At 36.1% G+C, this 60,948-nt stretch overlaps 4 protein-coding genes, 1 long non-coding RNA gene and 1 pseudogene across 5 annotated transcripts; 2 read left to right on the top strand and 4 right to left on the bottom strand.

Annotated features, from left to right (window-relative positions):
- Positions 1–3,117: 3,117 nt before the first annotated feature.
- Positions 3,118–7,960, top strand: LOC142618784 (protein CLT2, chloroplastic). The gene is made up of 10 exons (XM_075791803.1): positions 3,118–3,634; positions 4,030–4,175; positions 4,685–4,722; positions 4,963–5,075; positions 5,928–6,027; positions 6,108–6,143; positions 6,287–6,337; positions 6,740–6,863; positions 7,425–7,550; positions 7,704–7,960. The coding sequence occupies exons 1-10, from the start codon at positions 3,222–3,224 to the stop codon at positions 7,859–7,861; spliced, it is 1,305 nt and encodes a 434-aa protein (XP_075647918.1). The 5' UTR covers positions 3,118–3,221; the 3' UTR covers positions 7,862–7,960.
- A 1,686-nt stretch (positions 7,961–9,646) lies between these two features.
- Positions 9,647–13,017, bottom strand: LOC142618677 (uncharacterized). Its single transcript, XM_075791663.1, has 9 exons — positions 12,888–13,017; positions 12,648–12,711; positions 12,433–12,520; positions 11,780–11,959; positions 11,513–11,695; positions 11,213–11,389; positions 10,965–11,119; positions 10,708–10,831; positions 9,647–9,876 (listed from the first exon to the last, which is right to left on the bottom strand). Exons 2-9 carry the CDS (start codon positions 12,695–12,697, stop codon positions 9,865–9,867), a joined length of 969 nt encoding a protein of 322 aa, XP_075647778.1. The 5' UTR covers positions 12,698–12,711; positions 12,888–13,017; the 3' UTR covers positions 9,647–9,864.
- A 3,415-nt stretch (positions 13,018–16,432) lies between these two features.
- Positions 16,433–17,641, bottom strand: LOC142618202 (desmethylxanthohumol 6'-O-methyltransferase-like). The gene is made up of 2 exons (XM_075791111.1): positions 16,880–17,641; positions 16,433–16,761 (listed from the first exon to the last, which is right to left on the bottom strand). The coding sequence occupies exons 1-2, from the start codon at positions 17,639–17,641 to the stop codon at positions 16,462–16,464; spliced, it is 1,062 nt and encodes a 353-aa protein (XP_075647226.1). The 3' UTR covers positions 16,433–16,461.
- A 4,829-nt stretch (positions 17,642–22,470) lies between these two features.
- On the top strand, positions 22,471–25,701 carry LOC142618443 (uncharacterized). The gene is made up of 2 exons (XR_012841287.1): positions 22,471–23,361; positions 24,615–25,701. It is a non-coding gene; the product is annotated as an uncharacterized LOC142618443 (long non-coding RNA).
- A 4,405-nt stretch (positions 25,702–30,106) lies between these two features.
- On the bottom strand, positions 30,107–31,406 carry LOC142620922 (desmethylxanthohumol 6'-O-methyltransferase-like; annotated as a pseudogene).
- A 24,503-nt stretch (positions 31,407–55,909) lies between these two features.
- Positions 55,910–57,495, bottom strand: LOC142619093 (desmethylxanthohumol 6'-O-methyltransferase-like). Its single transcript, XM_075792158.1, has 2 exons — positions 56,586–57,495; positions 55,910–56,440 (listed from the first exon to the last, which is right to left on the bottom strand). Exons 1-2 carry the CDS (start codon positions 57,342–57,344, stop codon positions 56,141–56,143), a joined length of 1,059 nt encoding a protein of 352 aa, XP_075648273.1. The 5' UTR covers positions 57,345–57,495; the 3' UTR covers positions 55,910–56,140.
- Between the last annotated feature and the right edge of the window lie 3,453 nt (positions 57,496–60,948).

Here is a 60,948-nt window from a genome sequence, read left to right as displayed (position 1 = left end):
GAAAAGCGCATGGCAAACCCAAAAGAGGCCCAGCAAACACGAGTTAAGTGGTAACATGGTAGAAGCAATGAAATAGCGTGGCAGGAGTGCTAGTCGACCCATAAACCAGAAGTAAAGAGAAATAAGGGCTGAACTGAAGGAAGAAAGGCCCATACTCAAGCAAGACCCAGCCCAAAGAAGAAATAAAGTGCAAAGAATGAAGACCCGGTAACTCATCCACGCCACAAGAGGTTAAGAATAAGCAGCAGAACGTGCAGCAAAGACCAGACAAGCCCCCAGGCAATGACAAACGCATGAACAGTAGACAGGCCATAGACTCACATGAAAGTGGAGCACACACAAGGTTCAGGCACCACCCACCTGTACCCAGCCAATACAAGGGGCGGTGGGCCATGAGTTAGAGGTCAGAGGTAGTACAAAGGCCTTAGCTGTGCACAGTGAACGGTAGCAAGAAGGGTAGTAAGAACAACGAGAGGCAAGCAGAAAGTAAGGAAAAACGAGTGAGAAAAACATTAAGAAAGAAAACAACAGAAAATAAGGAAGAAAAGAGGGACAAGAAATAAAATGGAGAGTATAGAAAAATAGAGGGGATAAGAAGTAAAGTGAGGTAGCAAGAGTGTGATAGGGGCATGCACCAATATAATAGGCAACTCCCTTTTCTCCCTCTCAACAGCCTACTCTCTAGCAAGGTTAGAAGGTTTCGAGGATAAACCATTTAGGCCCATTCTTTCAAAGTGGCCAATTCCCATGGCAAGATTTCTCTGTGAGATTGCCTACATTGAAGAGTAGTTCCTTTCTTGGAATTAAATCTCCTAAGAAACCAAGCACGGTAGACTAACCACTCCTTTATTTAATTGATCAAGACTTAACATAGCTTCTTCTTCTTTTATTATTGTCACCAACATATTTCTACCGTACTCATATCATTGTGTTTTCCTTACTAAGAAAGTGGTTTAATTATTGTCTTTGGTTAGCAGCCAATATATTTTTCTTATTTTATTGTATTATGCCCTCCTGCCATGACTTTTTTGTGACAACATCTTCTACTGTGGGCACGTGACCAAGATCTCAGCAAAAGGAGTCCTAACTTATGCACAAGTTGGCTTAAGGTGAGTTTCAGTCAAGCCAGTCTCAACTCTCCTATCCCAGAACTACTGGGTCACAATGCGGCAGGAAGCAGTCCAGCCTAGAAGTACAGAAAAGCCCACCATAAAGAGCAAATTTATAACCAAATAATTTCAAGTATAACACCAAACCAACACAAACTATATGAGGAGAAATTAGGATTTGGATTTTACAAAAGTGAGTAACAAAATTGTATAATATATTTTTAAATTTAAAATATATATTAAATATAGGTGAGTTGGGTCGGATTAGACAGATTTATAAATTTTATGATTTAAACCCAACCTAACCCACCGTAAAAAAAAATAATAATAAAAAAAAAATTACAACCCAATCCAACTCACCAACTCTTAAAAACCAACCCAACCTAACGGATTGTGTTGAATCGGGTCAATTTTGGCAGGTTAGTAGGTTTGTTGCACACCCTAACCTATATAATCTAACACAATTATAATATAATTTTATAATGTACAATACTAATACTTATACTTATTAATAATTATTACTAATTTACTATAATAATTATAAAATTTAATACTTAGAGCATTCGTAGTAGGTATTCTAAATGTGTCAAATGCTATAATATAACACATTTAGCATATTAAACACCAAAAATCAGTTCTCATCAGGTATCTCAAATCCTATAAATTATGGCACACCGCTACAGTACTGTCTCAAAGATGAGACAGTACGGACTGGTGTGCCAAAATTTCTTTTCCTTATTTTATTTGATTCTCTCTTCTCCCAGCACATCTCTCTCTCCGTCTGCAACAGCTTTCTCTCCTCTCTGGTCTCCATCTCTTCCGTTGCTCCCTATTTCTTTCTCACTTTCATTTTTTTTCTCTCCCTCTCTTCCTCTCTCGTCCTCACTCTACTTCGTAGAAATCAGTACACGCTCGCCTGGAGCCGCTGCCTGCCGATCTCGCCTGAAGCTGCCGCCCGCTGATCTCGCCATAGTCGTCCTCCATAGCTCCCTCTAGCCTAAAGCCACCTCAAGCCATAATCGTCTTCTCTCTCGCCTAAAGCCACCTCAAGCTACTTGTATTCTCTCTCGCCTAAAGTCACCTTAAGCCGCTAAAACCGATCTCGCCTGAAGCTGCCTAAAGCCAATCTCGCCGTCGATGTCTCCCGCCTGAAGCCGATCTCACCGATCTTGGCGCCTGAGTTGTGGGTTTGTTTGATTTTTGATGAGTTTTGAGGTTTGTGAATGTGGTGGCTTGTGGGTTAGTTGTGGCAGTGGTACTGTGGTTGTGGCGGCAATTTGGTGGTTGTGGTGGTGATTATTGGGTGGTTGTGGTGTTTGTGACGTTGGGTTGTTGTGGATTTATTTATTTATTTATTTATTATTATTTTTTTTATAGGTGGTGTTGGTGGTTGTGGGTTTGTGTCGATGGTGGCTGTCGGTGTTGTTGCGGCAGTGGTGTTGGTTGTGCTGTTGATGCTGGTGTTGTTGCTGTTTACGATGGGAGGAGATAATATATTATTTTAATTTGTTGAAAATAGTATTTTAATGTATAAAATTGAAGGATGAAACATCTGATAAATGAGATATTGTAAAATAATGTGGTAAAATGATAAAGTAGGTGTTTGGTGTGTCAAAATGACATTTTTTTTAAACATCTAATGAGAATGCTCTTATATTTTATTTATTTTTCATTTTTTTGTGATAATTATAACATGTTGCTAATTTCACAAGCCTAAACATTTCTCCCTTAAAACTCTACACTTTATATATGAAGAAATCTCAATTAAGCTACAAGGCTCTTGCCTTTTCCCACATTGTTAAGAATTTTTTTTTTAGTTGAAAAACCCACATTGTTAAGACTTCAGAGGATGAATATTGTAATCTATAATTTGACAAATTAAGGGTCCATTTAGTAACATTATTTTAGTAACGTTGTATGTATTTTATGAAAATATATAAGATAAGAAAAAATAAACGTATAATGTTGCTTAAACTCTGAAATCGGTTATTTAAAATTCACTACCAAACCGCCGAGTTTTGTGACTTTTGTCTAGTCAACTCAAAGGTAACAACCTGCATCGCCGAACACACCCAAATTCCTTCTGTTCTGTACGATCATTTCGTCCCTCTCATGGGCTTCCTTCACACATCATCGTCGTTTCTTTCATCTCCTTTCCAGTTCCACCTCCCATCTCTCCAACCCCACGGTCACACCCGCCGCATCACCAAACTCCATAGCCGAACCTTCCACTCCATCTTCACCACAATCACAATGCCACCACCACAACCATTTCCTCAAATTCCAAAACTCTCCCACACAACCACCCACCTTCCTCACCACCGTTCCCACACAATCATGCCCTTCACACTCCACGCTTCACCACATAACTCACACTCCACCGCCATCACCACAAACTCCAAGCTAATCTTCATCACCTCCTCACTCACTATAGCCTTAGCCGTTGCCAACCGTGTTCTTTACAAGCTCGCCCTCGTGCCCATGAAGCAGTACCCCTTCTTCTTAGCCCAGCTCACAACTTTCGGGTAAGCGCTTCCTTTGTTTTATCCCCAAAATTTATAGTTTTTGAGAAACTTCTTTGGGACACACAATATTGTGATTGAAATGCTATCTGGGTTTCTTTCATATTCCGGGAAAGTGCTTTGCTTTGCCTAAAAATCAATTCTTTCCGAGAAACTTCTATGGGGCACAGAATAATGTGATTGAAATGTCACCTGGGTTTGTTTTTGTTTGTCGGGTAAGCGTTTGTTTTTCCCAAAAAAAAAATGTTGACTTTTCAAGAAATTTATTTGGAGCATGCAATAATGTGACTTAAATGCTATCTGGGTTTGTTTTGCCCAAAAATGAAGTATATTTTAGGAATTCATTTGGTGCACACAATAATGTGATTGAAATGCTTTCTGGGTTTGTATTATTTTAGCTATGTGGCTATATATTCTTCAATATTGTATATGCGATACCGGGCTGGAATTGTGACTGATGAAATGCTAGCTCTACCCAAATGGCGGTTCATGGCTATTGGTGCCTTAGAAGCTCTTGGAGTAGCTACTGGGATGTCTGCTGGAGGTATTGGAATATTTGTTTTATTTGGATTCTGTAATTAAATGCCAATTTTCAAAGTTGGGTTTTCTTCAGTAGTATAATTGCTTGAGTAATGCTGCTTGTACAAGTGTGTTGTTAAATTCATTTGGTACTTGGGGTTGTATTTTTTCAATGTATTATATAGCAAAGGGTGGGGTGAGTGGTCGATAAGTCTAGGTACACAACTTTTTTCGCAACTGCTGATGAAGCCTATTGTGATTGGTGTGTAATCATAGTGGTGTAAGTGTAAGTTGTGGGCTATGTAAAAATCATGTTGCTCCAATCACAAATTGTCATTTTAGTATGTTGTGAGAAAGGTTGTGAAAAATTTCTGTCCCTAGAATTCTTGTTTGGTTTAGGTTGGATATGAACTGTGAAAAAAAGAATAGTGGGTTTTAGGTGGTTTCAACAACAAAAGAATAGGAAAAAAGTTTGAGTAATATGGTTTTGTTAAAAAAAAGGGCTTTATACTGAATGTTATGTATATTCTACAGCCATGCTTCCTGGACCGGCTATACCAATACTGAGTCAGGTATTTTTTGTCACACTTGAGAATAAACTTGATTATACAGAGTATGGGAGTAATTATGATTTATAAATAAACTTGATTATACCAACTATGCAAGTATTTTTGGTAAAGGTTGTGGGTAAGACTAGTTTTGTTTTCTGCAATGCTACACGAGTTGGATGCTAGTGTTTGGCCCTGTTCCTGTCAAGCATCTGAGTGGCTGATGTCTCTTTCATATTGATTTTTGTGCCCTTCATTTTGCAGACATTTTTGGTGTGGCAGCTGGCTTTTTCTACCATCATCGGGAGAAGTTACTCATTCAATCAAATTGCTGGCTGCTTACTTGTAGCTACTGGTGTGGTGGTGGCTGTTGCCAGGTATGTTGAAGGCACTGGGATATGAATTTTATTAGAGGCATCACCAGGAGTTATTTTGAAATGATTGGTTTGACTATCTATAAATATTTAATGGCGTGCATGGTGATTGATAGTATAATGGAAGATCAGAAATTGGATGAATTTATGTATACGGGTGATCACTTTTTAGACATTGTCCTATAACTGTTTTCTAGAGAATCTCTGGTACTATAACATTTTCTAGTTTTGAAGAACGTGTGAAAAAGAAAGAAGTGTATAGTATCTGCATTTTATCATGGGGTAATCAAAATAATAAAGACGTTTTTATATCTTACCCACCAAAAGAATCAATTTTGCAATCTCTTATTTTAGCCCGAAATTCTTTGATTTCAGTTCCTAGTGAATATCTATTACCTTTCTGTTTTCTTACCTCCCTGCATTGGACTTCCACTAATCATTTTCTGGTTTGTATTAATTTTTTTGCTTGGTAACTTCAACTATCCCCAGAAAGAGAGATGATAACCAGCAAATAAAAAGTTACCCAAATAGGATGTGTTCTTAAATTTTAATTTGAGGCATGAAGTTATTGTGCTGACAGCACCGAAAGTGTTTCAAATGTTGCTGAGCAGTGAAAAGGGACCTTCAGTTTCTGGTGTTACGTCATTTTGTGTCTTGCTTTGGTTGTGTCCTTTGCTGGAAGACACTTGATATCATTTCTGGTCTGTTATAGAGGCGCATGGAAAAATCTGCACTGTTTAAATTGATTTCATAATTTGAACTAGCAAATTTTCATTATTATTGTGGACTTGCTTTCTACATATGTAGTTCCACTTGTGGATCCCTGATTATTGTTTGTATTTTCCACACTTGCAGTGGTTCTAATGCTGATCAGATGCTATCTGGAGTTGATTTTATGTGGCCGGTGCTAATGATAGCTTCCAGTGCTTTTCAAGCTGGTGCATCTATTATCAAGGTCACAGAAATGAACTAATATCATACTTTCAATTAGAATCTAAACATATTAATTAAACTTGAATTTTTAACTGTGTACAGGAATTTGTTTTCACTGATGCTGCAACCCGCCTTAAGGTATGGGAATTTGTTCTTCTTTCTTGATCCTTTTTTTTTTTTTTTTTTTTTTAATATCATAGTTGGCAGTTTAACATTTGTAGTTGGTGTGAGTGCATTTTGTTACTAGAAGTTCTTAAAGTCATCAAATTATTTTCCTGCAGGGAAGGTCACTTGACATATTTGTGGTCAATTCTATGGGATCTGGATTCCAGGTAATTGTCCATTCTTTGGGTTAGTTCCTAAGTGTCAATCTGATATGCAGTTAATAAGATCCAACTTCCCGTAGGCCTTAGGGAAAATCACACACTTTACCTTGAACTATTGATGGCTGCATCTGGGACTGTAACAAGTCCAGAAAGCTGCTGTGTGACATATTATACGACTCAGCTCCATATACCAAGTTTGTTTTGATTTGATATTTGTGATAAAATCTGCAGATTATTTTATAATGGATAAACTTTAATTGACATAGTAAAAGCAAGTGTAGAGAATAACATTTTTAGTTTTAGTTCATTAAGTTTAGCTAAGATAATGTATATCCATTTGATGTTCAGGATCATCAATACTGAATCAAATATTTTTCTTTGTTGTTGAATTCTTCCTTTGACTTGTAGGCTCTTTTTGTGCTTTTCTTTTTACCTTTCCTGTCAAGAGTGAAGGGCATACCGCTTGGCCAACTGCCTTCTTATCTAAAAAGTGGTGCTGGTTGCTTTCTTAATTTTGGAGCCAATGTGCCAGGTATTTTAATTGATATCTAGCTATTTTGATATGTAATTTTTTACTGCTCTTGCATTTGGGGTTTTCTTTGCATGCACACAATCAATATGCTGTGTAATTAGCATACTGTATGAGGAATACTTGAAAGCAGTAGATCTCCTATCAATATAGATTAGGTTAGTATTTATTTTTATTTTTTTACACTTCAGCTTACTTATGGAAATTCTCAAAATTAATATCAGTATTCAGCTCTTTGTTATACAATCCAAATTTAAACAAATCTGATTCAAAAATCACAGCTACAAGTTACCACGAAATTAGTTAAGTTGGAGTACTGCCACACAACTGAAGTTGGAGTACTGCCATACAACTGAAGGTTAGACAATGGAGAAACATGCTAGATTTACAAGTTGGAACTAATGAGTAACTTTTGTGTAGTTAAATTTAAAAATTGTGGGTATTGGTATAATATTTTTCATAGCTGGGCTAATTCTCCTTTTCCCTTTGGAAATTTTGATTCTTTTTTAAAGTTAGTCCTTTCTTAAGTTATTCTTTCACTTTTACATATGTCAAAATTTCCAGGTTGTGATGGGGCTCCGTTGCTTCCACTGCTTTATATAACGATCAATTTGGCTTTCAACATTTCCGTGCTCAATGTAGTAAAAATTTCTTCAGCAGTTGTTTCTTCTCTTACTGTAATGTTGTCAGGTATTCTATTTCTCTCTCTCTCTCTCTCTCTCTCTCTCATTGTATGCTGTGTACATGTACATGCGCGTGTGCACGCACATATATATGGACATGTGACCTAATCTATAGTTTTCTACAATCTTTTTGCTAATGGGTGCTTTGTTATATTTGCAGTGCCAATGTCAATTTATATTCTATCCCTTCAGTTGCCATATCTTCCAGAGGCCACTAGCTTGAGCCCCTTTTTCCTCTTAGGCAGTTTGATTCTTGTATCAGGCCTTGTAATTTACAGCATACCCCAACCTGCCAAGCATGACTCCAGAGATGGTTAACTTTATGATTATTTGAAGCAGCTCAAATTTATTTATTTATTCTTTTCTAATTCAACTGTACATATTGCAACGCCATTCTTTGTTTGGATTGTTTCTTCAGCACATCTCTTCCATCTCAACGGGACTATAGCTAATTTCATTGTTAATCATACTTCCATGAATTTTCCATCCTCAGAACCTATTTTTTTGGGTTGGCTAATGAAAATTTGAGGTCCTAAGTACTTTTTCTTTTTAACAAAGTGCTAGCACATTGGATGTATGGCTCCTTTAGGTGAGAATTTGATATACTTGCTTGGCTTTAGAAACTATAAATCACTAGCACCACAATTTGGTTTCTTATACTTATGATGGCTAAAGGATGCATTTGGATATCCCACTGTTGTTTGGCTCTGCAATATATGCATTTCCTATTATTTTACCTGCAAAAATTGCACTAATAAGGTTTACTGGCACAACCACCATATGTCTTCAGCTTCAGCAAGTAGTTAAGGCATGATGTGGTTGAAACAGGTTAATGATTTCACCCTTAAATGGCTTTTGAACGAGGATGAGGGTTGTTTCTCAGTTCCTCAATTCATGTCCCAAACAACCCCAAAGAAAAAAACTTTGGGTTTGGCTTGCCTCCCGAATCCACTGGATGTGACTCGGGCATGAAACACATCCTAAAATGGCCGTGTGTCAGTTCAGTATCTCTCCTCCAATGCATGTCTTTATAGATATAAATAAAAAAGAATTTGTGATCTTTTGGTCACTTTTTAATGTTTCTTTAATAAAATAAAATTGTATGGCTAGGCAATTTTTGGTAACTCCATGCATCTGCAGAGTGAATTGCGGTTAAAATATATAACTTTGGCTAGGTTTGACCATATTGAAATGTGATTGTCATGTTAGATTAAAGTCATTAAATAAGTGAATATATAACTTTGGCTAGGCTTGACCATATTGGAATGTGATTGTCATGTTAGATTAAAGTCATTAAATAAGTGAACGAACGTTAAGTTTGATATCACATTGACGTTTAGAACCACTAAACTCAACACAAGAAACATTGAGGTCCATGCCATTTCAACATACCCCAGCCTGCCAAGCAGATTCTGAAGATGGTTTAACTTATATGATTATTTGAAGCCGTTCATTTTTTTTTATTTTTTTATCCAACAGTACATATTGCAATGCCATTCTTTGTTTGAACCGTTTCCATAGTATACCCTGCGTAACTTAGGACTAGCTATTTCATTGTAAATCAAATTTCCATCCTCAGAAACCACTTTCTTTGTCGGCTGATGAAATCTGAGTTTTCAACGAAGTGATATCACATTTAAAAACTAGCTCCTTAAGGTGAGATCGTAATATACTTGTGCAGCATTGGATTTACCATAATTCACTGGCACCACAGTATATATCAATGGTGTAATTCGGTTTCTTTTTTCTTTTCTTTTTTTTTAAAATTTTTTTTACTTATTATGACTAAAGGGTGCATTTGAATATTCCATCCTGGTTTGACTCTGAAATATATGCATTTCATTTTATTCAAGGGTTTATTTGCAACCATCACATACCTTCAGCAACTATTTAAGGCACAATAAACTAAACTGTGTTGCGGAAACTGGTTATTGAGTAGACCTTTGCCCTCACATGGCTTTGCCTATAAGGGTGAGGTTTGTTTGTGAGCTCTGTATTGAAGAACAGAACCACACACTTTTGAGGATTAGGGAACATGTACAATTAATCAGCCAGCAACAAATGCCTTAGCCATGGCACACGTAAATTAAGAGAGCAAGAAAATTGTGATCAAACTTGAAACTTACTTAAATATTGTATAGTTTTCATCTAAGCAAGCAAAGAAAAAAAATCTATGCAAAGTAATGTGTCTCACAGGGAGTAAACAAAATTGCTCCATACACAGCCATTTATACCTCAATTACTACCTCTACCAGCGCCAAACTGTCATCCAGCTCTAAATCCCAATTGCTCAACAAAACAAAATTTCAACTTCTAGTTCCTCAATACCTCCTCTGCAAATGGGCCAAATGTTAGGACCTAGTTCAAATGCAGACCAGAAACTTTTTGCACAAAATGTGAAAAAAAAAATTAAGCATATATATACTACATGAACATGGAAAATCCAATGAAAAGGTGTAGTTCAATGCTCCTGAAAGATTTTATACATGTTTAGCAAGTGAATATGAATGCCAATGAGCTCCAGCTCAATGGCATCTACTCCTTTTGTAAGAACAAGGTGAAGGGTGAGGTCGTGGATTTGAGACCTACTTAACACGTGTGTAACTTATCAATTAAGAAAAAAAAGTTAATACTGACCTGAATCAGTTATGATAATCAATACCAATTATTTTACCACTTTTAATCCAAAGACTCTGTACTACAGGCTAAAAAAGAGGGCATGGTCAGTTCCATATGAGTGTTGTGAAGAAGAGTGCCAGAAGAATTTGTGACCCAACACCAATATTTTGCTCAACATGATATTGTCACTACTAAAACGCTTGCCTACAGGGATTAATATTTCACTGTTCATGCCCCCCAAAAGTGTACCTGCCTTTTCCATTCTACAAGCCCTATCATGTGGACCCCATGAAGAGCCACCATGAGAACAGAAAACATAAGATCTAGAATAGATGCAAAAAAGTAGTGACCCTAATATTAGACAAAGTTTATAAATTTTGAATTTATATTTGGGAAAAGTTAATGGACACCCTAAGGGCATTGGTTTACAAACTACTTTTTATCATACATCGTAACACTTACCAAACATACCACTTTTCAAGGGAAATGTGAATTCATAGATGCAAGACACTTAATATAAAAATCAAATATTAGATAGGACATACCTTGCGTTTCTTAAGTTTCCCCTTTCCACTACCATAACCAAAGCTTGTTGCTTGTTCGCTGTTATCATCCTCTAATGGTAAAGCTTTGATTTCATCATAGAAACTTTCCGTCAGACCTAGCAACCTGGTATAAAAAATGAGAAAACAGTCGGGGCAAAAACAGTATAAACCACCAAACATTTTGTATTTTAACAAATACAAATCAATAAATGGGATAAGAAAACCACTGCAACCAATGTTATTTTTATTCTGCATACCCATTTCTTGATTTCTTCAAATGTTTCTCCTTCTTCTTTTCCATCTTCGTCATAGGAGCACGAGTAAAAAGCTCTTCTTCCTGCCGAGCACGCTTCTCCATTTTTGCCTTATACCTAGACACCTCAACACTTTCAGCTCCAATAATTTCTCTGACCTGTATTTTGACCATCAACAACAATAGATCACGATTATTATACATGGAAGACATTCAAGTCTAGTAACCCCATAAAAGCAATCCACAACTAACCTCTTCAGGTCTCCCCTCCATATTATCCATCATCTCACGCATAAAATCACTCTGCCTAGATTGTCGAAGCATCTGTTTCTCCTTTCTCAAGGCATTCCTTTCCTTCTTTGAGATTTTATCTTCATCCATAGCAATAGGGACAAGTTTGGGGGGTCGATACACGCCACCACCACCTTCCTAAAACATATAAACATAATCTTAGAAAACAAATATCACAAGTTTGTTTCTCATTTTGGTAAAAGATAGTTTAAAAGAGAGGAACTTAATATCTGAACTTGATACTTCAATATCTTGACTCACCGGAGGTACTATATCATATTGGGGAACGAGCATGTCGGGGTTTGGATGATACATCAATGGATCCTCTATCCTCTTGGAGGCATCCGATTCCTTTTTACTTGGACCTACAACTTCTGTTGTTTCTGTGGTAACCCTTGTAAGCTTATGGATTTGGTATTGGAGTTTTTTGTCAATTGGTCGTATCTGTCATAAATAGAAAGAACAATTCTGTAATAGGCATAACATAGGGTTATTAGAAGATAAGGATAAATAGAAAAAAATCCAGACCTTCTCCAAAAACAATCTTGTCTCTATTAGGCTCCGAACCACAGGATGCCCCTCAATTGAGAAACCTTTTGCTTTGCGAAGTAGATAATAGACCAGTGACTGGCAATAGTTTAGGAGAAGCAAATGTTTGGTTTCAAGATAGCTTATCCCATCTGCTGTCGGGAACTGATTTGCTTTCACCTAATGTATGAGTCAAAAATGAATCACTAATCGTAACAATGATGACGGATATGATAAATTTGGTAACTTGTAAGGTGAAAAATAGCAGTCATGAATATTTCAAGCAAGCTAATGTTTTTGTATCTAAATACGTGCAATAGTTGCTTAATGCTGCAGAGCTTACAGTAGAGCATGTACAATAATAATCCCATGCATCTGATATATGCATCCTTTGTGAGGGGCGGAACTACTATACGAGTTGTAATTAAAATTTTCACAAAGTTCTCATGTAGCACTCTTAAATTGGATAAATTTTACGTTTTTTATTACTTTGGCCCCCCTCACTCTTAAAAATTATAGTTCCGCCCATATGTGAGAGGGAGGATGCATATATCCGATACATGAGATTCCTTCTCGAGCATGTAAGGTGAACAACCATACAAAAGCAACAATTCTGCAGCAGTTATATAATTGGGACTCACAACCACTCCTACCTTAGAAGTTAAAGCTTGTACTTTAGTCCTTACTGTATCTAGCCCTTCCTTCATCTCTTTCAACAATGTAGCTAATTGGGGGGCTTGTCTGCAATCACAACAGGTCACAAAAAAAAAAAAAAAAAAAAAAAAAAAAATTCATGAACTTGAGTGAGTCTTTCATTGAGTTTTCTACAACATAATCAAGTGCCAAGTACCAGCAGCTAAAAACTTACTTTTTAACTGTGTCATTGGAATTTGAGCTGGTAGTCCCTTCCAATTCCATTCTTGAATTCAAAACTGCGTAATCATTTTATCAAACAACAAATAGACCCGTATACACTTAATTTTACAATCAGGAAAAATTAAAAGAGAAGAACCTTAAAGAAAATTCAATTTTTAAATACACAAAGTAAGGTCGGTTTAAACCAAAAAAGAAAAAGAAAAAAGAGAGATAGAGATTGAAGAGAACATACCCTAAGAGAGAGAGAGATGATGAAGGTGGCGAGGAGCGGCGTGAAGGTAGAGTATTTTGTTTTTGTTTTAATTTAAGGGAGCTGCTCCTCTACTGTTTCAAAGTCTCCAGTTCTCTCCTTTTTTTTTTTCCAGATTAAAGACACGTGGAAACTAAATAATCTAAGAGCAAAATTTGCAGAAATTCCAAAGATTCTGTCCACACTTGCTAGAGCCAAGGAATTTACCTTGTAACCTCCTCCTCCTCCTTCTTCTTCTTCGTTTGCACAGTAACTTGGTGACTCAGTGAGAGAGACAGAGGAAGAGAGAGGGGCAAAGAAGAGAGAAAGAAAGAAAAATAATGCTATGAAATTGTTTAGACCATTAGATTGTTTTGTTTCCACGTGTCTTTCGGCTGAAGAAAAGAGGAGGGAAAGCAAACAGAGGTATTTCCGTATTAATGCAACTATTAGGGTTTTAAAAAACTAAATAGCAAAAAATACTGCCAAACCACAAGGAGCACACCGCTAAGCCACGGACCAATTACGTGTAAGAGATACATAAATAAATATATATATATATATATATATTTCGGTCGGTTCGGTTGGTTTCGGTTTAAAAAAATCCAGCATCGAAACCAAAACCGAAAATTTGGACTCAGTTCAGTCGATTCCTCGGTTTTTTGCACACCCCTAGACTTACTCGTGTTCTTGTTAAAAAATGATTTCTAATTAAAGCAAAAAAAAGTGGCAAATAATTCACAAAGAAAAAAAAAAGTCAATCACCCAAATTTATTAAAAAATAAAAATCATACTCACAAAAAAAGTAAAAAAAAATTCACATCTAGTTAAACCTTAAAAAAAAAAAAGAAGCAAAACACCACAATGTTGTGCCCCCACCAATTTTTCATCCTCCCATTCCCTCCAACCAAACATTCATAAAATTAGTTTTCTTTCCACTTTTTTCTCCTTTATTTTCTACCCTCCATGTTTCATCCCAATCAAACCCTAAAAGAAATAAGTTATAGTAGGTTATAAAGCCTATTTCTATTTTTTTTTTTTTAAAATTGTGTCTCATAGAGGATGTCCTCTAGTTTTGATTTAGCTACAAGGCATATCCTTTTAATTTCTCATCCAAATAAGTAAATAACCAGAAGAATAACATATAGATATATTAATTAAATTATTAATTGGTTTGAGAATGACGCCTATTATAGTCACTGAGTTTGGGGTAAGATTAGTTTAATCTTTAGAGTGTGTAAGGATACTTAATTATTGTCTAAATACCGTAAAGAGTACCACCTATAAACTATGATGAAGGTGAATTCCTGTGTAGTCATATGAATTCTAATTTTTTTTTCCTTTTTAAATTTGTTTTAATCGAGATGCAATAGTAATTCTCATAAGAATTCTTGAAGGTAGTTTGAATTCAACCTTTTGTTAGATATATGAATATCGTAAAGAGTGCCATCTATGATGGAGTTGAATTCTAATATATGAGATAAAATTTTACTCTAGTATATGTGTGTGAAATTTCTTTTTAGAAACTTGAACTCCGGCCCTCACTCCTCACACCTCATAAGCACTTATACTTAAGAAGAGTGATCATCACATCAAGGGTGCGCAATGGTTTTTAAAAGAATTCTTGAAAGTAGTTTTTTTTTGGTAATAAAGGAAAACATATGTTAAACCAAATAAAAAACAGTACAAAGCAGTCCACATAGTTAATACATAGAGTGAACAGGAAATTTGGTAGTTTGGACCGCAAGGTCTAGGACAAAATTGATCACTATCTTAGGGACTAACAAAATTTTAGTGATCAGACCCTGTTGGTGCAAATTTTGAAGGTCTAAAAGGAAGGTTCTGTCCAGCCATCCTTCCTTCTTAACATTGTTGCAAAGTTGGACTAAGTGCTTATCATTACTAACTACAAACAGTTTCTGATATCCTAGATCTTTGGCTTTCATAAGAGCCAACAAAAGAGCTTCCTGGGCAGCTTGGTGTTGTGCCTTTTTTCCACTGCTTGCTCCCCCCCTGAACAAAATTGATCCATCCAGGCTCCTAGCTTCAAAAGCAAATCCACTTCTTCTGGTTCTTTATTCTTGGTAGCTGCCACCTTTATCAGAAGTTGCCAATACTGTCTGCATTCCTTTGTTCCATTTTTTGGTCCTTTGCCTGTAATTGTACCCCTGATAAAAGTTGAAAGCCTCCTTGTACCTGCTTTGAATTCAACATTTTGTAAGATAATATTAATTTCAGATACCCATGAAGAGTAAAAGAAACATAACCATGAAGAGTGTCATTCTGAGCAAGTAATGTAGAAGTCGAATCTGACCGACTCACCTGCTCCCTTCTCTCTCCCTCACCGCCTCTCTGTGTTGAAAATTTCTTTTCTTTGCAAAACGCACTATTTAAATTTTGCATTTGTTTCCCCCAAACGCACCGTTTTGGCCCAGCTTAAATAAACCAAAACTACTGCTGTTAAACACATTCGCTCTTTTTATATAGTTAATAGATATATCTTCAATAAATAATTCTCTAGTATACTGAGCGTTTGACAAATTAGTGCTTAAGGTTCTGGATTTACAAAGCATTAAAATTGAGTGATACAAATCCCCCCTAAAAGCTCCAAATTTCAACTTTAATGCTTAAGTTTGTTTTCAACTTTAATACCCCTTAAAACTTTTTTTTAGTAGGTTGTTAGAACAATAACCCTCCCCCACGCTCCCCCTTGTCAAAAAGAGCCTTAGAACTCTAATATTTTGTAATATTTAGGCTGAAATACAATTTTAAGACCACTATTAATTTAGTTCTAATATTTTGGTAGTAGTCAATTTGGTTCTTACCGTCAACTTACTAACTAGTATTAATTACAAGTTAAAAATAACAGTGACCAAATTGACAATGATCCCAGATGTATGAACGAAAATGATATTTTTGCCTAATATTTAATTTTAAACCATAAAATAGATGAAAATGATACTTTTCAATAGATGCTAACCTTTAGTTATTAGTTTTTAAATAATAATAATGGGCTAACATCCCTCACATAGGGGAGCCACCCAATCGCCCATCACATCTCCCTCTCTTGACTACACGAAAGATTTTCCCAAGCCTACTATTCTTCTACAAGCTTCCATTTCACAATGTCGTGCAAATATCTACCATTACCATCTACCAAACTTTGTTTGGAACTTTGCATATAAAGGGGTCATTTAGGCACCAAAAAGTGCCTAATTTGAATTCAGCCAACAACACAATGGGTTTGACTTTAAATATTTAGAACTAACCAATTTGAGCATAAAAATCAGTTTGGTCTAGGCATAACAACCAACCGACCTCTTGTTCTTCTATCGTCTATTTGATTGTATATCATGAGCGAAACATCCATCAATCCATTGAGTATAATAGCATATTAATCATAACATAATCTCAAACAAGTAATATTGTCCAAAAAAAAAAAAATGAAAGGGAAATTTTAATATGAAAAGGAAGCACAATGGTTTGGTTTGCGAACCAAACTAAATCCAATCGTTATTTAATAGATTTTTTTTTTCTTTTTCTCCTTCATTTCTATAATGGGTCCAACAATTCTACGTCACATTGGATAGGCCTCGATAATGGATGGCATAGTTGGAATTTTGATGATTTTGTAGCGAGGGAAACCTCCCTCTTCCAATAATTTCTTCCATTCTAGCTCAGTCCTTTCCTTTCCTCTAGGGGTGAATGTTATCATCAACAGATCAAATACCATGCGGGTCTCATCAAATAGATCGTTGTTGTCTTTTTCAAGAATAATATCAATAATAATAACCTTTCCAATCTTTTCTGATATTGCTTTTCGGCAATTTCTCAATATCTTGATGCAATGTTCATCACTCCAATTATGTAGTACCCACTGCAACAAAGTCATAATACTATGAATTTTATTATTTGAATATAAATGAGAGAGAGAGAGAGAGAGTTACAATTGTTGTAACTTTATGCTATGTTACACTAGTAGGCTATTGTTTTACCTTCATGATCATTGCATCAGCTGTAGGAATGGACTCAAACATGTTACCTCCAACGTTGGAGACCCCCTTGCGAATTGGTGTTGTGGCAACAACATGTGGCAAATCAAAGTTGGTACCTTTGATGTGTGGATGTGCTTTCACAATCTCAGCTATCATTTCTCCTGTCCCACCTCCTACATCCACCAATGATCCCAAGCAACCAAACCCATCCTTGTATTCTTCCAAGACCACCCCAATCACAATCTTAGCCGTACATGCCATGGCATCATTGAAGATCTTGTTGAAATTAGGATTTTTTGATGCAAAGTCCCACACCTCACAGCCATGAGCCTTCTCGAAGGGAGTACCACCTTCTATGACACATTGGCTAAGGCAATGCCAAGGTGCCAATAGCCATGGATGGCTCTCCATTAATACCACTGGCACAAGGCTTAGTTCAGCATCATGCAAAAGCCATTTTGATGCAGGGGTCAATCCATAGAGAGTAATATCCCCACCGTCCGATGGATTATGTGCGGTTAAGATGTTTTTGTGGACTAGTGATCTCATGATACGTGCGAGGCATGGAATATCAAGAGAAGGGGAGTTGGTTATTCCGGCTGCTATTTGGCACAAAGTGATCGGACCACCATGAGAGTGTATAATGTCAGCAATGCGAAGCTCCACTGCACATTTCAGTGCCATGGAGTCTGCAAAGCCAAACAAATGTTGCCAAATTTTTGCTTGGCCTTTTAGCAGTGCTTGAGCTTCTGTTGGTTCCATTCTCTCTCTCTCTCTCTCTCTCTCTCTCTCACACACACACACACACACAGATGAATGAAGATTTTGAGCAAGTTAGTGAAGTGAAAGGCAACTCACTTGGGTATTTAAAGGAAACCAATGGTGTTAGCCTAATCCTTTCAACTTTAATATATGTTAATTTAATATATTGCTTTTGCTTTAGAAGTCGAGTTTTAAATGTTAAGATGAGAAGAAGAGATTTTGCTTTGTTAAAAAATAATATAGAAGAGCTTTTGTAATATAAATTATAGGCATTCCAAGCAATGAAGTATTCTATCCTTTCATACGAAAATGTTCAGGTTGCAGGGTTGGCAACTAATTGTAATTATCTTTAAAAAATATATATAGATTATAGATTACTCAACAATATAGAGCTTATGTTTTAGGTGTTTGAGAAATTTGTTACTAGGATGCACAAATACTCCATATATTAAGAAAATATTTATTATATTTCTATATATTATATATTATTTAGTATATATATATATATATATATATATATATATATATATATATTATATGGGGTTAAATTTAATTTGTGCTAATACTTCTTGAGAAATTACCTATTCATCTTTGCTCACTTACCCAAGTATGATATGTATGTATTAGTATTGTACCAAATACGTCTAAGTTTCGATATTTCCAAGATACACCTACGGTATTGTAAAGTAGGGACGAAACTATGTGGGGGCCTGGGCCCCTCTTGTCCCAAGATATTTTTTTTAACTATGCAAAAATACATTTGTACTACATTAACTATGTAAATTTACCCAATTCTATAGCATAAATATATTTTTGCAAATTTACATAATTACTATAGCAAATGTATGTTTGTACATATTTGGGGTTGATTGGAAAATTTTACAAAATTATTGTAATTATGCAAATGAATGTTTTAGAAATTATTTAGATTGAGGGCAGTGGCCAGTTTTGGTTGAAGAAGAGAGAGATGATTTGAGATAATAATAAAAAAAATGATAAGGAAATAATATTCTGATGAAATGTAGTATAAAATAAATAATCTTGTATAAGATATTTTGAAAAGTAAGTATATAAAATAAAATAAAAACGTTATTATGCTAAAATAGATAGAATTATATGCATGAGCTAATACATATGCTCTAATGTAATAAGAAACAATGGTGTTTTGTGTCTCTGTCTTTATTAGTAGATGATTGCATTATAATATATTACGAAACAATGATTTTGTGTATTTGTCTTTGTTGATAGTTTGTTAATACTAAATAGATGCTTTTTTGAAATTTCACACACACACACACACACACACACACACACACACACAATATATATATATATATATATATATATATATATATATATATATATATTACTTATACTCTAGCCCCTTGACTCGAAATTCTAGGTTTGTCCCTGTTGTAAAGTTCTAAATTTATAAAATATAAACTTTGTTTTAGTAATCATAAACTTTTTTTCTAGAAGAATTATAGAGTTCTTAAAGCTCGAGCAGGATTGTCTTAATAAATCTTGAGGTCTAAGACAATAACTCTAAATGAGATTTTCATAATATTTAAATATTAATTGAATAAAATTTTTTAACTTTTATATTTTAATAAATATATATACACACACATATTAATCTTAATTTTTAAGATGCAAAATTACTAACAATTTTTTTTTTTTTATATATTCAGGTTTTATTAGCTATTTTACAATTAAAATAATACTTAGTCTAGTGTATACCATTGTCTAGAATCATGTGTAGCCACATTTCATCTCCCTTAACGGGTTTATTTTGTAGTACCATGATACAAAACACCCTCCGCATGAAATGCAAAGCTCAAGGCTAAGACAAGGTGTTTAATCAAACCACTATAAACCAGGTAGTTCAATCTTGTAGCAACACGAAACAAATACTCTACGTATGGAATGCTAAGCTCGAAGTAAAGACAAAGTATACATTTCATACTACTATGAACAAACAATATAGGCCGTGAGATCCAACCCTTGTATCTCTCTTCCACTAGATATTTTAAATTAAAGGTTTTTAAGATCAAGAACCATAATAATGCTAAACACCTTGAAAACATAATCCTAATCCCATTAGGAATAATTTCATAATCCTAGCATTAACAAGATAGCATAATATCCATGTATCTCCATAAAAATTGCAACATATGAAACACACTTTAATATACGGATCCAAGACATCCAAGGCATATAACACATGCTAAAAACATTGTATCACTTCCTTATATCAATAATCCAAATGCATATGAACCCATATAAATAATAATATATATCAACGCATTCAAAGAAAACAAAAGAATGATACATCAATGTTAGCAATTTAATGTTAATGCTTTCTTATATCCAAGTGATGCAATAACCAAGCGGTGCAATAACCAAGTGCAATAAAGGAAACTTTCTCTTTATTATATCCAAGTGATGCAATAACCAAGCGGTGCAATAACCAGGTGCAATAAAAGAAACTCTCTCTTTATTATATCCAAGTGATGCAATAACCAAGCGGTCCAATAACGTGCAATAAAAAAAACTTTCTCTTTATTATATCCAAGTGATGCAATAACCAGGCGGTGCAATAACCAAGCGGTGCAATAACCAAGTGCATGCATATGACAGTTACATTCAATAGTCAATAACTACATCCAAGCAACTATTAAGACACGGCACCATTCAGAAAGTCAAACCACTATACCGCTATTCTATATATGCATAAAGAGCAATCAAAACAATCACAACGGTGTCAAGTGCATTGACAACATCAAGAAACCGTTTTCCTTTTATTCTAAAATCCAATCACATGCTATACAATCATGATATTGAAAAACTTGGCTCTGATACCGATTGTTGAAATATCTGATTTTGTATCTCATACAAAACACACAGCGGAAGCTACAAACATGGATCTATGATAATATGCACAATGTAAATTTCAGAATTTAAGAACAAGATAACGTACTTTGGTGTGGTGAAATTCAAAACAAAAGATTCGAAGTACTTGCGAACACTTTTAATCTTCACTTCAATTCTATTTTACGCCCAAGAAGTGTGGTATCTCAATCAGTTTTCAAGGGAGAATAATCGAGTGGCATCACTCACACATACACACCATTTCACAATGATGTCTCTCTTATAAAATTTTTTTGTATGTTTCTCCCTTTATATTTAACTGATTATCTAATTGGGCTGGCCTATTAGGCCTTTCCAATTGGGCTTTACCGTGTGGCTTGGAGTAGGACCAAAATGGACTAATAAGACACTAGATTCATTGGGCCTAGGGCTTTTCTGTCAACTCTTGACAAGTCCAAAGTGTAACATCCCAACCTAATTGCACATTTAATTTTATGGGTTTATATACTTAGTATTATCTTAATTACTCTAAGTGCATAAAACTTTGATATTGTTACATTATAGAAGATATATGCTCTTTTAATGTTGTAGAAAAGAGTTTTATAAAGGTAATGATATATATGTAGAGTTATATTATTCTCTGGGCCTTTCTAGAAATATAAGTTTTTAAGGGGTAGAAAGTTAATTTAAAAAAAAAAAGTGGAAAGGGGAGTCATCAGCTCACTCTCCCTTGGCTTACACGTGCCCTACCCCAAAAGTTCAATTCCCTAATCTTATCTTCTTGGTTGCATAAAAAAATCCAGCCCCTTGTCTTCTTTCTCTATTCCTTTTTCTTTGTTCTTTGTTTTTTTCTCTCTTTGCTCTCACACGGCAACACCTCTCTCTCACTCTCTCACCGAAACAATATACCTCTCTCTAAGAAGAAATTAAGAGCTTAACACTAAAGTTTCAGCTTCAAATTTTGTGCGTTAGTAATCAAAACCACATTTGATTTTGGGTATGTTGATAGTACAATTGTTTCGTTTATTTTCCCTTCTTTATTCTCTAATATGATTTTAGAAGTTGAAATTGTGTTTCTGCTTTAGTAAGTTGAAATATTGATGGTGTTATGGTCTATTGGATGCTTAATAACGTATTTTAATGTTTATAGTATTGGTATAAAAATACCCAAATGAAATGAAGACCAATTTCATTTATCTAATTGGACCGGCCTATTGGGTCTTTCCAATTGGATGCTTAATAACGTATTTTAATGTTTATAGTATTGGTATAAAAATACCCAAATGAAATGAAGACCAATTTCATTTATCTAATTGGGCTAGCCTATTGGGCCTTTCCAATTGGGCTTTAGTGTGTGGCTCAGAGTGAGACCAAAAGGGACCAATAAAACACTAGCTTCCATGGGCCTTGGGCTTTTCTGTCAATTCTTGACAAGTCCAGAGTGTAACATCCCAACGTAATTGGACATTTAATTTTATGGGTTTATATACTTAGTATTATCTTAATTACTCTAAGTGCATAAAACTTTGATATTGTGATATTATAGAAGATATATGCTCTTTTAATGTTGTTGAAAAGAGTTTTATAAAGGTAAGGATATATATGTAGAGTTATATTATTCTTTGGGCCTTTCTAGAAATATAAGTTTTTAAGGGGTAGAAAGTTAATTTAAAAAAAAGAAAAAGTGGAGAGGTGAGTCATCAGCTCAATCTCCCTTAGCTTACATGTGCCACACCCCAAAAGTTCACTTCCCTAATCTTATCTTCTTGGCTACATCAGAAAGTCCAGCCCCTTGTCTTCTTTCTCTATTCCTTTTTCTTTGTTCTTTGTTTTCTTCTCTCTTTGCTCTCGCACGGTAACACCTCTCTCTCATTCTCTCACCGAAACAATATACCTCTCTCTAAGAAGAAATTAAGAGCCTAACACTAAATTTTCAACTTCAAATTTTGTGCGTAAGTAATCAAAACCTCATTTGATTTTGGGTATGTTGATAGTATAATTGTTTTGTTTATTTTCCCTTCTTTATTCTCTAATATGATTTTAGAAGTTGAAATTGTGTTTTTGTTTTAATAAGTTGAAAGATTGATGGTGTTATAGTCTATTGGATGCTTAATAACGTATTTTAATGTTTATAGTATTGGTATAAAAATATCCAAATGAAATGAAGACCAATTCATTTATCTAATTGGGCTGGCCTATTGGGCCTTTCTAATTGGGCTTTAGTGTGTGGTTTGGAATGGAACCAAAAGGGACCAATAAGACACTAGCTCTAATGGGTCTTGGGCTTTTCTGTCAACTCTTGACAAGTCCAAAGTGTTACGTCCCAACCTAATTGCACATTTAATTTTATGGATTTATATACTTAGTATTATCTTAATTACTCTAAGTACATAAAACTTTGATATTGTGATATTATAGAAGATATATGCTTTTTTAATGTTGTAGAAAAGAGTTTTATGAAGGTAAGGATATATATGTAGAGTTATATTATTCTTTGAGCCTTTCTAGAAATATAAATTTTTAAGGGGTAGAAAGTTAATTTTAAAAAAAAGTGGAAAGGTGAGTTGTCTGCCCACTCTCCCTTAGCTTACATGTGCCCCACCCCAAAAGTCCGCTTCCCTTATCCTATCTTCTTGGCTGCATCAGAAAGTCCAGCCCCTTGTCTTCTTTCTCTATTCCTTTTTCTTTGTTCTTTGTCTTCTTCTCTCTTTGCTCTCACACGGCAACACCTCTCTCTCACTCTCTCACCGAAACAATATACCTCTCTCTAAGAAGAAATTAAGAGCCTAACACTAATGTTTCAACTTCAAAATTTTTGCGTAAGTGATCAAAACCTCATTTGATTTTGGGTATGTTGATAGTATAATTGTTTTGTTTATTTTTCCTTCTTTATTCTCTAATCTGATTTTAGAAGCTGAAATTGTGTTTCTATTTTAGTAAGTTGAAAGATTAATGGTGTTATGGTCTATTGGATGCTTAATAACGTATTTTAATGTTTATAGTATTGGTATAAAAATACCCAAATGAAATGAAGACCAATTAAATTTATCTAATTGGGCTGGCTTATTGGGCCTTTTTAATTGGGCTTTAGTGTATGGCTTGGAGTGTGACCAAAAATGACCAATAAGACACTAGCTCCAATGAGCTTTGAGTTTTTCTGTCAACTTTTGACAAGTCCAAAGTTACCATTAATTATATTTAATACCACTATATAAATATAATTGCACTCTAAACCTTATTAATAAATTATATCCCAATACTTTATTATACATGCAACTCCTTCATAAAATATTCGTAGTAATACAAAATCATGAATGTAGACTACCACTTTAAAGATTACTACGTCTTAATTCTTGAGTACCTGGTCTAATCCTTTAAGTTATTCATCATATATTCATGAAATTCAATTTCATAAATATATACTTGAGTATCTCCTTACTAAAGTGGTTAGGCCCAACACTCTGAATAACTTAACCCATTAAACTTATCTTAAGGAAATATTTTATATCTCCGTTAAGAGATTATGAATTCCATCTTTAGAATACATGTTCCATCAACACTAAATATGGCTGTCCAACATAATAAGGTTTTGATCGTGACTTTAGATCTCACTCCTAATATATCAAAGCAACCTACATCTCATGATTAGGTCTATTATTCTCTTAGGATTAAGAGTTCATGCAAATAGAAGTCGTGATATTTATTATTCATTTGACAGTCGTTAGGAGAATAATAAATCTCACAGCGGTCTAGTTCAATATGTCTTAATTCTTAAAACATATCAATATACTAACTAGAAGTCTCAACTTCCATGATCAAGACAAATCATCTTAGTTGATATGTTATAGTCTTCACAGATGAAATGCCCACCGATTATGAATTATAATTTTGAATTTATAAAGAACTTGTAATTTATATCTTCTGTGATTTTTCACATAAATCACATACGATGCATCTCATAGACTATATGATAATGTCCAAATATTCATGTTACCATTAGTTTAGAGAATAATAAAACAACTTTATTAAGCATAACATTGAGTCATACATAGCATTAAACAATAAGATTTAAGGGCACACATCCTAACAATGTGTGCCATAGACGCCACTACCGTTAAACGGAGCAAGGTGCAACTACGTTCGAGACGGTCTGGGATGGCAGTTCCTCCAGCTTCTACAGTTCCATCCACATCTGCTCCCTCTCCTTCTATGGGCGGTGTGACTCTCGAGGACATTATGGCATAGCTTGTGCGCATGGATGCTCGCCTTGACACTCTCAGTGTTGAGTTATGTCAGGTGAACACCCGTGTTAGTCGTATTCCACGACGACAGGCTGTCGTGGGTGGCTTCGTTGCTTCTCCTCCTCCTACTCCAAAGGCTTTTGAGGATGAGAATGATGATGGTGATGGTGATGCTTCTGATGTTGAGGATGATGGTGCTAGCTCTTCCAGTGCTGATGAGATGTCTACTTGATATACTTACCTGTTGTCACTCGTGACAAAAAGGGGAAGTAGTTTTGGATATAAGAGTAGTCATACTTATAGGAGGAGAGTTAGTATATGAGATTTTTGTTAGGGGGAGTGTTCATATTTTGAGGGATGTAGTGAGGATTTTTATATATCTTTTTCTTTTCTTTCTTTTTTTAGATACATTGTTCATGTACCTTAGATCTTGTGATCATATTGTGATAGCAAACCTTGTACTTGTCGATATATATACATTTGAGGTTGTTATTGCAGTTCATTTCACCTATCTTTACATGTGTTGTTTCTTTTCTCTCTTTATGCACGTGTTTCTTATAAATTGTATGCAATCTTTTATTTCTGTTTCACACTAACATGCCTTGATGAGTTTTTTTTAAGTGTTTCAGAAATACAGGTTGTCAAAGTCTTCCTTGCCATGAACTCTCTTCCTGCAAAGTTTTTCAAGAGTTTGTGTTAGGATATATTTTATTGTACTTAACAAATGAGTATGAGTTGAGTGATTTATGACTTCTCTCATATGTTCACATGTTGTGGTTTTGTCACGGATTGCCAAAGGGGGAGATTGTTAGGACATATGTGATTCATGTTAGGAACATATGTCAACATTTTATGTAATTGGCTAATTCTTTGACAAAACGCACTTTACTTGTATTTGAATAGATTTAGGACGTGTTTAACGCTTCAGGAAACAAGATTTACGTTCAAGTGTTAAGGCCATGCAAGTCTGTCCAAGAATCAAGTGAAGAAGTGCTGTTCATTAAAGCTCAATAGTTAGGTCGACAGTTAGTATCTATCGAGGTTTAAAAGAGCTGTTTTAGCCCGAGGCTCGACAGCTGCTCAATAGATAAGATATATGTCGAGATTTATGAAGTTTAGTATTTCAGAGCTGATTTTCATCCAATCCATGAATGTATGTTTGGGCTTTCTGTTCTCACAACCCTAAACATATATAAGGATTATTTTAAGGGCCGTCATAGGTAGCACAGTTGCACAAGAACACAATTCTATCAGTGTGAAGAAGAGTGTGACTGGAAACCTAGTTTACCCTAGTTCTTGAAGAAGCTGCTGTGTTTGTACACCATAGGGTTTTGTGACCAAGCAACTTTATGATCTTCATCGAGTGATGAACAAAAGAACTTTGCAGCCAACATCCTTCTCAAGTTGGTGATCAATTCGCGTACTGTGATCCGCCATCTTTTGGTTAGTCACGTATCGGAAGCTGTGCAATACAAGGAGAGATTGACACTACAGAACAAGTCCAGTTGGCTATTGCGGTAAGGGGTCAACTGTAGGTTGGTATAAGGTACTAGGATTCATTTACTTGTAACCGCTTGTTTTGATAATAGTAGATTCTTGGGAGTGGTGACCTTAAAATCACCCCATGAGGTTTTTGCTGTGTAGATTTTCCCCATTCGTAAACAAATCACCTTGTCAATTTATTTTTCGCTGCATATTTATTTAGTTGGTGATTTGTTTGTGTTGTCACGTATTTTGCATGTTAATTTGATTAATTAATTAAACTTGGCTAATTAATCAATTAATTCATCACAAGGGGTCAATACGTTTTTGATCTATCAATCTTATCAAATATTTTATTATTATTAAATTTATGATACAACTTAACTTAATAATATGATTTACCATATAAGAGATTGATTTAAAAAAAAAAAAAAATTAAAAACTCAAGTTGTTGGGGGAATTGATTGTTAATGATTATTTGACACACTAATCATAACATTTTCTTTTTGAAACAATTTAGGGTTTCAAATAAATTGAATTTTTATTGACTCAATATATTTTTAGGGCCTTTTTAGAGGTGAGAGAAAGAATGTAAAACCTATTTATATATTTTCATTAATTTTTTAAAAATAATTTATCATTATATAGAGATTTGTCAACATTTTGGGTGGGCTTTTTTTCCCTATAATTTTTTTTTTGCTGGAAAGAAAACTTTTCCCCCTATAGTGAAATGTCTTGACCTTCGCTGAAGAATTTTTATTTTAGGTGACCACACTCACATAATAACCTCGCCGCTAGGAGGGCTGTCCAGTTTGTACAAGAATTGGACATGAAAGGCTCGATTTTTGAAGGAGATTCAGAAGTTTCTATCTCGGCTATAAAAAATAAGTGCTTTCAGAGGGGTCTGTTTGGATAACGCATATTTTGCTGAAACTGAAAACTTATTACTGAAAGTACTGTAAATAAATGTAAAAGTTAGCTGAAATAGTACAGTGGGCCCATGAATAGTATCAAAAAGTGCAGTGAGGCCCATGAATTGTAGCAAAAATAAGCTGAATAGTGAAATAATTTTCATTTTTCATTGGTATCCAAACAGAGGCTTCTTGTGGTCACTTGATTCAAGACATCATGTCTTCAGTTAATTCTCTTCAGAATTATTCTTTCTTTCATATACGTCGGCAAGACAATGCTTTGGCACATGCTCTAGTCAAGAGAGCAAGACTTTTTTTTCCAGTATTAGTTTGGATGGAGTCTGTTTCTTATGACATTTATAAGTTTTATGTAACAGATTTTTTAGCAATTAAATAAATTGGCCCCTTTGGCCTATTTCTCAAAAAAAAAAAAAAAAAAAAAAACCTCTACTTTGGACCTAAAGCTGACTAGAGTTTCGATTTTACTAACGTACAACTTGATGACCCAAGGCAATATCATTAAAAGTGCAGTTGACTATTAATAGATGTGACATTATGACTCTCTTTAATCTTCAATTCTTCGTCGCTGTATCTGTTTTTAAAATTCAAAGGAATCTTCGTATCACATTATCAACAGAATGGCTTTGACTTTTGTGATCAATTTACTGATACAACTCATGTAAAACATATTAGGTTTTTTTTTTTTTTTTTAGAACAGTACCTAAAAAGGTTATTGTTCATGCTTTATAATATAAATTCAAAACTTTAGGCACTATTTATTATGAGATATGCTATGTCCACACTCCATAATACATTCACAACAATTTATAATTGGTAAGTTTTTTTTTTTTTTTTTTGAGAAAGTTTTAATCTATGGGCGTCCGCTCCTGATAGTGATAATAATTATTTATCATCAGACCAAGATATTAATCAATTTTTTGTGTAAGCAGTGATTGAACTCTAAATCTCTTATTCAACCATCGGAAACTTTACCAGTTGAGCTAACTAAAATCTACAAGTGGAAAGATATTATTGGCTGTTACTAGTGGGCAACAAAGTAATTTCAATTGTGGGTTCAAATTAAAACTAATAACGACTTGTTATCTATAATTTATTATGAAAATGTTGTAAACGTAGCACATTATAATATCCCAACCAATAATACGATAAATAGCTTTTCAGTAAAAATTATAGATCGTAGAGCTTTCTATTTGCATAGTTTAACTCAATTCCATAAAAGCGCATAAACTTTTTCTAATAGCAATTGTCAAACGTTGATAGTTTCGTTAAGGATCTTTATCCATAAAGCTGAAAACAACTGTAAGCATGCGTTTGGATAGAAATGAAAAATTAAAATTATTTTACTAATTTGCTTATTTTTGCTACTATTTATAGGTTCCATTGTATTTTTTGGTACTATTCATGAGCCACACTGTACTATTTCAACTAACTTTTATCTTTATCTACAGTACTTTCAGCAATATGATTTCAGTTTCAGTAAAATAAACGGTATCCAAACAGACCCTAAATCTGAAGCTAAAATTTGGTGTTTGTTATTTTTTTTTTTGTTGACAAATGGTGTTTGTTATTATAATTATAAAAATAACTATATAATTCTTTATTTATGTTTTATACAATCAATAATTTTAAAACATTCTTCCTCAAAATAAAAATAAAAAAATTTAAAACATGATTCACTGTAATTTGACATATACTTTAGAATACTAAAGAGCTTTTAGTAAAAACTATCTATATATCACAAAACTCTACCGTTAAAATTTTACTTTCGATCAACAGCAATGTCAAACAGACACGCATAGTAGAGCACTAGAGCTTTTGTAATATAGATTTTAATTAAATAACTCTTTGATATTTTGAATTTTTGGCAAATTACAATGAATAGTGATTTAAGTTTTGGATTTAGAAAGCTTGAAAATTGAATGATACAATTTCTCCCTAAAAGCACTAAATTCTAACTTTAACCTTAAAATTGTTTTCAGTTTTAAAGAACCCTTAAAACTCCATTATAGTAGGTTGTAAGAACCCCCCACCCCCACCCTAGGAACTCTTCAAAATTCTTTTAGCACAACCAAATGTGCTACATTGCAAAAGCTCTACTATTAACATGGTAAAAGGTTATTATAATTTCTTTGTCACTCTCCAGTTCCACACATTGTTACCCACCACCCCCCAAAAAAAACCACCCAATAAAGTGGTGCTTTTTTCAAACATGCACTTACTAGATGCTATAAACTTCTCAATTTCAAGTGAAATAGAAATAAATTTATTGCTCGATTAATTTTTTTTTCATTATCTAACAATTTATAGTGTTGTCATTAAAAATTTTAGATGACAACCTTAGATACATCTTTAAATTTGTAATGTTTAATTTGAACTACGAAATAGAACAAATTCAAATGAAAAGGATACTTTCCACTAGCTACTACCCTTAAAAAATCAAAAATTATAAAAATTAAGGGCTAGCATCCCTCACATAAGAGGGACCGCCCAATCTCCCATCACATCTCCCTCTCTTAACCACGTGAAAGACTTTCCAAAGCCTGTTTTCTTCTACAAGCTTCAATTGCACAAGAGTTTGTCACACAAATATCTTGGCCATATTAAGGGAGTGGGCTCATTTGAGTCTGTTTGGTTACATCGCAATATATCACTCAAATCTCCTGGCCATCTACCATCTACCAAATTTTGTTTGGATCATTGCATAAAAAGTTAAAAGTTATGAACGGGCCATTTTGGTTGGTTGGCACCAAAAAGTGTCTAATATGAATTTGCCTATAGCACAATGGATTTGACTCCAAATATTTTGGACTAATCAATTTGAGCTCTATTAGTTTGGTCAGGCATAATACCAACCAATATTCTCTTCTTCTTCTATCATATATTGTATATCATGAACAGAACATCCACCAATCCATTGAGCATAATATATAGCATATCAATCATAAGTTCATTACATGATCTCAAACAAGTAATATTGGCCAACCAAAATGAAAGGGAAATTTTGAAGTTGAAAAGGAATGACAATGGTTTGCTTTACGAATCAAACTAAACCCAATCATATATTTAACATATCTGCTTCTTATTTTTGTCGGATTTGTTTTCTTCTTCTCCTTCATTTCCACAACTAGTCCAAAAATTCTACCTCACATGGAATAGGCCTCAATAATTGATGGTATAGTTGGAATTTTGGTGATTTTGTAGCGAGGGAAACCTCCCTCCTCCAATAAGTTCTTCCATTCTAGCTCAGTCCTTTGTTTTCCTCCAGAGGTGTGTGCCATCATCAACAAATCAAATACCATGCAGGTCTCATCAAATAGATCATTGTTGTCTTTTTCAAGAATAAAATCAACAATAATAACTTTTCCAATCTTTTCTGATATTGCATTTCGGCAGTTTTTCAATATCTTGATGCAATGTTCATCACTCCAGTAATGTAGTACCCACTGCAACAAAATCATAGTATCATGAATTTTGTTATTTGAATATAAGAGAAAGAGAGAGTTACTGTTTGTGTAACTTTAAAAATTGTTACACTGCCTAACAACTAGAATGAAAATGTAAGCACATATGTGGTAGGCTATTGTTTACCTTCATGAAGATTGCATCAGCTTTAGGAATGGACTCAAACATGTAACCTCCAACATGGGAGACCCCATTGCGAATTGGTGCTGTAGCAACAACATGTTCCAAATCAAAGTTGGTACCGTTGATGTGTGGATGTGCTTTCACAATTTTAGCTATCATTCCCTGTCCCACCTCCTACATCCACCAATGATCCCAAGCAATCAAACCCATCCTTGTATTCTTCAAGGACCACCCCCATCACAATCTTAGACGAACATGCCATGGCATCATTGAAGATCTTGTTGAAATCAGGATTTTTTGATGCAAAGTCCCACATCTCACAACCATGAGCCTTCTTAAAGGCAGTACCACCTTCTTTGACACATTGGCTAAGGCAATGCCAAGGTGCCAATTGCCATGGATGGTTCTCCATTAATACCATTGGCACTAGGCTTAGCTCAGCATCATGCAAAAGCCATTTTGATGCAGGGGTCAATCCATAGAGAGTATCCCCACCATCTAATGGATTATGTGCGGTTAAGATCTTTTTGCGGACTAGTGATCTCATGATACGTGCGAGGTAGGGAATATCAAGAGAAGGGGAGTCAACTATTCCGGCTGCTATTGGATAAATTTTACGTTTGTTATTACTTTGGCCCCACTCACTCTTAAAAATTATAGTTTTGCCCGTGTGAGAGGGAGGATGCATATATCTGACACATGAGATGCCTTCAAGAGCATGTAAGGTGAACAACCATACAAAAGCAACAATTTTGCAGCAGTTATATAATTGGGACTCACAACCACTCCTACCTTAGAAGTTAAAGCTTGTACTTTAGTCCTTACTGTATCTACCCTTTCCTTCATCTCTTTCAACAATGTAGCTAATTGGGGGGCTTGTCTGCAATCAAAACAGGTTACAAAAAAAAAAAAAAAATCATATAATTCATGAACTTGAGTGGGTCTTTCATTGAGTTTTCTACAACACAATCAAGTACCAAGTAAGCAGCTAAAAACTTACTTTTTAACTGTGTCATTGGAATTTGAGCTAGTAGTCCCTTCCAATTCCATACTTGAATTCAAAACTGTGCAATCATTTTATCAAACAACAAATAGACCCGTATACACTTAATTTTATATGTTGAGATTTCGATAGTATTTTGCTGAAACTGAAAACTTATTGCTGAAAGTACTGTAGATACATATAAAAGTTAGCTGAAATAGTACAGTGGGCCCATGAATAGTATCTAAAAGTGCAGTGAGGCCCATAAATAATAGCAAAAATAAGCTGAATAGTGAAATAATTTTCATTTTTTATTGGTATCCAAATGGAGGCTTCCTATGGTCACTTGCTTCAAGACATCATGTCTTCAGTTAATTCTCTTAAGAATTATTCTTTCTTTCATATATGTCGGCAAGACAATGCTTTGGCACATGTTCTAGCCAAGAGAGCAAGATTTTTTTTTCTAGTATTAGTTTGGATGGAGTCTGTTTCTCATGACATTTATAAGTTTTATGTAACAGATTTTTTTTTTAAAATATTTTAATCTCATCCCCTTTCCCCTATATATAACTTCTGTGTCTTCTACCAGTACCAGTGCGGCAGTGCCTCTTCTCAAGTTGAGTCTCAAATTTCTCAATATGATTTTTTTTTTTAGCTATACAGGTACCTTTATTGATTTCTTTTCTTTTCATTTTTTTTCCCTTTTGAGGTTTTTTGGTTTACAGAGTGCAAATTTGTTTTGATTTTAAGAACAATTTTTTTTAAGCATAAACTTCATGCTGGCCGAATCTTGAATTTCGGCCGGTATTTACCCAAAATAGACCGGAATGACCTAAAAATTTTTCCGAAGTGGAATAGGGTGGGTTACTGATCCCGTTTTTTTACCGGCACGATATTTTCCAGCTGTTACGGCAGGAACGGAATGAAATTAATAACATTGAATCAAACCTAATTACGTAAAAGCTTAAAAGAAATAAGATTGTGTAATTTGTGCTTCCTAAGGAACACCCTAAACAAAATTCTTGGAGTCGCCATTGAACTCAGCCTATTTCTTTCTCAACTTTCCATTTTGAGCAAGTTGTTTCTCTATTTCTCTCTCTCTTAGACTCAAGCAAATGAAAATATTAAGCAAATGAAAATATTGAGCAAGTCAGTGAAGTGCAGGGCAATTCATCTTGGTATTTAATGAACGAAACCAAGGGTGTTAGCAATTGCCTCTCAGCTTTCCATTTTGTAGGCAGTGGTGGAGAAAGAAATTTATTTTTTAAGGGGACTAGTATATATATATATAATTTTGATTTAACATATGATATTTTATTACCTAAACAAAGATTTTTACATCAAATATGTCTTTAAATCTTTGCTAAAAAAACATAGTCTTGACATGTGTAAAATATACAAGTCAGTTTAATAAAAATAATATAAAATTAAATTACGTATGGTATACATTAAATATACTTTAATTTAATAAGTTATGTATGACATAAGTGTAATTAGAAAGGGTCGAGGTTCAAGTGTCCAGGAGGGAGCTTCACACACATATACACTTAAATTAGGTTAGAGTAGAAATTCCATCTTTTATATATATATATAAGAATAAAAATCCATTAATCAATTATATAAATACATTACATATTTTTAGTAAGGATCAGAAGGTTTTTATTGAAATTTATATCTAAAAATATTTTTTTATTCTAAAAATAAATACAAGAGGGAGAGAATTTCTGAAAATTCAAGGGGGTCACCCCTTCCCTATATCCCTAATCTTTAGACATTGGTGCAGGAAGTACAGTTTTGGTGGTAGAACGTACAACTAGATGGTCCCATTGCTTAAAGGCATTTGAAGTAAGGCAATATCATTCAAGCGCAGCTGAGTTGGAATTAAGTTCAAAGAACAGACTTTGTTTACAGCATTTGCTGCAGGAGTTGTTACCCATATTATGGCATCTACTCCTTTTGTAAGAACAAGGTGAAGGGTGAGGTCGTGGATTCAAGACCTACTTAACACGTGTGTAACCTATCAATTAAGAAAAAAAAAGTTAATACTGACCTGAATCAGTTATGGTAATCAATACCAATTATTTTACAACTTTTAATCCAAAGACTCTGTACTACAGGCTAAAAAAGAGGGCATAGTCAGTTCCATATAAGTGTTGTGAAGAAGAGTGCAACAAGAATTTGTGACCCAACACCAATATTTTGCTCAACATGACATTGTCACTACTAAAACCCTTGCCTGCAGGGATTTATATTTCACTGTCCATGCCCCCCAAAAGTGTACCTGCTTTTTCCATTCTACAAGCCCTATCATGTGGACCCATGAAGAGCCACCATGAGACCAGAAAACATAAGAGCTAGAATAGAAGCAAAAAAGCAGTGACCCTAATATTAGACAAAGTTTATAAATTTTGAATTTATATTTGAGAAAAGTTAATGGACACCCTAAGAGCATTGGTTTACAAACTACTTTTTGTCATACATCATAACACTTACCAAACATACCACCTTTCAAGGGAAATGTGAATTCATAGATGCAAAACACTTAATATAAAAATCAAATATTAGATAGGACATACCTTGCGTTTCTTAACTTTCCACTACCATAACCAAAGCCTGTTGCTTGTTCACTGTTATCATCCTCTAACAGTAAAGCTTTGATTTCATCATAGAAACTTTCCGTCAGACCTAGCAACCTGGTATAAAAAATGAGAAAACAGTCAGGTCGAAAACAGTATAAGCCACCAAACATTTTGTATTTTAACAAATACAAATCAATAAATGAGATAAGAAAACCACTGCAACCAATGTTAATTTTATTCTGCATACCCATTTCTTGATTTCTTCAAATGTTTTCCTTCTTCTTTTCCATCTTCGTCATAGGGGCACGAGTAAAAAGCTCTTCTTCCTGCCGAGCATGCTTCTCCATTTTTGCCTTATACCTAGAAACCTCAACACTTTCAGCTCCAATAATTTCTCTGACCTGTATTTTGACCATCAACAACAATAGATCACAATTATCATACATGGAAGACATTCATGTCTAGTAACCCCATAAAAGCAGTCCACAACTAACCTCTTCAGGTCTCCCCTCCATATTATCCATCATCTCACGCAAAAAAATCACTCTGCCTAGATTGTCGAAGCATCTGTTTCTCCTTTCTCAAGGCATTCCTTTCCTTCTTTGAGATTTTATCTTCATCCATAGCAATAGGGACAAGTTTGGGGGGTCGATACACGCCACCACCACCTTCCTAAAACATATAAACATAATCTTAGAAAACAAATATCACAAGTTTGTTTCTCATTTTGGTAAAAGATAGTTTAAAAGAGAGGAACTTAATATCTGAACTTGATACTTCAATATCTTGACTTACCGGAGGTACTATATCATATTGGGGAACAAGCATGTCGGGGTTTGGATGATACATCAATGGATCCTCTATCCTCTTGGAGGCATCCGATTCCTTTTTACTTTGACCTACAACTTCTGTTGTTTCTGTGGTAACCCTTGTAAGCTTATGGATTTGGTATTGGAGTTTTTTGTCAATTGGTCGTATCTGTCATAAATAGAAAGAACAATTCTGTAATAGGCATAATTGTAGACGACTAAATTTCTTAGTTCGAAATAAATCAAACAAGTAAAATAGTTTCACAAATACGAATTTGTATTGATAAATGTGTGGTACAATTCTCTGTAATTACAAAAGAGTGATCTTCTGATTCGATCTCCTTGAAAGATTTATTGATTGGAATTGTGGTAATGTGATTTTGATTTGAACATAAGATATTCTTCAATTTAGCTGAGGAATGGATCGAAGATCTTTAAAACGGAATTACAATGAATCTCTGGCTATGAGCTTGTTAGAAATTCTTTGTTCTTCGTGTTCTTCGTGTGTTCTTCGTGTTTGAAGGTTTGTGGTGGAAATTCTTCGGTGCTTTAGAGGCTTGATTCCGTAGAGCTTCGTTGATTTATGGTTTGTTGAGGTTTCTGGAGGCTTTTGAGCTTGATTCCAGTGAACTTTGAGATCTGGACGAATAGTTTGGATGATTTTGCTTCGAATGTTATCTATATTTGAGGTTGAAGTTTTTGAAATTCTTGAAGGCTTTGGGGTTTGATTCCGGCAGAGCTTCTGGATTTCTGAACTCAAGATATCTTCTTCTCTTTTCTCTCCATCTGTCCTAAATGTCTTAGGAAGGCTTCTATTTATAGGAGTTTAGGGGTAGGTGAGCGACACGTGGCGGAGTCTGATTGGTGACACTTGTCACAGCTTGATTGGTCCGCTTATGTCATCGCTTACACGTGCTGGATTGCTTGTGTCATCGCTTACACGTGCAGGGCTGCTTGTGTCATCGCTTACACGTGCTGATGCAGTTTCATGCCTTTATTTCAATGACACTTGTCAAATTTCTATTGGAATCCGAATAGTGATGGCAAAACCTAGCAACAGTACATGACGCCTTGTAATTGGTTGTATTTTGTGGACTTGGTAGTATGATGTGTCAGCTTGTGATAGGTCGGAAATTTTCCTTCTCTACAAATGCCCCCTCGAGACTCGTTCATGCACACAGTTTTTAGAGTGTGGTGAATGAATGAGTCTTGAAAGAAAGTGGATTTTTTTATACTTGACTCTTCTAGTGAAATAGTTGAAGGTAGTGGAGGTTTTAACAGGATGAAGTAATTGCAGAAGAGTAAACCCACCCATATGAAAGGCTTTGATGAGACCGAGAAGGGTCTGCCAGTATTTGAATGTGCTCGTGTGACCGAGCTTTCTCAACAGAGGTTAAGTCAAAGTAATTTCAGAAGAGTATTTTGGATCGTTGGTGGCGATCACAGGGTGTTGAAGATGGAGAAGAGGTGAGAATATTGGCTGGGTACAGCATGCAGAGCTCTGGAGCTAGCCCCTTATTTTTAAGGACTTCTGGTGAAGTTATATCTGAAGGGTATACTTCGGATCACAAAGAGAACATGTGGGAGTGTGGTTGAATGTGCTTGTGTTATCGCATCTCTCAGGTTAAGTTGAGGTAATTTCAGAAGGGATTCTGGGCTTGTTGTTGTTGATGGTGAAAAAGATGGTGATGAAGCAAAGTGGATGGGTGAGACATACGACACCATGGCCCTAACCTTGCATGTTGGGGACTCTCTGGCGTAGATGTCTTTGGTAAGTACACCTTCAGATGTGGGACTGGCTGCATGCTAAATGAAGTCCGACGGCAAGTCGTTGAATGCGCATGTGTGACTGGACCATACTGACGGACATTAAGTTGAAGTAATTTCAAGAGTATATTTTCTGAAATTCTTCAAGCTGATCTTAAGTTGGAGTAATTCCAGAAAGTGTGCTTTGTGGTACCAGCAATGATGACCTTTGGACCCCATGCTGGTGGAAACATGGAATGAGGCTTTGGTGACCATTCACCGACACCAAAGGCTAATTTCTGATGAGCTGGTACCTTGGAGGTCATCACAAGTGTTGGATGGGAGACAATTTGTAGGATACCCCAACACTTTTTACCATCTTCACCTGATGCAACTTTGTTGGGAAAGCACAACAAATGAAAGATGGAGCTAACTTGTGATCCTGGTTTTAGAAACCAGCCAAGCAGCTGTTTGTTCCAAACCACTGTTTCTAATGGGAGACCAAACAGTTGAAGAGAGACTACGGAAGCCCTGTTTTTAGGAACAGGTGTCTCTGCTGGACTTGGATTTCCTGGCCAACCAATTCCACGGAGGCATGGAAGGTCGATGCAGACCTTGTTATGAATAACTCTATGAACAAACGTGGTCATTATGTGAGGAAACAAAATTTGTTTGAATCCTAAAACATTGATGATGTTGTGAGAAGGGTTACTACCAAACCATGAAGGGGTTGATTTCAAACTGATTATGAAGCGATCTTGGTTACTAGGTATTGAGAATGACGAGGCCATAGTGAGAACTGGCTGTGAGAAGGAGGATTTGAAAATTTGAAAGAAGCAAATCTTCATTTCATGACTCAGTGTATGTGTTTTTTTTTTTTGATGGATTTAGCAGATCCGACCCTTCTATTTACAGCAAAGAGATGAAGAATGGTAGTTGGGTAGTTAAGAATGGCGGATGAGGCTTTTTGGTGGGAACGGTGGATGAGAATGGTAGGCGCCGAATGGGAACGTTAGATTGGAAACTGGTAGGCACCGACGAAAATAATAGGCTGAAGTAGTGACCCAATGTAATTTCAATTTTGAGACATACTTGTGAGAGTTCGTTTGTTTTTGAAAGGGGAGCCTTGATCAAGTCTGGAGGATAATTTTGAGGGAACCAGACCAAATGGATGGATCTCAAATTATGATCTTGAGAGCTTAAATTTTGGACACCGCTAGTACTTTGGAGAAGCGGGTGTAGTTTCTAAGTCCAAAACAAATACCTAGATTTCAAAATCAAAATTTTTGCCAAAACCTGATAAGACAAGTTTTGCTTGAACATCTTGATTTTTGGTCAAAGTCTACATCAAAGCCAATAGTTGTAGAATCACACTATTTGAGTAATTTTGAATTCTCAAATGAATAAATAGACCCCAAAATTGGAAAGTACACGAAAAATTGAGCAAGACAGGTCAATCTTAAAAATTTTGACTTTTGGTCAAAATTTGTGCAAAAGTCAATTTTTTAGAAATTGGATTGTTGTACAATTTTTGAGCCTCAGTTGAAGAAACAGACCCCAAAATTGGAAAGTACGCGAAAAATTGAGTGGGATAGGTCCGTTTTGAAAATTTTGACTTTTTGGTTAAAGTCTTAATTTGCCAAAGTTTTTTTTTTTTTTTTTTTTTTTTCAGGCGGTCCGGATCCGGGTCGGGTCGAATCGGGTCGGGGAGGATGACGTCATCCGTGACGTCATTGGATTGACCTGGCACATGTGGCGCGTGTGGAGCGTGTGACGCATGTGGAGTGTGTGAGAAGATGATCCGGCGCGTGTGGCGCGTGGAGACGAAGATCCGGCGCGTGTAGGTGCGTGGAAGATGATGATGGTGGCGCGTGGGAGCGCGTGTTCCTTCGTTAGAGCTTCTAGCGGCGCGTGGAGGCGCGTGGCTCATCGTTTGGGCTTGAAATTTCTACATCTTGTAGTTATAAGGCAGTAGAAGACCCCTATATGGTCCGTTTTGTGAAATTGTGCACAGATTTACACAGTTTTGATGGACTAAACCGGTGGTCATCACGAGCTTGTGGCAGCGCGTGGTGGCGCGTGGTTGATTGTTTTGACCTAAAAATTTCAGGTTTTGTAGATCGAAGGCCGATAGCTCTAATGGTGGTATCAGTTTTGTGAAATAAGGTCTGGATTTTCACAAATTTGGACGAGAAAGTCGTGGGTCTTTGTTGGACTTATGGCTTTTTTTTGGTCTAATTTGTGGTGGCCGCCCTGACAGGATGCAGAAATTTTGGTGGCCGCCCTGACAGGATGTAGAAATTCTGGTGGCCGCTGAATGTTCATTCTTTGGGTCATCTTTGTCAGAGAACTTGAAAATTTGGAAAAGAAGCAAGCATTGTTAGACTCCTCCTTATTTGTTTGAAGTCCTCCGAAGATTTTTATGGCATCTTGTCAGAGGATTTGAAAATTTGGAAGAGAAGCTTTGCTTGTTGAACTTTGCTACTTCTCCCTTTTTTTTGTCTGCTAGTTTAGCAGAAATTCTCTATATAAGATGTGAGATTGGCTTCGTTTATTTGGGCATTCTTAGCCTTCAGTCTTCTTCTCCAGCTTTTAAGATTTTTTTTTCTTTTTTTCTTTTGTCCTTTGTTTAGACATGCAATGAGATTTTCTTCTGACATTTTTTTTCGTTGTTGCTTGTTTTTGTTTTGCAGCTCAGTTTCCTTGATCTTTGGGTTTTGACATCAAACTTCACGCTGACGTTCTCATAGAAGTGTTTGCCTTCATTTGGTGACTTTGTATTTCATTGATAGCAACATTGCAAGAACGTATGCCTTCAGGTTGTTACATTCTTTTCTTGCATCAACAATCTTTTAGTGATATTCGTCTTTGCAACGACGTTTCCATAAGGATATTCAGCTAGGCAATAATGCTATCGTCAGTACTCGTCTTTGAAGTCGTACTAGCTTTGGTGTTGGCAATTTAAGCTGTATCAACACTTGTCTTTGCAACGCAGCCATATTAAGAATCTTTGCAATGTAGCCACATCAAAAGTCTTTACCATGAAGCCGTGCCAGTATTCGTCCTTGTATTAAAGCTGCATTCATATTTTTCTTTGTATCGAAATCGTGTTACCACTTATCTTTGCCATGAAGTTGCGCCGACACTTCATTTGCATCGAAGCTGGGCCAACATTCATCTTTGCCATGAAGCTACGTCAACACTTCATTTGCACAAAAGTCATGCCAACATTCATCTTTGCCATAAAGCTATGTCAATACTTCATTTGCATCGAAGCTGGGCCAACAGTTCATCTATATTGAAGTCGTGTCAACACTCCATTTGCACAGAAGCCATGCCAACATTCATCTTTGCCATAAAGCTACGTCAACACTTCATTCACATCGAAGCTGGGCCAACATTTATCTTTGCCATGAAGCTATGTCAACACTTCATTCACATCGAAGTCATGCAAATATTCATCTTTGCCATGAAGCTACGTCAACACTTCATTGCACAAAAGCCATGCCAACATTCATCTTTGCCATAAAGCTACGTCAATACTTCATTTGCATCGAAGCTGGGCCAACAGTTCATCTATATTGAAGTCGTGCCGACATCCATCTTTGTCATGCAGTCGTGTCAACACTCCATTTGCACAGAAGCCATGCCAACATTCATCTTTGCCATGAAGCTACGTCAACACTTCATTCACATCGAAGCTACACTAATATTGGCCTTTATAATGAAGCTTGAAGTTTCAAGAAGCTCCCATCAAGACTTTGAGGATGCAAAGAAATGCCAATAAAACCTTGAAGATGTGAGAACAATGCCGCCATGATTTTGACATTGCACGAACATGCCCTTAGAGGAGAGATGATGCAACATCAACTTCAGATGTTGGAGGAAGGTGACGTTGTCCAGATTTTAGAGACATGATGTGAAACAACACCACTCAGAAGGGAGATGATGTGGTTCAAATTTCAGAGTTGTGAAGTGGCACAACCTAGAAGAGAGACAATATAGCCTAGACTTGAAAGGTACAAAAAAGATGCCCCCAAGAGATAAGTGATGCAAAGTATACTTCAGAGATGTGGGAATATGTCCACAAAAGATGAGCAATGCCATGCAGACTCCATTCCTTGCAACAGAGGTTGAAGATTTTATTTTACTCCATAACCGAGAATCAACTTATCATTATTTCAAGGAAAGCTAGGTAACACCAATTCTTTGCAGCTATCACTTTCTACCACAATGATCTTTGAACATCATATAGTGAGCAATTGATTGATCTTAAGCGACGCCTTGCCAATCAAAGGGTTCTTGAAAGCATGTTGACGACCTTTGGACAAACTCTTCAAGCTAGACTGGCAGTCCTTCTTCTTTTTATGTGACTGAACTTAGTGAAAAGTACTAAGCTGCCTACGTACCCCGAAGAGGGATCAAGTCATTACGTAGTTCAAATTTTTTTTTTTTGATGATTTTTTTTTCATGGTTTTGATGATTTTTTTTCTTTTTTTTTCTTTTGTTTTGTTTTTTTTTTTTTTCTTTTTTCTTTTTACAAAAAGGGAGGGCTCACGTGTGTAATCCTCGCCCTACACCCCACGGCATTTCATGGGTACCAATTGTGCAATAGTGGGTATCACCTCTAATCGAACCCGAGACCTTGGCCTCAAGGGTGACATGGGCATCCAACCACTACGCCACACTCACAAATGGTGACATAGAGTGGGATTAATTTCTCCTTATTTGTGCACTTTCAAAGGTAATGGGAAAACATCATGTACCCTTGTAGTGTTGTAGTGGGTAGTTTAAGCTCTTACCGAGGAGCAATTCTTAAGTTTCAAGCATAGAAGCATTTGAGGAACTTCCCATTGATGGGGCCGATCCTTACACCCTCCTGATCAATCAACTTGTAAGCTCCATTAGTGTAGACTTCTTGTACAACATAAGGTCCATCCCATTTCGAGGTGAACTTACCGCCTGTACGATGAGTCATGATGATAGGTCTTCGAACAGCGAGGACTAAGTCACTAACTTGGAATGATCGTGGTTTAACTCTTTTATTGAATGCGCTTGACAAACGAGCTTGATAGCACTCAAGGTGTTGTTGGGCCTCGAGCCTTTTCTCATCCAGTGCTTCCAACTCTTGTAACCTAAGCTTGGCATTTTCCTCTTTAGTTAACCCTTCTTGAATGGCGATCCGTAGTGATGGGATCTGGCGTTCTAAGGGAAGGATAGCTTCTACTCCATAAACGAGAGAATACGGGGTCACTTGAGTAGGCGTTCGAAATGTTGTTTGATATGCCCATAATGCTTCTCCAATTCTTTCATGCCAGTCTCGCTTAGTTTTGGATACCACTTTCTTTAACAAACTGCCAAAAGTTTTGTTAAAGGCTTCGGCTAATCCATTCGCTGGAGCATTGTACATAGAAGAATTGTACTGCTTGAATGCAAATTTCTCGCACAATTCTGTCATCAACCTATTCTGAAATGGTTTGCCATTATCGGTTATGATATATCGAGGGACACCATACCGATAGATCAAGTGAGTTCGGATAAAATTGACCACCGTCTCTTTCTTTACTTCCCTAAGAGGCACAACTTCTGCCCATTTTGAGAAGTAATCAGTTGCAGCCAAGATGTACAAATGGCCACCAGATGATTTTGGTAATGGTCCTATTGCGTCAAGCCCCTATGCATCAAAAGGCCAAGAAGCTACAGTTGGGTGTAGAGGTTCTGGTGGCTGATGGATGAAGTTCGCATGATATTGGCAAGCTTCGCACTTCTTAGCATACTCCATGGAATCTTGCACCATCGTAGGCCAATAGTAACCCATTCGCTTGATCCTGTAGTGTAACTTAGGACCTGATTGGTATGCACCGCATATTCCAGAATGAGCTTCTTCTAAGGCTTGTTTAACCTCTTCCTCTCCTAAGCAATGGAGAAATAAACCATCAAATGAACGGCAGAAGAGAGTTTCTTTATAGTAAATGAATCGAGCAACTCTTCGCCGAACTTCGGTCTTGTGGCGTACATCATCTGGGAGTCTTCCATGTTGAAGGTACTCAATGATTGTTTGTCGCCAATCTTCCTTTTCGACAAGGCATATAGAAATGACGTTGGCTTGCTTTTCTTCTTTTTCTTCTTCAATCACGGAAGGCACCACCCACCTTTGGGAAACAGCAACTTTGGCTGTCTCTTCTTGGGATAATGCTAAGGTGGTAGCCAAATTAGCTAAGGCATCAGCTTGTCTATTCTTCTTCCTCGGTATATGCTCCAATGTAATTGCCTCAAAATTTGTGAGCAACTTCTTCGCATATTTGCAATAAGGGACAAGGTCCTCTTTCTTGACATCATACTGCTCCAAGGTTTGGTTGATAATTAATTTGGAATCCCCAAAGATCTCGAGATGCGATATGCCGATTTCAATGGCCATTTGTAGACCAATGATCAATGCTTGATATTCGGCTACATTGTTAGAGCAAAGTTCGCTTAATGAGAACGAATATAGAAGTATTTGTCGTTGTGGAGAAACAAACACTACACCTACCCCCGCTCTTTCTTGACGTGCAGCCCCATCGAAAAACATCATCCATGGTGGCATTACTTCAATGTAAAACACATCTTCGTCTGGAAAATCATCAGAGAACTCCCAATCAGATGGAACTGGGTGATCAGCTAAGAAATCTGCCAATACTTGTCCTTTGATTGCTTTTTGCGGAACATATGTAAGGTCGTATTGTTGCAGCAAGACTGCCCATCGAGCTATGCAACCCGAAACCACTGGCCTGGAGAGGACATATTTAATCGGGTCCACCTTTGCTATCAAATGGACCGTATGTGCTTGCATGTAATGTTCCAGTTTGTCTATGGCAAAGAAAAGAGCGAGGCACATCTTTTCAATAGGAGAATAATTTAATTTAGCTCCATTGAGAGTCCGACTCAAATAATAAAGGGCTCTTTCTTTCCCTTCTTTATTTTCTTGTGCCATAAGATCACCTAGAGACCTTTCTTGTGCCGCGATGTACAACACCAAAGGCTTTCCTGGGATAGGAGCACCTAAAACTGGAGGATTAAGCAAGTATCTTTTGATGCGCGCAAAAGCATTGCTACAAGCCTCATCCCATTGAAAGTGTGCATCCTTCTTCATTAATCTATTGAAAGGTTGACATCGACCTGCCAAGTTTGAAATGAATCGTCGTATGTAAGCTAGTTTTCCTTGCAAGCCTCTAAGTTCTAGCAGGTTCTTAGGCTTTGGCATTTTCTGGATAGCTTCAATTTTGGACTGGTCAATTTCAATACCGCGGTGCCTCACAATAAAACCAAGAAATTTCCCGGATGTTACGTCGAAAGCGCATTTGCGAGGGTTCATTTTAAGCTGATACTTTCTTAAGCGGTTGAACACGGATCGCAAATCTACCAAATGGTCTTCCCTTCTTTTTGTTTTAACCACCAGATCATTGACATAACACTCCACGTACTTATGAAGTACATTATCAAAGATCTTTTGCATGGCTCGTTGATAAGTGGCACCAGCGTTCTTTAATCCAAAAGGCATCACTTTGTAACAGTAAATACCTTTAGGGGTACAAAAAGCTGTGAACTCTTCATCCTTAGGATTCATTCTAATTTGGTTGTAACCAGAAGAGCCATCCATGAAAGATAAGGCTTCATGACCAGTAGTGGCGTCAACCATGATCTCAGTGATAGGCAACGGAAAATCATCCTTTGGACATGCATTGTTTAGGTCACGGAAGTCAACGCACACCCGGATTTGTCCATTCTTCTTTTTGACAGGGACGATATTGTACTTCACGGATGAAGCCTGCCTCAATTAGCTTATTGACCTCAGTTTCTATTTGAGGGATAAGCTCCAGCCGAAAGCGTCTTTGAGCTTGTTTTACTGGGTGCACGCCCTTCTTTACTGCCAAATGGTGTAAAGCAATACTTGGATTGAGCCCAGGCATTTCTTTGTAAGTCCAAGCAAACACATCTTTATATTCTACCAGGAGCTAGAGGTACCCTTCTTCTTCTGCAAGAGTGAGAAGGGCACTGATGAAAGTTGGTCGAGGTTCTTCAGTAGTTCCTAAATTGATCTCTTTAAGTTCATCAACTGTAGCCTGTACTCCATCTTCCAAGGCTAGGGGAGCTTCATCGACCTCATTCTTTGCGGCTTCATCATCTGACAGTGTATCTTCTTCTACTGTAATGTGAAACGAGGATGATACTTCTTCATTTTGCTCATTGTGGACGAGTGACTGACTTGTGTGTACAATCGTTCGCCTTTTGACTTTGAGAGCCCATTCAGTGCTGATATCCAAGATAAAGTTATGCTTCATGCGTGAAGGAATACTACTACGTATCTCATCATTAGCTTTCTCCTCCTTTTGGTCCTCAGAGTTTATTAAACTTTCAGAGCAAGTTTCAATGGGCCTTTTTGTTGCCCCTAATCGATTAAAGATTGATCCACAGGCAAAAGTGTCCCGACTTTGCATTAAACAAGCCGTATTCAACCTGTCGAACACTGTAATTCGTGGCGATGAAGCCTTAATGCGATCGAAAACTGAGATGCGTGATGAAAAGTGATCTTTTCTTTGATTCAAACTTTCATCAACCTCTACTGTTATGTATTGGGAACTTGAAGCATTGCTTCTTTTATTGATCCATATTTGAGCCGGTGGTTCTGGTGTATAACCTATTCCGATCTTTGGGATAGGAATTTCATGCCCCTCAAGTCGCATTTTCCCTTGCGTTTTACTAAGGCAATGCATCTTTTCTCCGGTGGCTTCTGGAATTAGTTTCCCTAGGCCGCTTTGTTTTGAGAAATCATAGCCTGCGTTGGCTAATAGCCTATATGCCTTTAAGTCAAACCATTCTTTCGTCCGTTTACTTGGTAGAATACCATGCTCTGTCAGACTTTGTGAAGACCTCACGAATCCATTTAGTGGCTTTGAGGGCAAAGGATTTGTGGATGAAGTTAAAGGCATTACATGATTTTCTTTCAATATGGCTACATCCTTCATCGTGAGCTTTGTAGGAGGTCTTTGCATGTCCAATGTAGATTGAAGGCATTCCGTGAATGGTGATTGTCTGTTTTTGCGGCGTGACAATGGTACATAACGGAGGAATGGAGGGTTATTGGAAGGCGTAGAACTTTCACTTGCTCTCTCTGAATTGCTAGTAGACTCACTAGACTGGTTATTCCCATATTGTGGATCTTCCTTTGGGGAAGGAATATCCTCTCTAGTGATGAATTTAACATGCTTCTTTTCACCCTGCTTGCTTTTCATGGACGGGACTTCAACTGGGATAACTTCATTAGGGATATCATCTTCTACATAAAACTTCACGTCAGCAAAGTGAGCTTCAGTTTCAGAAAAAGGCTTCAAGTCGGCATCTACTTTCTTTATTCCACCTTGAAGATACTTGAAACATTGGTGCAAAGTTGACGGCACTATTCCGTTCCCATGGATCCATGGACGTCCTAACAACATGTTGTAGGTTGTCTTGGCATCAATGACATGGAACAAAACATTGCTTGTCAATTCTCCAATAATTAACTCCAAGTGTATCATGCCAATGGCGCGTTGTCCTCCTTGGTTAAAACCTTGTATGACCAAGTGACTGTGTGATAATTCCTCCATAGCAAGACTAAGTCGTCTCATTGTCATTTTCGGTAGTATATTAATAGCTGAACCTCCATCAATGAGAATGCGATCAACTTTTTGTTCACGAACATAACCAGAGACATAAAGTGGACGATTGTGAGGCTTAAGGCCTAACAATAGATCCTCGTCAGTGAAAGTCAAGTCTGGAGAGCACGCGAAACATTCCTGTGTTTGTTGAAGTCTATTGGTACAAGGAGTGTAAATCTTTGGCTCTTTAAGAACTTGGATGATCCCTTCTTTCGGTGAGGTGGAGGATTGCGAGGGTTCAACTTTATCAACCTGAGATTTGAGTTGTTCTAAAGACGACAAAGTCTCATTCGAACTACCATGGTCAACACCTTTTTGTTTTTCATCGACTTCACAACGAGAGACCGTGTGAACAGTCTCCGCTGACTTGTTTTGAAAGAATTTTATGAGGAAAAATTCTTCCAATGTGACAAGATTTCGAAATTTTTGGGTTTGTGCCGAATCATCACACATTTTCGTTCTTAGTCTTTCTTTCCTTTTATCATTCTTTCTTCTTGACTGCGGCTGAATTTGGTTTTGTGCTCTTCTGGAGTCTTGGGTGATCAAATGAAGAGGGAATGTTCGTCTCTTCTTCCATCTCTTACCAGTAACCAACGTCCAACCTTCTTCCTCATCCATTGCTGACTTTTTATCACCATTTGAGTTATAATCAGATGCTTTTTGTGAGAGCTGAACTTGAACAGGTTCCAAAGAGCCAAATTAGATGAACGTGGTATTCGCCCTCTGCTTAGTAGTTGGAGACTTGCAACTAGGCGACCCGTAAGCAAATGTTACAAGGTTTGACTGAGCAACGTCATTAACATCTAAGTCGATTTTCCTTTCCTTGGCTAGCTTCATGATGAGTTCTTTAAGAACAAAGCATTTTTGGATCGGATGACTTATGATGCGATGATACTTACAATAGTTCGGGTCATCAACCTTTCCTATTTCTTCCGGTCGTTTGCATTCTAGCAATTCAATTAATTTCAAGTTGAGCAGTTGTTCTAGCATTTCGGGTATATCAGCGTCAAGGAAAGGATACACCTTTTGTTCGCATTCCTTGAGTGATGAGCGACGCGTCTCGCGTCGTTGGCCTCCCTCAGGCCTCTTTTCGTTAGCCTTTACATTTCCCGTTGAAATTTTGACTGGGGCAGAGTTGACATTTATGGAGTGTTTGACATTAATTTTCGTATTCCTGTCATTTTTCCTTATTTCTCGCCTTTGTTTCTTTTCTTCAGGTACGGGAGGTTTCATATTTTCATGGCAAGAGATACTCAATTCCATGTCGTGCGCACGAGTTGCCAATTCTTCGAATGTTCGGGGTTTTACCCCTTGTAGGATGTACAGAAGTCCCCAATGCATGCCTTGGATGCACATTTCTACAGCGGATATTTCAGACAGTCTATCCTTACAATCTAAACTCAAAGAACGCCACCAACTGATGTAGTCAACAACGGGTTCGTCTTTCCACTGCTTAGTATTGGTAAGCTCCATCATGCTTACCGTGCGGCGCGTGCTGTAAAACCAGTTAAGGAACTCCCTTTCCAACTGATCCCAACTATCAATCGACTCAGGTTCCAAGTCTGTATACCAATCAAAAGCATTCCCTTTCAGTGAACGAACAAACTGCTTTACAAAGAGGCCTTCTTGAGTCCCTGCGTTCTCACAGGTTTCTACAAAGTGAGCAATGTGTTGCTTAGGGTTTCCCTTGCCATCGAATTGCAAGAATTTAGGGGGTTGATACCCATTTGGCATTCTCATATTGTCAATGCGCTTCATATAAGGTTTTGAATACATGAGAGAATGTGTGGAAGAACCTTCATATTGTGCTCGTATGGTGTTCCTTATCATGTCCTGCAGTTGTTGTACAGATATCGAGGCCATTGAGGTGGAATGTCTTTGTTGAGAAGTGCCTTCACCTCCTTTTCCCTTATCACCCCTAGCGTTTTCTCCCTTCAAGGTAAAGCCAGGAGGGTGCTTAAGGTCTGGATTCGATTCACCCGAATCTTGGACTTCCAGTTTGTTCATCAGGGTTGCAATTTGGACATCCTTATCTTCAAGTGCTTTTGTGAGAAGGGTGACCCTTTGTTCCATTTCAGCCATCTTTTCTTCCACAGTAGAGGTGTTGGTCATCATCACTGGCATGACCTCTAGATATGATGGAGAAAACGATGAGACAGGGTGAGTCAAAGGCATTTTGTTCCTTAGGCTTCTCATCACGGGTGAAGAGTTGATAGAAAAGGTCTTTGTTGGGGATGATTCATCATTGATCTCAAAATCCTTCGAGACAGATGAATCCTTAGTGTGGTGAAATTCAAAACAAAATATTAGAAGTACTTGAGAACACTTTTAATCTTCACTTTAATTCTAGTTTACGCCCAAGAAGTGTGGTCTCCCAATTAGTTTCCAAGGGAGAATAATTGAGTGGCTTCACTCACACATACACACCATTTCACAATGATATCTCTTTTATAAAAAAAATTATGTATGTTTCTCCCTTTATATTTAACTGATTATCTAATTGGGCTGGCCTATTGGGCCTTTCCAATTGGGCTTTAGTGTGTGGCTTAGAGTGGGATCAAAAGAGACCAATAAGACACTAGCTCTAATGGGCCTTGGGCTTTTCAGTCAACTATTAACAAGTCTAAAGTTATCATTAATTATATTTAATAACACTATATAAATATAATTGCACTCTATGCCTTATTAATAAATTATATTCCAAGAATTTATTATACATGCAACTCTTTCATAAAATATTCGTAGTAATACAAAGTCAAGAATGTAGACTGCCACTTTGAAGATTACTACATCATAATCATTGAGTACCCGGTTTAATCCTTTGAGTTATTCATCATATATTTATGAAATCCAATTTCATAAATATATACTTTAGTATCAGCTTACTAAAGTGGTTAGGCCTAACACTCTGAATAACCAAACCCATTAAACTTATCTCAAGGGAATATCTTATATCTCCGTTAAGACATTATGAATTCCATCTCGAGAATATATGTTCTATCAACACTAAATGTGGCTGTCCAACATAATGATGTTTTGATTGTGACTTTAGATCTCACTCCTGATATATCAAAGTAACCTACACCTCATGATCATGTCCATTATTCTCTCAGGATTAAGAATTCATGCAAATAGAAGTCATGAGATTTATTATTCATTTGACAGTCTTTAGGAGAATAATAAATCTCACAGCGGTCTAGTTCAATATGTCTTAACTCTTAAAACATATCAACATACCACCTAGAAGTCTCCACTTCAATGATCAAGACAAATCATCTTAGTTGATATGTTATAGTTTTCGCAAATGAAATGCCCACCGACTACGAACTATAATTCTGATTTTACAAAGAACTTGTAATTTATATCTTCTGTGACTTTTCACATAAATCACATACTATGCATCTCATGGACTATATGATAATGTCCAAATATTCATGTTACCATTATTTTAGAGAATAATAAATTAACTTTATTAATCATAACATTAAGTCATACATAATGTCATACATAGCATTATACAATAGAATTTAAGGGCACACATCCTAACAATGTGTGCCATAGACGCCGCTACCGTTAAACAGAGCGAGGTGCAGCTACGTTCGAGGTGGTCCGGGACGGTGGTTCCTCTAGCTTCTACAGCTCCACCACATCCATTCCCTCTTCTTCTACAGGCGATGTGACTCTTGAGGACATTATGGCACAGTTTGTGCGCATGGATGCTCGCCTCGACACTTTCAGTGACAGTTGTGTTAGGTGAACACCCGTGTTGGTCGTATTGCACGACGATAGGCTGTCATGGGTGGCTTCATTACTTCTCCTCCTCCTACTCCAAAGGCTTCTGAGGATGAGGACGATGATGGTGATGGTGATGGCGATGACGGTGCTTCTAATGCTAAGGATGATGATGCTAGCTCTTCCAGTGCTGATGAGATGTCTACTTGATATACTTACCCTTTGTCACTCGTGACAAAAAGGGGGAGTAGTTTTGGATAGGAGAGTAGTCATACTCATAGAGGGAGAGTTAGTATAAGAGATTTTTGTTTGGGGGGTGTTCATATTTTGAGGGATGTAGTGAGGATTTTTATATTTCTTTTTCTTTTCTTTCTTTTTTTAGATACATTGTTCATGTACCTTAGATCTTATGATCATATTGTGATAGCAAACCTTGTACTTGATATATATACATTTGAGGTTGTTATTCCAGTTCTTTTCACCTATCTTTACATGTGTTGTTTTTTTTTTCTCTTTATGCACATGTTTCTTATTATTGTATGCAATTTTTTATTTCTGTTTCACACTAACATGCCTTGATGAATTTTATTTAAACGTTTCAGAAATACAAGTTGTCTAAGTCTTCCTTGCCATGAACTCTCTTCTTGCAAAGTTTTTCAAGAGTTTGTGTTAAGATAGATTTTACTGTGCTTAACAAGTGAATATGAGTTGAGTGATTTATGACTTCTCGCATATGTTCACATGTTTGTTGTGGTTTTGTCACGAATTGCCAAAGGGGGAGATTGTTAGGACATATGTGATTCATGTTAGGAACATATGTCAACGTTTTATGTAATTGGTTAATCTTTTGACAAAACGCACTTTACTTGTATTTGGGTAGATCTAGGATGTGTTTAATGCTTCAAGAAATAAGGTTTAAAGTTCAAGTGTTAAAACCATGCAAGTCTGTCCAAGAATCAAGTGAAGAAGTGTTGTTCATTAAAACTCAACAGCTAGTATCTATCGAGATTTAAAAGAGTTGTTCCAGCCCGAGGCTCCAGAGCTGCTCGATAGATAGGATATCTGTCGAGATTTATGAAGTTCAGTTTTTCAGAGTTAATTTTCATCCAATCCGTGAATATATGTTTGGGCTTTCTTTTCTCACAACCCTAAACATATATAAGGATTATTTTAAGAGCCGTCATAGGTAGCACAATTTCACAAGTGTTAAGAAGAGTGTGACTGGAAACCTAGTTTACCTTTGTTCTTGAAGAAGCTACTGTGTTAGTACACCATAGGGTTTTGTGACCAAGCAACTTCATGATCTTCATCGTATGATGAACAAAAGAACTTTGCAGCCAACATCCTTCTCAAGTTGGTGATCAAGTCGCGTACTAGGATCCGCGCATCTTTTGGTTAGCCACATACTGGGAGCCGTGCAATACAAGAAGAGATTGTCACTACAGAACAAATCTAATTGGGTATTGGGGTAATGGTTCAACTGTAGGTTGGTATAAGGTACTGAGATTCCTTTACTTATAACTGCTTATTTTGATAATAGTGGATTCTCGAGAGTGGTGACCTTAAAATCACCCTGTGGGGTTTTTGCCGTGTAGGCTTTCCCCATTCGAAAACAAATCACCGTGTCAATTTATTTTCTGCTGCATATTTATTTAGTTGGTGATTTGTTTGTGCTGCCACGTATTTTGCATATTAATTTGATTAATTAATTAAACTTGGCTAATTAATCAATTAATCCATCACAAGGGGTCAATACGTTTTTAGCCTATCAATCTTATCAAATATTTTATTATTATTAAATTTATGATACAACTTAACTTAATAATATGATTTACCATATAGGATACTGATTTAAAAAATAATAATTAAAAACTCAAGTTGTTGGGGGAATTGATTGTTAATGATTATTTGACTCACTAATCATAACATTTTCTTTTTGAAACAATTTAGGGTTTCAATTAAATTGAATTTTTATTGACTCAATATATTTTTAGGGCCTTTTTAGAGGTGAGAGAAAGAATGTAAAACCTATTTTTATATTTTCATTAATTTTTTAAAAATAATTTATCTTATTATATAGAGATTTGTCAACATTTTGGGTGGGCTTTTTTTCACTATAATTTTTTTTTTTTTTTTTTTGCTGGAAAGAAAACTTTTCCCCCTATAATGAAATGTCTTGACCTTGGCCTAAGAATTTTTATTTTATGTGACCACACTCACATAATAACCTCGCCACTAGAAGGGCTGTCCAATTTGTACAAGAATTGGACATGAAGGGCTCGATTTTTGAAGGAGATTCAAAAGTTTCTATCTCTGCTATAAAAAATAAGTGCTTTCAGAGGGGTCTGTTTGGATAGCGCATATTTTGCTGAAACTAAAAACTTATTGCTGAAAGTATTGTAGATAAATATAAAAGTTAGCTGAAATAGTACAGTGGGCTCATAAATAGTATCAAAAAGTGCAGTGAGGCCCATGAATAGTAGCAAAAATAAGCTGAATAGTGAAATAATTTTCATTTTTTATTGGTATCCAAACGGAAGCTTCCTGTGGTCACTTGATTCAAGACATCATGTCTTCAGTTAATTCTCTTCAGAATTATTCTTTCTTTCATATACGTCGGCAAGACAATGCTTTGGCACATGCCCCAGCCAAGAGAGCAAGATTTATTTTTTTCCAGTATTAGTTTGGATGGAGTCTGTTTCTCGTGACATTTATAAGTTTTATGTAACAGATTTTTTTTTTAATATTTTAATCTCATCCCCTTTCCCCTATATATATATATGTGTGTGTGTGCGCGCGTGTGTTTCTCAAAAAAAAATGTAACAGATTTTTTAAGCAATTAAATAAATTGGCCCCTTTGCCTGTTTCTCAAAAAAAAAAAAAAAAAAAAAAAAAAAAAAACCTCTACTTTAGACCTAAAGCCGACTTGAGTTCCGATTGTACTAACGTACAACTTGATGACCCAAGGCAATATCATTAAAAGCGCAGTTGAATATTAATAGATATGACATTATGACTCTTTAATCTTCAATTCTTCGTCATTGTATCTATTTTTAAAATTCAAAGGAATCTTCGTATCACATTATCAACACTACATAATGGTTTTGACTTTTGTGATCAATTTACTGATACAACTCATGTAAAACATATTAGGTCTTTTTTTTTTTTTTTGGAGAAACATATAATGTCCTTTAAGACTAAAACTATTCTCACATTTAACTGAAATTGTCATACCTGAAAAGGTTTTTTTTTTTTTTTTTTTTTTTTTTTTTTTTTTTTTTTTGAGAACAATGCCTAAAAAGGTTATTGTTCATGCTTTATAATATAAATTCAAAAATTTAGGCACTATTTATTATGAGATATGCTATGTCCACACTCCATAATATTTTCACAACAATTTATAAGTGGTAAGTTTTTTTTTGGGAAAGTTTTAAACTATGGGCGTCCGTCCTGATAGTGATAATAACTATTTATCATCAAACTAAGACACTAATCAGTTTTTTGTGTAAGCAGTGATTAAACTTTAAATCTCTTATTTAACCACCGGAGACTTTACCAGTTGAGCTAATTAAATCCCACAAATGGCAAGATATTATTGGCTGTTACTAGTAGGCAACAAAGTAATTTCAATTGTGGGCTCAAATTAAAACCTATAACGACTTGCTATCTATAATTTATTGTAAAAATATTGTAAATGTAACACGTTATAATATCCCAACCACTACTACGTTAAATAGCTTTCCAGTAAAAATTATAGATAGTAGAACTTTCTATTTGTAGAATTTAACTCAATTCCATAAAAGCGCATAAACTTTTTCTAATAGCAATTGTCAAACGTTGATAGTTGTGTTAAGGATCTTTATCCATAAAGCTGAAAACAACTGTAAGCATGCGTTTGGATTGAAATGAAAAATTAAAATTATTTTATTATTTAGTTTATTTTTGTTACTATTTATAGGCTTCACTGCACTTTTTGGTACTATTCATGAGCCACACTGTACTATTTCAACTAACTTTTATCTTTATCTACAGTACTTTCAGCAATATGTTTTCAGTTTCAGTAAAATAAACGGTATCCAAACAGTCCCTAAATCTGAAGCTAAAATTTGGTGTTTTTTTTTTTTTTTTTGTTGAGAAAATGGTGTTTGTTATTTTAATTATAAAAATAACTATATAATTCTTTTTTTGTTTTAAAACATTCTTCCTCAAAATAAAAAAATTTTAAAACATGATTCACTGTAATTTGCCAAATACTTTAGAATACTAAGGAGCTTTTAGTAAAAACTATCTATATATCACAAAATTCTACCGTTAAAATTTTACTTTTCGATCTACAGCAATGTCAAACAGACAGGCATAGTAGAGCACTAGAGCTTTTGTAATATAGATTTTTAATTAAATAACTCTTTGATATTTTGATTTTTTGGCAAATTACAATGAATAGTGATTTAAGTTTTGGATTTATAAAGCTTGAAAATTGAATGATACAATTTCTCCCTAAAAGCACTAAATTCTAACTTTAACCTTAAAATTGTTTCCAGTTTTAAAGACCCCTTAAAACTCCTTTTTAGTAGGTTGTAAGAACCCCTCACCCCCACCGTAGGAACTCTTCAAAATTCTTTTAGCACAACCAAATGTGCTACATTGTAAAAGCTCTACTATTAACATGGTAAAAGGTTATTATAATTTCTTTGTCACTCTCCGGTTCCACACATTGTTACCCACCACCACCACCACCCCCCCCCCCAAAAAAAAACACCCAATAAAGTGGTGCTTTTTTCAAACATGCACTCACTAGATGCTGTAACCCTCTCAATTTCAAGTGAAATAGAAATCAATTTATTGCTTGATTAATTTTTTTTTCATTATCTAACACTTTATAGTGTTATCATTTAAAAATTTAAATGACATAACATTAGATACATCTTTAAATTTGTAATGTTTAATTTGAACTATGAAATAGAACAAATTCAAATTAAAAGGATCCTTTCCACTAACTACTACCCTTAAAAATTATTTTTAAAAAAATTTAGGGCTAGCATCCCTCGCATAAGATGGACCGCCCAATCTCCCATCACATCTCCCTCTCTTAACTACGTGAAAGACTTTTCAAAGTCTGCTTTCTTCTACAAGCTTCAATTGCACAAGAATTTGTAACACAAATATCTTGGCCATATTAGTGGAGTGGGCTCATTTGAGTCTATTTGGTTACATCACAACATATCACTCAAATCTCATGGCCATCTACCATCTACCAAATTTGTTTGGATCATTGCATAAAAAGTTAAAAAGTTATGAATGGGCCATTTTGGTTGGCACCAAAAAGTGCCTAATATAAATTTGCCTATAGCACAATGGATTTGACTCCAAATATTTTGAACTAACCAATTTGAGCTCTATTAGTTTGATCAGGCATAAAACCAATCTATATTCTCTTCTTCTTCTTTTATCATATATTGTATATCATGAACAAAACATCCACCAATCCGTTGAGCATAAAATATAGCATATTAATCATAAATTCATAACATGATATCAAAAAAGTAATATTGGCCAATCATTTTGGCCAATCAAAATGAAAGGGAAATTTTGAAGATGAAAATGAATGACAATGGTTTGCTTTACAAATCAATTTTTTTTTTGAGAGATAATTACAACATGCTACTAACCTCACAGCTTGAACCATTTTCTCCTTAAACCCCTAAATACTTTATACATGGCGAGGTGTCAATTCAGTTATAAGACATTTGGCTTTACAAATCAAACTAAACCCAATCATTTATTTAACATACTTGCTTTTTATTTTTGTTGGATTTATTTTTTTCTTCTCCTTCATTTCCACAACTAATCCTAAAATTCTACCTCACATGGAATAGGCCTCAATAATTGATGGTATAGTTGGAATTTTGATGATTTTGTAGCGAGGGAAACCTCCCTCCTCCAATAATTTCTTCCATTCTAGCTCAGTCCTTTCCTTTCCTCCAGAGGTGTGTGCCATCATCAACAAATCAAATACCATGCGGGTCTCATCAAATAGATCGTTGTTGTCTTTTTCAAGAATAATATCAACAATAATAAACTTTCCAATCTTTTCTGATATTGCTTTCCGGCAATTTTTCAATATCTTGATGCAATGTTCATCACTCCAATCATGTAGTACCCACTGCAACAAAATCATAGTATCATGAATTTTGTAATTTGAATAAGAGAGAGAGAGAGAGTTACTGTTTGTGTAACTTTAAAAATTGTTATACTACCTAATAACTAGAATGAAAATGTAAGCACATATGCGGTAGGCTATTGTTTACCTTCATGAAGATTGCATCAGCTTTAGGAATGGACTCAAACATGTTACCTCCCACATGGGAGACCCCCTCGCAAATTGGTGCTGTAGCAACAACATGTGGCAAATCAAAGTTGGTACCTTTGATGTGTGGATGTGCTTTCACAATTTCAGCTATCATTTCCCCTGTCCCACCTCCTACATCCACCAATGATCCCAAGCAATCAGACCCATCCTTGTATTCTTCTAGGACCACCCCCATCACAATCTTAGCCGAACATGCCATGGCATCATTGAAGATCTTGTTGAATTCAGGATTTTTTGATGCAAAGTCCCACATCTCACAGCCATGAGCCTTCTTAAAGGCAATACCACCTTCTTTGACACGTTGGCTAAGGTAATGCCATGGTGCCAATTGCCATGGATGGTTCTCCATTAATACCATTGGCGCTAGGCTTAGTTCAGCATCATGCAAAAGCCATTTTGATGCAGGGGTCAATCCATAGAGAGTATCCCCACCATCTGATGGATTATGTGCAGTTAAGATCTTTTTGCGGACTAGTGATCTCATGATAGGTGTGAGGTAGGGAATATCAAGAGAAGGGGAGTCAACTATTCTGGCTGCTATTTGGCACAAAGTGATCGGACCACCATGAGAGTTTATAATGTCAGCAATGCGGAGCTCCACAGCACATTTCAATGCCATGGAGTCTGCAAAGCCAAATAAATGTTGCCAAATTTCTGCTTGGCCTTCTAGCAATGCTTGAGCTTCTTTTGTTTCCATTCTCTCTCTCTCTCTCTCTCTCTCTCTCTCAAATGAAGATTTTGAGCAAGTTGGCGAAGTGAAAGGAAACTCACGTGGGTATTTAATATAAGCAAGGGTGCTAGAGCCAACTCAGGCTACTCAGCCTATTTCTTTCTCAACTTTCCATTTGAGCAAGTTGTTTCTCTATTTCTCTCTCTCTTAGACTCAAGCAAATGAAAATATTGAGCAAGTCAGTGAAGTGAAGGGCAATTCATCTTGGTATTTAATGAACAAAAGCAAGGGTGTTAGCAATTGCCTCTCAGCTTTCCATTTTGTCGGCAGTGGTGGAGAAAGATATTTTTTTTTTAAGGGGACCAGGATATATATATATATATATATAAAATGTTGATTTAACATATGATATTTTATTACCTAAACAAAGATTTTTACATCAAATACGTCTTTTCATATTTGCTATAAAAAAATTAAAAAAAGTCTTGACATGTGTAAAAATATACAAGTTAATTTAATAAAAATAATAAAAAATTAAATTACGTATGGTATATATTAAATATACTTTAATTTAATAAGTTTTGTCTGACATAAGTATAACAGCTGGAGTTCAAGTCTAATAATTATTTGACACTAATAATCTTGGTAGTCTCAACAAGATACTTTTTTTTTATTATTAGAAATCTGGATAGAACTTCATTAGACCGAAACATGATACAAATTCGTTACATCTTTGAGCACTTGGTCAGCAATAATGGGCAGAGTATCTTCTACCCATATTTTACAATCCACAATAGATTTGGTCATCCTAGCCATCACATGAGCTGCTACATTTCCTTTTCTGCTATCATGGGAGGCAGTCCACGCCTTAAAGCAGCTAAGGCTTTGCAAACAGCCCTCAATTATTTTCTGGATAGACCACGGGCAAGACTCAGGATTTAGCAAGGCTTTGATAACTACTTGGGCGTCTCCTTCAATTATGATCTCCCTCAACCCCTGCTCCCATGCTAGCTGAACCCCTTCCTGCATTGCCCTTGCCTCTGTTTCCAAGGCCTTTAGAGGTAGCTCCACCCGTTTGCTCATAGCGCCCATCATCAGCTCCCCTTCATTCCTTATGACCACCCCCACCCCGCAGCTTCCGGACTCCTTAAAAATAGCCCCATCCACATTTATTTTATACCAACCACACCTAGGGGGAGACCAATGAGACTTAGGGGAAATTGAAGGCTTACTTGGGCTTTGATTTTTCTGCCTAAACTCCTTTACATATTCTGATACTTCTTTTGTAATTCTGCCTGCATCCTTACGCAAACCCCCATGCTTAAGTGCATTTCTGTGGTTCCAAAGGCTCCAAGCCGTGACTGCAAAAGTATCCCAATCAATGTTTGGTTTCCTCTCTTTAATTTCCCATACTATGTCGAGGAACTCTTGCGGCTGGTTGGGTATTGCTCGCAGCTTGAGCCTTGAATTACCCCAGACCTCCTCAACAAGATACTTGATTTGTATGACAGCATGCTTTTTAATGTCTGCAGTAATCCCCGTGATGAGGCTTCATACCCTAGTAACACGTGAGCAATATAAACAACTAATCATATTTTATTTCTTTATATATTGTTGAGTAGCACATAGTTAAATGAGACTTCATAAACATATATATCTCCAAACAAGATTGTGGACTGCTATCATTTTGTAACCTATAGTCCAATATTGATGTCACTTTTTTTTCTCCTGAATGTGTTTAACTTACTGATGTTTAATTATTTGTGCCATCTCGTAAAATGCCTTATTTCACAACAAATGGACCAATGCTTTTCATGATTTTCCGGATGGAGCTTGTTTAGACCAGATACAATGTTTGTCCAAAATGAATTGAAGTTTGGCGCAAAGGCCATACAGTTAGGTCATATACAGAACCACATTGTCCCCTGTATTGTATCTCCAGTGTACATGGTTTGGCCCAGATGAGTGCCTTTTGTCACTAACCCAAAATATACCATTCTCTTATTTTCCTTAAGTTAAATGTATAACAAGTGGTTTTCATAAAAGTCTAAAGAGTACCCTGGACTGAAATTCAGAGTGGTCAATCAAATTGGTCTCACACACGTTAAAGAGTGAAGTGCATTCCCCAATATTGTTTGCTAGAAAATGCCTAAAATTGTTCCCCTTTTTGCAATTTTTTCGGTAGCTTATATGAATAGTATTTATCACACGAAATAGTTTTTTAAAAAACTTTTATATTAAATTTGTTAAAAAAAATTAAAAGCTAATTTATTTTTAAGAACTTAAGAATTAAATTATTTATATAAAAAACTGAGACAAAAAAGGAAAAAAATTAAACTTTTTTAAGTAAATCCCAAAACGCACTCAACTTATCTATCAGCAGTGGTCATGGAAAATTAACACGAAGCTTGGTAACATATAATAAATATGTTAGTTGTTGCATTTATAAGATCTCTTGTAGCAGCTGGAAGCTTCTAGCCAGGACGCAGCTAAGACTTATGGCCTGTTTGGAAGTTTAGGGAGAGAGGAGAGTAGAGGGAAGGAGAGTAGTGGGGAGGAGAGTAGAGTGAAATGATTACCTTCCACCTTGTTTGGATGTTTTTAAAATTAGCAAGGGAGAATAGAGTAATTAACCCTTCCCTTTGTTTGGATGTTTTTAAAATTGGGATGGAGATGAGAGGAAATGATTAAATAGACAAATTTACCCATATTTGAAAATGAATTGCAACATTGGTCTATGAGTAATTTATCAATTTTGTAAATTATGATTTTTTTTAAAAAAATTATTAACATATTACCAAAAATCATCAACCAAATTAACCTACTGCATTTGAAATTCAATAATTAACATGTTAATTTCTGGAACAAAACACACATAGCAAGCCAAAGTTGAATTAAATCCATAAACTTTAGTAGATTTTTTGTAATTCAAAAAAAGAAAAAAAGAAAGAAAACGAAATGCTGAAGTTTTCTTTCTCGGCACTGTTTGGTTGCCGAGAAAGAAAGAAGAGAAAAAGATATGATAGAGAGCAGAGCCGACGACGCAGCACCGACGATGATAACGTCGGCGGCGTTAGCAGATGTACATTATTCGGGCCGCCGCCGTTGCAGTTCACCGCCTCAGTTCGCGCCTCTCCAGCTGCCTTTTTCTTCGCGGCGATGAAGCTATAAATCGCAACGATGAGCGCGAAAACTGAGACGACGATCGCTCCCAACGCGTACTGATCCAAAGCCACCGCCACCGATGAACGTCCGAGCCCAAGCAAATGCCCAATCTCGTGCACAGCCACCGACTCGAGATCGATTGCCGTGAGCGACATGGACGACGGCGTTGAAGAAGAAGAAGTAGGCAGAGGTAATGGGAACGATGGTCTTCGCTGGCAACGCATTAATCGATGTGGGATTAACATCGACCAATGTTGAAGATCGGAGCATTAATCGCGAGCGGCGTGGACCTTTGGACGTCGTTGTCGACGACCCACGGCTCGGCGGCGTCTAATTTCTTATGCTTTTTTCGGGTTACAACTGTGAGATTCTGAGAAAAATTTTGTGGCTTTAATTTCTGTTTGGGTACTTTGAAAATGGAGGAAAAGGGAAAGGAATTGAAATTTGAGTATTTTGTATTGTGTAG

This window comes from Castanea sativa, chromosome 12 (assembly GCF_040712315.1).
Source record: "Castanea sativa cultivar Marrone di Chiusa Pesio chromosome 12, ASM4071231v1".
Taxonomy (NCBI): Eukaryota; Viridiplantae; Streptophyta; class Magnoliopsida; order Fagales; family Fagaceae; genus Castanea; species Castanea sativa.
The sequence above is the reverse complement of the archived record's forward strand: the minus strand, read 5'-3'. Positions and strand labels throughout refer to the sequence as shown.

Bases quoted from the DNA above. Each gene is read 5' to 3' on its own strand.
- LOC142618784 (XM_075791803.1), top strand. From the start codon at position 3,222: ATGGGCTTCCTTCACACATCATCGTCGTTTCTTTCATCTCCTTTCCAG. The intron at 6,028-6,107 runs GTCACAGAAATG...AACTGTGTACAG, and splicing joins CTGGTGCATCTATTATCAAG to GAATTTGTTTTCACTGATGC. The intron at 6,864-7,424 runs GTATTTTAATTG...CAAAATTTCCAG, and splicing joins TTTTGGAGCCAATGTGCCAG to GTTGTGATGGGGCTCCGTTG.
- LOC142618677 (XM_075791663.1), bottom strand. From the start codon at position 12,697: ATGGAATTGGAAGGGACTACCAGCTCAAATTCCAATGACACAGTTAAA. The intron at 11,960-12,432 runs GTAGGAGTGGTT...CTCATACATTAG, and splicing joins TACAAGCTTTAACTTCTAAG to GTGAAAGCAAATCAGTTCCC. The intron at 11,120-11,212 runs GTTAGTTGTGGA...GTCAAAATACAG, and splicing joins TGGAGGGGAGACCTGAAGAG to GTCAGAGAAATTATTGGAGC.
- LOC142618202 (XM_075791111.1), bottom strand. From the start codon at position 17,641: ATGGAACCAACAGAAGCTCAAGCACTGCTAAAAGGCCAAGCAAAAATT. The intron at 16,762-16,879 runs GTAAAACAATAG...ACTTTGTTGCAG, and splicing joins CTGATGCAATGATCATGAAG to TGGGTACTACATAATTGGAG.
- LOC142619093 (XM_075792158.1), bottom strand. From the start codon at position 57,344: ATGGAAACAAAAGAAGCTCAAGCATTGCTAGAAGGCCAAGCAGAAATT. The intron at 56,441-56,585 runs GTAAACAATAGC...ATTTTGTTGCAG, and splicing joins CTGATGCAATCTTCATGAAG to TGGGTACTACATGATTGGAG.